Source organism: Lonchura striata, chromosome Z, assembly GCF_046129695.1.
Source record: "Lonchura striata isolate bLonStr1 chromosome Z, bLonStr1.mat, whole genome shotgun sequence".
NCBI classification, from domain to species: domain Eukaryota; kingdom Metazoa; phylum Chordata; class Aves; order Passeriformes; family Estrildidae; genus Lonchura; species Lonchura striata.
Genome location: NC_134642.1, coordinates 82784162 through 82854998, shown reverse-complemented (window position 1 = coordinate 82854998; position 70837 = coordinate 82784162). Strand labels below are relative to the sequence as shown.

General features: G+C 49.4%; 1 protein-coding gene across 1 annotated transcript; it reads right to left on the bottom strand.

Annotated features, from left to right (window-relative positions):
• Positions 1-33644: 33644 nt before the first annotated feature.
• Positions 33645-59738, bottom strand: LOC144248362 (3'-5' RNA helicase YTHDC2-like). The gene is made up of 27 exons (XM_077790449.1): positions 59321-59738; positions 58603-58693; positions 58033-58226; positions 56241-56440; positions 55468-55634; positions 52944-53046; positions 51618-51774; positions 49342-49449; positions 48097-48245; positions 47572-47707; positions 47088-47214; positions 46068-46133; positions 45106-45284; positions 44859-44955; positions 44695-44782; positions 44514-44594; positions 43982-44064; positions 42948-43053; positions 42690-42809; positions 42064-42336; positions 41469-41595; positions 40820-41025; positions 39962-40157; positions 38744-38853; positions 37011-37300; positions 36439-36613; positions 33645-33725 (listed from the first exon to the last, which is right to left on the bottom strand). Exons 1-27 carry the CDS (start codon positions 59736-59738, stop codon positions 33645-33647), a joined length of 4128 nt encoding a protein of 1375 aa, XP_077646575.1.
• Between the last annotated feature and the right edge of the window lie 11099 nt (positions 59739-70837).

Sequence of the window (70837 nt, the reverse complement as noted above, 5' to 3'; positions counted from 1 at the left end):
CAAACATGTTTTATTGTAACAATCCTTATAAACAGCAACAATCTTCAAAACATATTTACATGGGATCCTATAGCCTACCAACCTTCAAAACATATTTACAGAAAAGCTCTAGGCTTGAGAACGTATTTACAGAGGGGTCACATCTGTGGCCATCATCTCCACCACTTGTGGAGGAAAGGCAGCAGCAGTGCTGGACTCTGGTGCCAGCACTGGGCCCAGCTGGGCTGGGAGCTGGGCCCAGGGGCTGGCAGGGCTGGCAGGGCTGGCACGGCCCCAGGCAAGCGCAGGGCAGGCCAGGGGTGCTGCTTGTGCCACCACAATCCAGGGCCCCCTGTGGGCACCGTGTCCCTGAGCGGGGCCATCCAGCCCAGCCCCAGCCTGGCATCAGGGGACACACTCTGCCTGTGGGCAGGGCATGGGAGGCATCTGCTTGTCCCGCTCCTGGGGCTCCATCTTCAGCCAAGGACCATGGGCTCCTCCTCATCCTTTTCATCAACTTCCATGTCCTCGATGGTGTCCTCCACATCTACTTCCATGTCCTCGATGTTGTCCTTCTCATCAACGTCCATGTCCTCAGCCGTCTCTTCTGTGTCCACCTCCATCATTTCTTCCCTGTCCAGCACCATGTCCACTTCCATCTCCTCCACGCTGTCGCTGGCAGTCTGCAAGAGGCAGCACAATCTCTTGGTGGGGTTCCTGTCCCACACCATCCATTCCCACATGGCTGCAGCCTGCCCAAGCAGGGTGCCCGTCCCTGGCCTGGCAGTGTACCTGCACTGGGGCAGCAGTGCACATCCTGCTGGGATTGGCTTCAGCGCAGGCAGCAGGAAAAGGCCAGGCAGCAGCCAGAGCTCAGCAATGATGGGCAGAGCGAAGAGGGAGTGAGCGCTGACGGCTGGCAGCAGGTGAAGCGTCTGCTGTGCTGTGTTCCAGGTCCTGGACCTTCCACCTGGGACACTCTGGGAGCTGTGATGTCACAGAAGTTTCAGGGCCATTCCACATGGGGAGATGGGGACCATGGAATGATCAAATCCTTGAATGGTTTGGCTTGCAAGGGCCCCTAAGGATTATCTGGTTTCAACCTGAGCAACCTGCCACCACACCAGGTTGCTCTGGAGCCTGTCCAGCCTGGCCTTGGATGTTCCTGGGGATGGGGCATGTACAGCTTCTCTGCGCTGGTCCCTGTGACAGGGAGAGGCACCCTCACAGTAAAGAACTTCTTCCCATCATCAAATCTCTTCCAACTCTTGCAGTTTGATCCCATTCCCCCTTGTCCTGTCACTGCAGTTTGTTCCTGACAAAGTATGCTCTACCACTTCCCGGTATTTCAGGCTGTTCCTGCAGGGTTACACGTGTGGCTGAACTTGCAGACAGGAGAGAGAAAAGCCAAGCTCCCAGACAGAGAAAATGGGGAAAGTGAAAGCAGGGAAGAGAAAAGAGGGAAAAGATAGATATGGCAGAATTTGGGTTGGGTGGCCTGTGGGATTGATGCCTTTTATCAGAGGCCAGTGTCCCTGGTACAGTCAATTACTGCCTCTTGCTGAGACTGGGTTGCTGGGTTAGGAGCTCAGCAGCCCTGACAGCAGAGCCCTGTCCTTTGTGATCCCTTTGGGATGGCAGTGGAAGTGCCCTGAGTGCACATTCAGTGGCACCTTCATGGCTTCTCATGCCTGGACGCCGAAAGGAAATTGGCACGGTGGCTTCTCTGAATGGCATTTAGTGCTTTGAAATATCTGCAGCAAGAGGTGTGAAGTTGCTTTCTGAGCCTCTCCCTTGGCATCAGCTGTGAGGGCTAAGGGCTGGCCTGAGCCCGGTGCTGTGTCCCGCTGGGAGCAGCCCCACAGCCTCAGCTGCGCACCGGGCACTGCCAGAGGTCCTGGAGATCACCCCAGCCCTGCAGCCACCTCTGTAAAGGGGCTTTAAATGTCAGCGGGTGCTGACTTTCCCCTGGGACCCTTGGTTTAGTTCCTGTGGGGAATTTCTCCCCAGGATTGCGTGGGATTAGCCGCAGCCCCCTGTGCTGGGGATGCCTGGGCAGTGTGGGGCTCTGAGGGCAGCTGCCCGGGCAGGGGCTGAGCTCGGGGCCCTGTTGGGCTCATGGCCCCCAGCAGCAGCAGCCACAGGGCCCAAAGCCCCCCGGCCCTGCCCAGCACAGCCTGCCCTGCCCCTCCAGCTGGCCCCCGAGTAGGGGACAGGGGCCAGTGGCCGCTGGCAGCAGCAGCAGTGGGGGCAGGCTGAGGATGCCCTGGCTTGGCTTTTGTCTCTTGAGCAATCCGGGCCCAGGGCAGTGCAAAGCAGGCTGGGGAGCAAAGCCCAGAGCCCTGGGAGGCTGCAAGCCTTAAACACCAGCCCCTGCAGCCGCCCAGATCCAGGTGCCACAGTTCCCAAGGCTGCCATGGCCTTCAGAGCATGAAGGTGGATTTTGCATCCCTGTGGCCCGATGCCGGCTCTCGGGCCAGGAGTCCCCGTGGCTGCAGCAGCGAGGGTGGCTGAAGGGTTCCTGCCTGCCTGGGGGCATTGCTGCAGGGGCCACTGCTGTCAGGGCCCCCTCTCTGCTGGGGACAGCTCTGCTCCTGGGGGCCCTGCCCTGTCCCTGCCCAGGAAGCCCAGCAGTGCCCAGTGCCAGGAGTGGTGTCAGTGGGAGCCCCTGTGCACAGGGACCCCAGCCCCGGGGTGGCCGTGCCAGCCCCCCCAGGCACCTCCAGCCCCGAGAACCCAGAACAACTGGAAACCCCAAATGTGCAAACATTGCCTGTGCCCAAAGGAATTGCAAAGAGAAGTGAGCTTTTGAAAATTAACAGTATCTCTTCTCCAAAGATCAGCAAATCCTTGGATTTACAAACATGTTTTATTGTAACAATCCTTATAAACAGCAACAATCTTCAAAACATATTTACATGGGATCCTATAGCCTACCAACCTTCAAAACATATTTACAGAAAAGCTCTAGGCTTGAGAACGTATTTACAGAGGGGTCACATCTGTGGCCATCATCTCCACCACTTGTGGAGGAAAGGCAGCAGCAGTGCTGGACTCTGGTGCCAGCACTGGGCCCAGCTGGGCTGGGAGCTGGGCCCAGGGGCTGGCAGGGCTGGCAGGGCTGGCACGGCCCCAGGCAAGCGCAGGGCAGGCCAGGGGTGCTGCTTGTGCCAGCACAATCCAGGGCCCCCTGTGGGCACCGTGTCCCTGAGCGGGGCCATCCAGCCCAGCCCCAGCCTGGCATCAGGGGACACACTCTGCCTGTGGGCAGGGCATGGGAGGCATCTGCTTGTCCCGCTCCTGGGGCTCCATCTTCAGCCAAGGACCATGGGCTCCTCCTCATCCTTTTCATCAACTTCCATGTCCTCGATGGTGTCCTCCACATCTACTTCCATGTCCTCGATGTTGTCCTTCTCATCAACGTCCATGTCCTCAGCCGTCTCTTCTGTGTCCACCTCCATCATTTCTTCCCTGTCCAGCACCATGTCCACTTCCATCTCCTCCACGCTGTCGCTGGCAGTCTGCAAGAGGCAGCACAATCTCTTGGTGGGGTTCCTGTCCCACACCATCCATTCCCACATGGCTGCAGCCTGCCCAAGCAGGGTGCCCGTCCCTGGCCTGGCAGTGTACCTGCACTGGGGCAGCAGTGCACATCCTGCTGGGATTGGCTTCAGCGCAGGCAGCAGGAAAAGGCCAGGCAGCAGCCAGAGCTCAGCAATGATGGGCAGAGCGAAGAGGGAGTGAGCGCTGACGGCTGGCAGCAGGTGAAGCCTCTGCTGTGCTGTGTTCCAGGTCCTGGACCTTCCACCTGGGACACTCTGGGAGCTGTGATGTCACAGAAGTTTCAGGGCCATTCCACATGGGGAGATGGGGACCATGGAATGATCAAATCCTTGAATGGTTTGGCTTGCAAGGGCCCCTAAGGATTATCTGGTTTCAACCTGAGCAACCTGCCACCACACCAGGTTGCTCTGGAGCCTGTCCAGCCTGGCCTTGGATGTTCCTGGGGATGGGGCATGTACAGCTTCTCTGCGCTGGTCCCTGTGACAGGGAGAGGCACCCTCACAGTAAAGAACTTCTTCCCATCATCAAATCTCTTCCAACTCTTGCAGTTTGATCCCATTCCCCCTTGTCCTGTCACTGCAGTTTGTTCCTGACAAAGTATGCTCTACCACTTCCCGGTATTTCAGGCTGTTCCTGCAGGGTTACACGTGTGGCTGAACTTGCAGACAGGAGAGAGAAAAGCCAAGCTCCCAGACAGAGAAAATGGGGAAAGTGAAAGCAGGGAAGAGAAAAGAGGGAAAAGATAGATATGGCAGAATTTGGGTTGGGTGGCCTGTGGGATTGATGCCTTTTATCAGAGGCCAGTGTCCCTGGTACAGTCAATTACTGCCTCTTGCTGAGACTGGGTTGCTGGGTTAGGAGCTCAGCAGCCCTGACAGCAGAGCCCTGTCCTTTGTGATCCCTTTGGGATGGCAGTGGAAGTGCCCTGAGTGCACATTCAGTGGCACCTTCATGGCTTCTCATGCCTGGACGCCGAAAGGAAATTGGCACGGTGGCTTCTCTGAATGGCATTTAGTGCTTTGAAATATCTGCAGCAAGAGGTGTGAAGTTGCTTTCTGAGCCTCTCCCTTGGCATCAGCTGTGAGGGCTGAGGGCTGGCCTGAGCCCGGTGCTGTGTCCCGCTGGGAGCAGCCCCACAGCCTCAGCTGCGCACCGGGCACTGCCAGAGGTCCTGGAGATCACCCCAGCCCTGCAGCCACCTCTGTAAAGGGGCTTTAAATGTCAGCGGGTGCTGACTTTCCCCTGGGACCCTTGGTTTAGTTCCTGTGGGGAATTTCTCCCCAGGATTGCGTGGGATTAGCCACAGCCCCCTGTGCTGGGGATGCCTGGGCAGTGTGGGGCTCTGAGGGCAGCTGCCCGGGCAGGGGCTGAGCTCGGGGCCCTGTTGGGCTCATGGCCCCCAGCAGCAGCAGCCACAGGGCCCAAAGCCCCCCGGCCCTGCCCAGCACAGCCTGCCCTGCCCCTCCAGCTGGCCCCCGAGTAGGGGACAGGGGCCAGTGGCCGCTGGCAGCAGCAGCAGTGGGGGCAGGCTGAGGATGCCCTGGCTTGGCTTTTGTCTCTTGAGCAATCCGGGCCCAGGGCAGTGCAAAGCAGGCTGGGGAGCAAAGCCCGGAGCCTTTGGAGGCTGCAAGCCTTAAACACCAGCCCCTGCAGCCGCCCAGATCCAGGTGCCACAGTTCCCAAGGCTGCCATGGCCTTCAGAGCATGAAGGTGGATTTTGCATCCCTGTGGCCTGATGCCGGCTCTCGGGCCAGGAGTCCCCGTGGCTGCAGCAGCGAGGGTGGCTGAAGGGTTCCTGCCTGCCTGGGGGCATTGCTGCAGGGGCCACTGCTGTCAGAGCCCCCTCTCTGCTGGGGACAGCTCTGCTCCTGGGGGCCCTGCCCTGTCCCTGCCCAGGAAGCCCAGCAGTGCCCAGTGCCAGGAGTGGTGTCAGTGGGAGCCCCTGTGCACAGGGACCCCAGCCCCGGGGTGGCCGTGCCAGCCCCCCCAGGCACCTCCAGCCCCGAGAACCCAGAACAACTGGAAACCCCAAATGTGCAAACATTGCCTGTGCCCAAAGGAATTGCAAAGAGAAGTGAGCTTTTGAAAATTAACAGTATCTCTTCTCCAAAGATCAGCAAATCCTTGGATTTACAAACATGTTTTATTGTAACAATCCTTATAACAGCAACAATCTTCAAAACATATTTACATGGGATCCTATAGCCTACCAACCTTCAAAACATATTTACAGAAAAGCTCTAGGCTTGAGAACGTATTTACAGAGGGGTCACATCTGTGGCCATCATCTCCACCACTTGTGGAGGAAAGGCAGCAGCAGTGCTGGACTCTGGTGCCAGCACTGGGCCCAGCTGGGCTGGGAGCTGGGCCCAGGGGCTGGCAGGGCTGGCAGGGCTGGCACGGCCCCAGGCAAGCGCAGGGCAGGCCAGGGGTGCTGCTTGTGCCACCACAATCCAGGGCCCCCTGTGGGCACCGTGTCCCTGAGCGGGGCCATCCAGCCCAGCCCCAGCCTGGCATCAGGGGACACACTCTGCCTGTGGGCAGGGCATGGGAGGCATCTGCTTGTCCCGCTCCTGGGGCTCCATCTTCAGCCAAGGACCATGGGCTCCTCCTCATCCTTTTCATCAACTTCCATGTCCTCGATGGTGTCCTCCACATCTACTTCCATGTCCTCGATGTTGTCCTTCTCATCAACGTCCATGTCCTCAGCCGTCTCTTCTGTGTCCACCTCCATCATTTCTTCCCTGTCCAGCACCATGTCCACTTCCATCTCCTCCACGCTGTCGCTGGCAGTCTGCAAGAGGCAGCACAATCTCTTGGTGGGGTTCCTGTCCCACACCATCCATTCCCACATGGCTGCAGCCTGCCCAAGCAGGGTGCCCGTCCCTGGCCTGGCAGTGTACCTGCACTGGGGCAGCAGTGCACATCCTGCTGGGATTGGCTTCAGCGCAGGCAGCAGGAAAAGGCCAGGCAGCAGCCAGAGCTCAGCAATGATGGGCAGAGCGAAGAGGGAGTGGGTGCTGACCGCTGGCAGCAGGTGAAGTGTCTGCTGTGCTGTGTTCCAGGTCCTGGACCTTCCACCTGGGACACTCTGGGAGCTGTGATGTCACAGAAGTTTCAGGGCCATTCCACATGGGGAGATGGGGACCATGGAATGATCAAATCCTTGAATGGTTTGGCTTGCAAGGGCCCCTAAGGATTATCTGGTTTCAACCTGAGCAACCTGCCACCACACCAGGTTGCTCTGGAGCCTGTCCAGCCTGGCCTTGGATGTTCCTGGGGATGGGGCATGTACAGCTTCTCTGCGCTGGTCCCTGTGACAGGGAGAGGCACCCTCACAGTAAAGAACTTCTTCCCATCATCAAATCTCTTCCAACTCTTGCAGTTTGATCCCATTCCCCCTTGTCCTGTCACTGCAGTTTGTTCCTGACAAAGTATGCTCTACCACTTCCCGGTATTTCAGGCTGTTCCTGCAGGGTTACACGTGTGGCTGAACTTGCAGACAGGAGAGAGAAAAGCCAAGCTCCCAGACAGAGAAAATGGGGAAAGTGAAAGCAGGGAAGAGAAAAGAGGGAAAAGATAGATATGGCAGAATTTGGGTTGGGTGGCCTGTGGGATTGATGCCTTTTATCAGAGGCCAGTGTCCCTGGTACAGTCAATTACTGCCTCTTGCTGAGACTGGGTTGCTGGGTTAGGAGCTCAGCAGCCCTGACAGCAGAGCCCTGTCCTTTGTGATCCCTTTGGGATGGCAGTGGAAGTGCCCTGAGTGCACATTCAGTGGCACCTTCATGGCTTCTCATGCCTGGACGCCGAAAGGAAATTGGCACGGTGGCTTCTCTGAATGGCATTTAGTGCTTTGAAATATCTGCAGCAAGAGGTGTGAAGTTGCTTTCTGAGCCTCTCCCTTGGCATCAGCTGTGAGGGCTGAGGGCTGGCCTGAGCCCGGTGCTGTGTCCCGCTGGGAGCAGCCCCACAGCCTCAGCTGCGCACCGGGCACTGCCAGAGGTCCTGGAGATCACCCCAGCCCTGCAGCCACCTCTGTAAAGGGGCTTTAAATGTCAGCGGGTGCTGACTTTCCCCTGGGACCCTTGGTTTAGTTCCTGTGGGGAATTTCTCCCCAGGATTGCGTGGGATTAGCCACAGCCCCCTGTGCTGGGGATGCCTGGGCAGTGTGGGGCTCTGAGGGCAGCTGCCCGGGCAGGGGCTGAGCTCGGGGCCCTGTTGGGCTCATGGGCCCCAGCAGCAGCAGCCACAGGGCCCAAAGCCCCCCGGCCCTGCCCAGCACAGCCTGCCCTGCCCCTCCAGCTGGCCCCCGAGTAGGGGACAGGGGCCAGTGGCCGCTGGCAGCAGCAGCAGTGGGGGCAGGCTGAGGATGCCCTGGCTTGGCTTTTGTCTCTTGAGCAATCCGGGCCCAGGGCAGTGCAAAGCAGGCTGGGGAGCAAAGCCCAGAGCCCTGGGAGGCTGCAAGCCTTAAACACCAGCCCCTGCAGCCGCCCAGATCCAGGTGCCACAGTTCCCAAGGCTGCCATGGCCTTCAGAGCATGAAGGTGGATTTTGCATCCCTGTGGCCCGATGCCGGCTCTCGGGCCAGGAGTCCCCGTGGCTGCAGCAGCGAGGGTGGCTGAAGGGTTCCTGCCTGCCTGGGGGCATTGCTGCAGGGGCCACTGCTGTCAGAGCCCCCTCTCTGCTGGGGACAGCTCTGCTCCTGGGGGCCCTGCCCTGTCCCTGCCCAGGAAGCCCAGCAGTGCCCAGTGCCAGGAGTGGTGTCAGTGGGAGCCCCTGTGCACAGGGACCCCAGCCCCGGGGTGGCCGTGCCAGCCCCCCCAGGCACCTCCAGCCCCGAGAACCCAGAACAACTGGAAACCCCAAATGTGCAAACATTGCCTGTGCCCAAAGGAATTGCAAAGAGAAGTGAGCTTTTGAAAATTAACAGTATCTCTTCTCCAAAGATCAGCAAATCCTTGGATTTACAAACATGTTTTATTGTAACAATCCTTATAACAGCAACAATCTTCAAAACATATTTACATGGGATCCTATAGCCTACCAACCTTCAAAACATATTTACAGAAAAGCTCTAGGCTTGAGAACGTATTTACAGAGGGGTCACATCTGTGGCCATCATCTCCACCACTTGTGGAGGAAAGGCAGCAGCAGTGCTGGACTCTGGTGCCAGCACTGGGCCCAGCTGGGCTGGGAGCTGGGCCCAGGGGCTGGCAGGGCTGGCAGGGCTGGCACGGCCCCAGGCAAGCGCAGGGCAGGCCAGGGGTGCTGCTTGTGCCAGCACAATCCAGGGCCCCCTGTGGGCACCGTGTCCCTGAGCGGGGCCATCCAGCCCAGCCCCAGCCTGGCATCAGGGGACACACTCTGCCTGTGGGCAGGGCATGGGAGGCATCTGCTTGTCCTGCTCCTGGGGCTCCATCTTCAGCCAAGGACCATGGGCTCCTCCTCATCCTTTTCATCAACTTCCATGTCCTCGATGGTGTCCTCCACATCTACTTCCATGTCCTCGATGTTGTCCTTCTCATCAACGTCCATGTCCTCAGCCGTCTCTTCTGTGTCCACCTCCATCATTTCTTCCCTGTCCAGCACCATGTCCACTTCCATCTCCTCCACGCTGTCGCTGGCAGTCTGCAAGAGGCAGCACAATCTCTTGGTGGGGTTCCTGTCCCACACCATCCATTCCCACATGGCTGCAGCCTGCCCAAGCAGGGTGCCCGTCCCTGGCCTGGCAGTGTACCTGCACTGGGGCAGCAGTGCACATCCTGCTGGGATTGGCTTCAGCGCAGGCAGCAGGAAAAGGCCAGGCAGCAGCCAGAGCTCAGCAATGATGGGCAGAGCGAAGAGGGAGTGGGTGCTGACCGCTGGCAGCAGGTGAAGTGTCTGCTGTGCTGTGTTCCAGGTCCTGGACCTTCCACCTGGGACACTCTGGGAGCTGTGATGTCACAGAAGTTTCAGGGCCATTCCACATGGGGAGATGGGGACCATGGAATGATCAAATCCTTGAATGGTTTGGCTTGCAAGGGCCCCTAAGGATTATCTGGTTTCAACCTGAGCAACCTGCCACCACACCAGGTTGCTCTGGAGCCTGTCCAGCCTGGCCTTGGATGTTCCTGGGGATGGGGCATGTACAGCTTCTCTGCGCTGGTCCCTGTGACAGGGAGAGGCACCCTCACAGTAAAGAACTTCTTCCCATCATCAAATCTCTTCCAACTCTTGCAGTTTGATCCCATTCCCCCTTGTCCTGTCACTGCAGTTTGTTCCTGACAAAGTATGCTCTACCACTTCCCGGTATTTCAGGCTGTTCCTGCAGGGTTACACGTGTGGCTGAACTTGCAGACAGGAGAGAGAAAAGCCAAGCTCCCAGACAGAGAAAATGGGGAAAGTGAAAGCAGGGAAGAGAAAAGAGGGAAAAGATAGATATGGCAGAATTTGGGTTGGGTGGCCTGTGGGATTGATGCCTTTTATCAGAGGCCAGTGTCCCTGGTACAGTCAATTACTGCCTCTTGCTGAGACTGGGTTGCTGGGTTAGGAGCTCAGCAGCCCTGACAGCAGAGCCCTGTCCTTTGTGATCCCTTTGGGATGGCAGTGGAAGTGCCCTGAGTGCACATTCAGTGGCACCTTCATGGCTTCTCATGCCTGGACGCCGAAAGGAAATTGGCACGGTGGCTTCTCTGAATGGCATTTAGTGCTTTGAAATATCTGCAGCAAGAGGTGTGAAGTTGCTTTCTGAGCCTCTCCCTTGGCATCAGCTGTGAGGGCTGAGGGCTGGCCTGAGCCCGGTGCTGTGTCCCGCTGGGAGCAGCCCCACAGCCTCAGCTGCGCACCGGGCACTGCCAGAGGTCCTGGAGATCACCCCAGCCCTGCAGCCACCTCTGTAAAGGGGCTTTAAATGTCAGCGGGTGCTGACTTTCCCCTGGGACCCTTGGTTTAGTTCCTGTGGGGAATTTCTCCCCAGGATTGCGTGGGATTAGCCACAGCCCCCTGTGCTGGGGATGCCTGGGCAGTGTGGGGCTCTGAGGGCAGCTGCCCGGGCAGGGGCTGAGCTCGGGGCCCTGTTGGGCTCATGGGCCCCAGCAGCAGCAGCCACAGGGCCCAAAGCCCCCCGGCCCTGCCCAGCACAGCCTGCCCTGCCCCTCCAGCTGGCCCCCGAGTAGGGGACAGGGGCCAGTGGCCGCTGGCAGCAGCAGCAGTGGGGGCAGGCTGAGGATGCCCTGGCTTGGCTTTTGTCTCTTGAGCAATCCGGGCCCAGGGCAGTGCAAAGCAGGCTGGGGAGCAAAACCCAGAGCCCTGGGAGGCTGCAAGCCTTAAACACCAGCCCCTGCAGCCGCCCAGATCCAGGTGCCACAGTTCCCAAGGCTGCCATGGCCTTCAGAGCATGAAAGTGGATTTTGCATCCCTGTGGCCCGATGCCGGCTCTCGGGCCAGGAGTCCCCGTGGCTGCAGCAGCGAGGGTGGCTGAAGGGTTCCTGCCTGCCTGGGGGCATTGCTGCAGGGGCCACTGCTGTCAGAGCCCCCTCTCTGCTGGGGACAGCTCTGCTCCTGGGGGCCCTGCCCTGTCCCTGCCCAGGAAGCCCAGCAGTGCCCAGTGCCAGGAGTGGTGTCAGTGGGAGCCCCTGTGCACAGGGACCCCAGCCCCGGGGTGGCCGTGCCAGCCCCCCCAGGCACCTCCAGCCCCGAGAACCCAGAACAACTGGAAACCCCAAATGTGCAAACATTGCCTGTGCCCAAAGGAATTGCAAAGAGAAGTGAGCTTTTGAAAATTAACAGTATCTCTTCTCCAAAGATCAGCAAATCCTTGGATTTACAAACATGTTTTATTGTAACAATCCTTATAAACAGCAACAATCTTCAAAACATATTTACATGGGATCCTATAGCCTACCAACCTTCAAAACATATTTACAGAAAAGCTCTAGGCTTGAGAACGTATTTACAGAGGGGTCACATCTGTGGCCATCATCTCCACCACTTGTGGAGGAAAGGCAGCAGCAGTGCTGGACTCTGGTGCCAGCACTGGGCCCAGCTGGGCTGGGAGCTGGGCCCAGGGGCTGGCAGGGCTGGCAGGGCTGGCACGGCCCCAGGCAAGCGCAGGGCAGGCCAGGGGTGCTGCTTGTGCCACCACAATCCAGGGCCCCCTGTGGGCACCGTGTCCCTGAGCGGGGCCATCCAGCCCAGCCCCAGCCTGGCATCAGGGGACACACTCTGCCTGTGGGCAGGGCATGGGAGGCATCTGCTTGTCCCGCTCCTGGGGCTCCATCTTCAGCCAAGGACCATGGGCTCCTCCTCATCCTTTTCATCAACTTCCATGTCCTCGATGGTGTCCTCCACATCTACTTCCATGTCCTCGATGTTGTCCTTCTCATCAACGTCCATGTCCTCAGCCGTCTCTTCTGTGTCCACCTCCATCATTTCTTCCCTGTCCAGCACCATGTCCACTTCCATCTCCTCCACGCTGTCGCTGGCAGTCTGCAAGAGGCAGCACAATCTCTTGGTGGGGTTCCTGTCCCACACCATCCATTCCCACATGGCTGCAGCCTGCCCAAGCAGGGTGCCCGTCCCTGGCCTGGCAGTGTACCTGCACTGGGGCAGCAGTGCACATCCTGCTGGGATTGGCTTCAGCGCAGGCAGCAGGAAAAGGCCAGGCAGCAGCCAGAGCTCAGCAATGATGGGCAGAGCGAAGAGGGAGTGGGTGCTGACCGCTGGCAGCAGGTGAAGCCTCTGCTGTGCTGTGTTCCAGGTCCTGGACCTTCCACCTGGGACACTCTGGGAGCTGTGATGTCACAGAAGTTTCAGGGCCATTCCACATGGGGAGATGGGGACCATGGAATGATCAAATCCTTGAATGGTTTGGCTTGCAAGGGCCCCTAAGGATTATCTGGTTTCAACCTGAGCAACCTGCCACCACACCAGGTTGCTCTGGAGCCTGTCCAGCCTGGCCTTGGATGTTCCTGGGGATGGGGCATGTACAGCTTCTCTGCGCTGGTCCCTGTGACAGGGAGAGGCACCCTCACAGTAAAGAACTTCTTCCCATCATCAAATCTCTTCCAACTCTTGCAGTTTGATCCCATTCCCCCTTGTCCTGTCACTGCAGTTTGTTCCTGACAAAGTATGCTCTACCACTTCCCGGTATTTCAGGCTGTTCCTGCAGGGTTACACGTGTGGCTGAACTTGCAGACAGGAGAGAGAAAAGCCAAGCTCCCAGACAGAGAAAATGGGGAAAGTGAAAGCAGGGAAGAGAAAAGAGGGAAAAGATAGATATGGCAGAATTTGGGTTGGGTGGCCTGTGGGATTGATGCCTTTTATCAGAGGCCAGTGTCCCTGGTACAGTCAATTACTGCCTCTTGCTGAGACTGGGTTGCTGGGTTAGGAGCTCAGCAGCCCTGACAGCAGAGCCCTGTCCTTTGTGATCCCTTTGGGATGGCAGTGGAAGTGCCCTGAGTGCACATTCAGTGGCACCTTCATGGCTTCTCATGCCTGGACGCCGAAAGGAAATTGGCACGGTGGCTTCTCTGAATGGCATTTAGTGCTTTGAAATATCTGCAGCAAGAGGTGTGAAGTTGCTTTCTGAGCCTCTCCCTTGGCATCAGCTGTGAGGGCTAAGGGCTGGCCTGAGCCCGGTGCTGTGTCCCGCTGGGAGCAGCCCCACAGCCTCAGCTGCGCACCGGGCACTGCCAGAGGTCCTGGAGATCACCCCGGCCCTGCAGCCACCTCTGTAAAGGGGCTTTAAATGTCAGCGGGTGCTGACTTTCCCCTGGGACCCTTGGTTTAGTTCCTGTGGGGAATTTCTCCCCAGGATTGCGTGGGATTAGCCACAGCCCCCTGTGCTGGGGATGCCTGGGCAGTGTGGGGCTCTGAGGGCAGCTGCCCGGGCAGGGGCTGAGCTCGGGGCCCTGTTGGGCTCATGGCCCCCAGCAGCAGCAGCCACAGGGCCCAAAGCCCCCCGGCCCTGCCCAGCACAGCCTGCCCTGCCCCTCCAGCTGGCCCCCGAGTAGGGGACAGGGGCCAGTGGCCGCTGGCAGCAGCAGCAGTGGGGGCAGGCTGAGGATGCCCTGGCTTGGCTTTTGTCTCTTGAGCAATCCGGGCCCAGGGCAGTGCAAAGCAGGCTGGGGAGCAAAGCCCAGAGCCCTGGGAGGCTGCAAGCCTTAAACACCAGCCCCTGCAGCCGCCCAGATCCAGGTGCCACAGTTCCCAAGGCTGCCATGGCCTTCAGAGCATGAACGTGGATTTTGCATCCCTGTGGCCCGATGCCGGCTCTCGGGCCAGGAGTCCCCGTGGCTGCAGCAGCGAGGGTGGCTGAAGGGTTCCTGCCTGCCTGGGGGCATTGCTGCAGGGGCCACTGCTGTCAGAGCCCCCTCTCTGCTGGGGACAGCTCTGCTCCTGGGGGCCCTGCCCTGTCCCTGCCCAGGAAGCCCAGCAGTGCCCAGTGCCAGGAGTGGTGTCAGTGGGAGCCCCTGTGCACAGGGACCCCAGCCCCGGGGTGGCCGTGCCAGCCCCCCCAGGCACCTCCAGCCCCGAGAACCCAGAACAACTGGAAACCCCAAATGTGCAAACATTGCCTGTGCCCAAAGGAATTGCAAAGAGAAGTGAGCTTTTGAAAATTAACAGTATCTCTTCTCCAAAGATCAGCAAATCCTTGGATTTACAAACATGTTTTATTGTAACAATCCTTATAACAGCAACAATCTTCAAAACATATTTACATGGGATCCTATAGCCTACCAACCTTCAAAACATATTTACAGAAAAGCTCTAGGCTTGAGAACGTATTTACAGAGGGGTCACATCTGTGGCCATCATCTCCACCACTTGTGGAGGAAAGGCAGCAGCAGTGCTGGACTCTGGTGCCAGCACTGGGCCCAGCTGGGCTGGGAGCTGGGCCCAGGGGCTGGCAGGGCCGGCAGGGCTGGCACGGCCCCAGGCAAGCGCAGGGCAGGCCAGGGGTGCTGCTTGTGCCAGCACAATCCATGGCCCCCTGTGGGCACCGTGTCCCTGAGCGGGGCCATCCAGCCCAGCCCCAGCCTGGCGTCAGGGGACACACTCTGCCTGTGGGCAGGGCATGGGAGGCATCTGCTTGTCCCGCTCCTGGGGCTCCATCTTCAGCCAAGGACCATGGGCTCCTCCTCATCCTTTTCATCAACTTCCATGTCCTCGATGGTGTCCTCCACATCTACTTCCATGTCCTCGATGTTGTCCTTCTCATCAACGTCCATGTCCTCAGCCGTCTCTTCTGTGTCCACCTCCATCATTTCTTCCCTGTCCAGCACCATGTCCACTTCCATCTCCTCCACGCTGTCGCTGGCAGTCTGCAAGAGGCAGCACAATCTCTTGGTGGGGTTCCTGTCCCACACCATCCATTCCCACATGGCTGCAGCCTGCCCAAGCAGGGTGCCCGTCCCTGGCCTGGCAGTGTACCTGCACTGGGGCAGCAGTGCACATCCTGCTGGGATTGGCTTCAGCGCAGGCGGCAGGAAAAGGCCAGGCAGCAGCCAGAGCTCAGCAATGATGGGCAGAGCGAAGAGGGAGTGGGTGCTGACCGCTGGCAGCAGGTGAAGTGTCTGCTGTGCTGTGTTCCAGGTCCTGGACCTTCCACCTGGGACACTCTGGGAGCTGTGATGTCACAGAAGTTTCAGGGCCATTCCACATGGGGAGATGGGGACCATGGAATGATCAAATCCTTGAATGGTTTGGCTTGCAAGGGCCCCTAAGGATTATCTGGTTTCAACCTGAGCAACCTGCCACCACACCAGGTTGCTCTGGAGCCTGTCCAGCCTGGCCTTGGATGTTCCTGGGGATGGGGCATGTACAGCTTCTCTGCGCTGGTCCCTGTGACAGGGAGAGGCACCCTCACAGTAAAGAACTTCTTCCCATCATCAAATCTCTTCCAACTCTTGCAGTTTGATCCCATTCCCCCTTGTCCTGTCACTGCAGTTTGTTCCTGACAAAGTATGCTCTACCACTTCCCGGTATTTCAGGCTGTTCCTGCAGGGTTACACGTGTGGCTGAACTTGCAGACAGGAGAGAGAAAAGCCAAGCTCCCAGACAGAGAAAATGGGGAAAGTGAAAGCAGGGAAGAGAAAAGAGGGAAAAGATAGATATGGCAGAATTTGGGTTGGGTGGCCTGTGGGATTGATGCCTTTTATCAGAGGCCAGTGTCCCTGGTACAGTCAATTACTGCCTCTTGCTGAGACTGGGTTGCTGGGTTAGGAGCTCAGCAGCCCTGACAGCAGAGCCCTGTCCTTTGTGATCCCTTTGGGATGGCAGTGGAAGTGCCCTGAGTGCACATTCAGTGGCACCTTCATGGCTTCTCATGCCTGGACGCCGAAAGGAAATTGGCACGGTGGCTTCTCTGAATGGCATTTAGTGCTTTGAAATATCTGCAGCAAGAGGTGTGAAGTTGCTTTCTGAGCCTCTCCCTTGGCATCAGCTGTGAGGGCTGAGGGCTGGCCTGAGCCCGGTGCTGTGTCCCGCTGGGAGCAGCCCCACAGCCTCAGCTGTGCACCGGGCACTGCCAGAGGTCCTGGAGATCACCCCAGCCCTGCAGCCACCTCTGTAAAGGGGCTTTAAATGTCAGCGGGTGCTGACTTTCCCCTGGGACCCTTGGTTTAGTTCCTGTGGGGAATTTCTCCCCAGGATTGCGTGGGATTAGCCACAGCCCCCTGTGCTGGGGATGCCTGGGCAGTGTGGGGCTCTGAGGGCAGCTGCCCGGGCAGGGGCTGAGCTCGGGGCCCTGTTGGGCTCATGGCCCCCAGCAGCAGCAGCCACAGGGCCCAAAGCCCCCCGGCCCTGCCCAGCACAGCCTGCCCTGCCCCTCCAGCTGGCCCCCGAGTAGGGGACAGGGGCCAGTGGCCGCTGGCAGCAGCAGCAGTGGGGGCAGGCTGAGGATGCCCTGGCTTGGCTTTTGTCTCTTGAGCAATCCGGGCCCAGGGCAGTGCAAAGCAGGCTGGGGAGCAAAGCCCAGAGCCCTGGGAGGCTGCAAGCCTTAAACACCAGCCCCTGCAGCCGCCCAGATCCAGGTGCCACAGTTCCCAAGGCTGCCATGGCCTTCAGAGCATGAAAGTGGATTTTGCATCCCTGTGGCCCGATGCCGGCTCTCGGGCCAGGAGTCCCCGTGGCTGCAGCAGCGAGGGTGGCTGAAGGGTTCCTGCCTGCCTGGGGGCATTGCTGCAGGGGCCACTGCTGTCAGAGCCCCCTCTCTGCTGGGGACAGCTCTGCTCCTGGGGGCCCTGCCCTGTCCCTGCCCAGGAAGCCCAGCAGTGCCCAGTGCCAGGAGTGGTGTCAGTGGGAGCCCCTGTGCACAGGGACCCCAGCCCCGGGGTGGCCGTGCCAGCCCCCCCAGGCACCTCCAGCCCCGAGAACCCAGAACAACTGGAAACCCCAAATGTGCAAACATTGCCTGTGCCCAAAGGAATTGCAAAGAGAAGTGAGCTTTTGAAAATTAACAGTATCTCTTCTCCAAAGATCAGCAAATCCTTGGATTTACAAACATGTTTTATTGTAACAATCCTTATAACAGCAACAATCTTCAAAACATATTTACATGGGATCCTATAGCCTACCAACCTTCAAAACATATTTACAGAAAAGCTCTAGGCTTGAGAACGTATTTACAGAGGGGTCACATCTGTGGCCATCATCTCCACCACTTGTGGAGGAAAGGCAGCAGCAGTGCTGGACTCTGGTGCCAGCACTGGGCCCAGCTGGGCTGGGAGCTGGGCCCAGGGGCTGGCAGGGCTGGCAGGGCTGGCACGGCCCCAGGCAAGCGCAGGGCAGGCCAGGGGTGCTGCTTGTGCCACCACAATCCAGGGCCCCCTGTGGGCACTGTGTCCCTGAGCGGGGCCATCCAGCCCAGCCCCAGCCTGGCGTCAGGGGACACACTCTGCCTGTGGGCAGGGCATGGGAGGCATCTGCTTGTCCTGCTCCTGGGTCTCCATCTTCAGCCAAGGACCATGGGCTCCTCCTCATCCTTTTCATCAACTTCCATGTCCTCGATGGTGTCCTCCACATCTACTTCCATGTCCTCGATGTTGTCCTTCTCATCAACGTCCATGTCCTCAGCCGTCTCTTCTGTGTCCACCTCCATCATTTCTTCCCTGTCCAGCACCATGTCCACTTCCATCTCCTCCACGCTGTCGCTGGCAGTCTGCAAGAGGCAGCACAATCTCTTGGTGGGGTTCCTGTCCCACACCATCCATTCCCACATGGCTGCAGCCTGCCCAAGCAGGGTGCCCGTCCCTGGCCTGGCAGTGTACCTGCACTGGGGCAGCAGTGCACATCCTGCTGGGATTGGCTTCAGCGCAGGCGGCAGGAAAAGGCCAGGCAGCAGCCAGAGCTCAGCAATGATGGGCAGAGCGAAGAGGGAGTGGGTGCTGACCGCTGGCAGCAGGTGAAGCCTCTGCTGTGCTGTGTTCCAGGTCCTGGACCTTCCACCTGGGACACTCTGGGAGCTGTGATGTCACAGAAGTTTCAGGGCCATTCCACATGGGGAGATGGGGACCATGGAATGATCAAATCCTTGAATGGTTTGGCTTGCAAGGGCCCCTAAGGATTATCTGGTTTCAACCTGAAGCAACCTGCCACCACACCAGGTTGCTCTGGAGCCTGTCCAGCCTGGCCTTGGATGTTCCTGGGGATGGGGCATGTACAGCTTCTCTGCGCTGGTCCCTGTGACAGGGAGAGGCACCCTCACAGTAAAGAACTTCTTCCCATCATCAAATCTCTTCCAACTCTTGCAGTTTGATCCCATTCCCCCTTGTCCTGTCACTGCAGTTTGTTCCTGACAAAGTATGCTCTACCACTTCCCGGTATTTCAGGCTGTTCCTGCAGGGTTACACGTGTGGCTGAACTTGCAGACAGGAGAGAGAAAAGCCAAGCTCCCAGACAGAGAAAATGGGGAAAGTGAAAGCAGGGAAGAGAAAAGAGGGAAAAGATAGATATGGCAGAATTTGGGTTGGGTGGCCTGTGGGATTGATGCCTTTTATCAGAGGCCAGTGTCCCTGGTACAGTCAATTACTGCCTCTTGCTGAGACTGGGTTGCTGGGTTAGGAGCTCAGCAGCCCTGACAGCAGAGCCCTGTCCTTTGTGATCCCTTTGGGATGGCAGTGGAAGTGCCCTGAGTGCACATTCAGTGGCACCTTCATGGCTTCTCATGCCTGGACGCCGAAAGGAAATTGGCACGGTGGCTTCTCTGAATGGCATTTAGTGCTTTGAAATATCTGCAGCAAGAGGTGTGAAGTTGCTTTCTGAGCCTCTCCCTTGGCATCAGCTGTGAGGGCTGAGGGCTGGCCTGAGCCCGGTGCTGTGTCCCGCTGGGAGCAGCCCCACAGCCTCAGCTGCGCACCGGGCACTGCCAGAGGTCCTGGAGATCACCCCAGCCCTGCAGCCACCTCTGTAAAGGGGCTTTAAATGTCAGCGGGTGCTGACTTTCCCCTGGGACCCTTGGTTTAGTTCCTGTGGGGAATTTCTCCCCAGGATTGCGTGGGATTAGCCACAGCCCCCTGTGCTGGGGATGCCTGGGCAGTGTGGGGCTCTGAGGGCAGCTGCCCGGGCAGGGGCTGAGCTCGGGGCCCTGTTGGGCTCATGGCCCCCAGCAGCAGCAGCCACAGGGCCCAAAGCCCCCCGGCCCTGCCCAGCACAGCCTGCCCTGCCCCTCCAGCTGGCCCCCGAGTAGGGGACAGGGGCCAGTGGCCGCTGGCAGCAGCAGCAGTGGGGGCAGGCTGAGGATGCCCTGGCTTGGCTTTTGTCTCTTGAGCAATCCGGGCCCAGGGCAGTGCAAAGCAGGCTGGGGAGCAAAGCCCAGAGCCCTGGGAGGCTGCAAGCCTTAAACACCAGCCCCTGCAGCCGCCCAGATCCAGGTGCCACAGTTCCCAAGGCTGCCATGGCCTTCAGAGCATGAACGTGGATTTTGCATCCCTGTGGCCCGATGCCGGCTCTCGGGCCAGGAGTCCCCGTGGCTGCAGCAGCGAGGGTGGCTGAAGGGTTCCTGCCTGCCTGGGGGCATTGCTGCAGGGGCCACTGCTGTCAGAGCCCCCTCTCTGCTGGGGACAGCTCTGCTCCTGGGGGCCCTGCCCTGTCCCTGCCCAGGAAGCCCAGCAGTGCCCAGTGCCAGGAGTGGTGTCAGTGGGAGCCCCTGTGCACAGGGACCCCAGCCCCGGGGTGGCCGTGCCAGCCCCCCCAGGCACCTCCAGCCCCGAGAACCCAGAACAACTGGAAACCCCAAATGTGCAAACATTGCCTGTGCCCAAAGGAATTGCAAAGAGAAGTGAGCTTTTGAAAATTAACAGTATCTCTTCTCCAAAGATCAGCAAATCCTTGGATTTACAAACATGTTTTATTGTAACAATCCTTATAACAGCAACAATCTTCAAAACATATTTACATGGGATCCTATAGCCTACCAACCTTCAAAACATATTTACAGAAAAGCTCTAGGCTTGAGAACGTATTTACAGAGGGGTCACATCTGTGGCCATCATCTCCACCACTTGTGGAGGAAAGGCAGCAGCAGTGCTGGACTCTGGTGCCAGCACTGGGCCCAGCTGGGCTGGGAGCTGGGCCCAGGGGCTGGCAGGGCTGGCAGGGCTGGCACGGCCCCAGGCAAGCGCAGGGCAGGCCAGGGGTGCTGCTTGTGCCACCACAATCCAGGGCCCCCTGTGGGCACTGTGTCCCTGAGCGGGGCCATCCAGCCCAGCCCCAGCCTGGCGTCAGGGGACACACTCTGCCTGTGGGCAGGGCATGGGAGGCATCTGCTTGTCCCGCTCCTGGGGCTCCATCTTCAGCCAAGGACCATGGGCTCCTCCTCATCCTTTTCATCAACTTCCATGTCCTCGATGGTGTCCTCCACATCTACTTCCATGTCCTCGATGTTGTCCTTCTCATCAACGTCCATGTCCTCAGCCGTCTCTTCTGTGTCCACCTCCATCATTTCTTCCCTGTCCAGCACCATGTCCACTTCCATCTCCTCCACGCTGTCGCTGGCAGTCTGCAAGAGGCAGCACAATCTCTTGGTGGGGTTCCTGTCCCACACCATCCATTCCCACATGGCTGCAGCCTGCCCAAGCAGGGTGCCCGTCCCTGGCCTGGCAGTGTACCTGCACTGGGGCAGCAGTGCACATCCTGCTGGGATTGGCTTCAGCGCAGGCGGCAGGAAAAGGCCAGGCAGCAGCCAGAGCTCAGCAATGATGGGCAGAGCGAAGAGGGAGTGGGTGCTGACCGCTGGCAGCAGGTGAAGCCTCTGCTGTGCTGTGTTCCAGGTCCTGGACCTTCCACCTGGGACACTCTGGGAGCTGTGATGTCACAGAAGTTTCAGGGCCATTCCACATGGGGAGATGGGGACCATGGAATGATCAAATCCTTGAATGGTTTGGCTTGCAAGGGCCCCTAAGGATTATCTGGTTTCAACCTGAGCAACCTGCCACCACACCAGGTTGCTCTGGAGCCTGTCCAGCCTGGCCTTGGATGTTCCTGGGGATGGGGCATGTACAGCTTCTCTGCGCTGGTCCCTGTGACAGGGAGAGGCACCCTCACAGTAAAGAACTTCTTCCCATCATCAAATCTCTTCCAACTCTTGCAGTTTGATCCCATTCCCCCTTGTCCTGTCACTGCAGTTTGTTCCTGACAAAGTATGCTCTACCACTTCCCGGTATTTCAGGCTGTTCCTGCAGGGTTACACGTGTGGCTGAACTTGCAGACAGGAGAGAGAAAAGCCAAGCTCCCAGACAGAGAAAATGGGGAAAGTGAAAGCAGGGAAGAGAAAAGAGGGAAAAGATAGATATGGCAGAATTTGGGTTGGGTGGCCTGTGGGATTGATGCCTTTTATCAGAGGCCAGTGTCCCTGGTACAGTCAATTACTGCCTCTTGCTGAGACTGGGTTGCTGGGTTAGGAGCTCAGCAGCCCTGACAGCAGAGCCCTGTCCTTTGTGATCCCTTTGGGATGGCAGTGGAAGTGCCCTGAGTGCACATTCAGTGGCACCTTCATGGCTTCTCATGCCTGGACGCCGAAAGGAAATTGGCACGGTGGCTTCTCTGAATGGCATTTAGTGCTTTGAAATATCTGCAGCAAGAGGTGTGAAGTTGCTTTCTGAGCCTCTCCCTTGGCATCAGCTGTGAGGGCTGAGGGCTGGCCTGAGCCCGGTGCTGTGTCCCGCTGGGAGCAGCCCCACAGCCTCAGCTGCGCACCGGGCACTGCCAGAGGTCCTGGAGATCACCCCAGCCCTGCAGCCACCTCTGTAAAGGGGCTTTAAATGTCAGCGGGTGCTGACTTTCCCCTGGGACCCTTGGTTTAGTTCCTGTGGGGAATTTCTCCCCAGGATTGCGTGGGATTAGCCACAGCCCCCTGTGCTGGGGATGCCTGGGCAGTGTGGGGCTCTGAGGGCAGCTGCCCGGGCAGGGGCTGAGCTCGGGGCCCTGTTGGGCTCATGGCCCCCAGCAGCAGCAGCCACAGGGCCCAAAGCCCCCCGGCCCTGCCCAGCACAGCCTGCCCTGCCCCTCCAGCTGGCCCCCGAGTAGGGGACAGGGGCCAGTGGCCGCTGGCAGCAGCAGCAGTGGGGGCAGGCTGAGGATGCCCTGGCTTGGCTTTTGTCTCTTGAGCAATCCGGGCCCAGGGCAGTGCAAAGCAGGCTGGGGAGCAAAGCCCAGAGCCCTGGGAGGCTGCAAGCCTTAAACACCAGCCCCTGCAGCCGCCCAGATCCAGGTGCCACAGTTCCCAAGGCTGCCATGGCCTTCAGAGCATGAAAGTGGATTTTGCATCCCTGTGGCCCGATGCCGGCTCTCGGGCCAGGAGTCCCCGTGGCTGCAGCAGCGAGGGTGGCTGAAGGGTTCCTGCCTGCCTGGGGGCATTGCTGCAGGGGCCACTGCTGTCAGAGCCCCCTCTCTGCTGGGGACAGCTCTGCTCCTGGGGGCCCTGCCCTGTCCCTGCCCAGGAAGCCCAGCAGTGCCCAGTGCCAGGAGTGGTGTCAGTGGGAGCCCCTGTGCACAGGGACCCCAGCCCCGGGGTGGCCGTGCCAGCCCCCCCAGGCACCTCCAGCCCCGAGAACCCAGAACAACTGGAAACCCCAAATGTGCAAACATTGCCTGTGCCCAAAGGAATTGCAAAGAGAAGTGAGCTTTTGAAAATTAACAGTTATCTCTTCTCCAAAGATCAGCAAATCCTTGGATTTACAAACATGTTTTATTGTAACAATCCTTATAACAGCAACAATCTTCAAAACATATTTACATGGGATCCTATAGCCTACCAACCTTCAAAACATATTTACAGAAAAGCTCTAGGCTTGAGAACGTATTTACAGAGGGGTCACATCTGTGGCCATCATCTCCACCACTTGTGGAGGAAAGGCAGCAGCAGTGCTGGACTCTGGTGCCAGCACTGGGCCCAGCTGGGCTGGGAGCTGGGCCCAGGGGCTGGCAGGGCTGGCAGGGCTGGCACGGCCCCAGGCAAGCGCAGGGCAGGCCAGGGGTGCTGCTTGTGCCACCACAATCCAGGGCCCCCTGTGGGCACCGTGTCCCTGAGCGGGGCCATCCAGCCCAGCCCCAGCCTGGCATCAGGGGACACACTCTGCCTGTGGGCAGGGCATGGGAGGCATCTGCTTGTCCTGCTCCTGGGTCTCCATCTTCAGCCAAGGACCATGGGCTCCTCCTCATCCTTTTCATCAACTTCCATGTCCTCGATGGTGTCCTCCACATCTACTTCCATGTCCTCGATGTTGTCCTTCTCATCAACGTCCATGTCCTCAGCCGTCTCTTCTGTGTCCACCTCCATCATTTCTTCCCTGTCCAGCACCATGTCCACTTCCATCTCCTCCACGCTGTCGCTGGCAGTCTGCAAGAGGCAGCACAATCTCTTGGTGGGGTTCCTGTCCCACACCATCCATTCCCACATGGCTGCAGCCTGCCCAAGCAGGGTGCCCGTCCCTGGCCTGGCAGTGTACCTGCACTGGGGCAGCAGTGCACATCCTGCTGGGATTGGCTTCAGCGCAGGCGGCAGGAAAAGGCCAGGCAGCAGCCAGAGCTCAGCAATGATGGGCAGAGCGAAGAGGGAGTGGGTGCTGACCGCTGGCAGCAGGTGAAGCCTCTGCTGTGCTGTGTTCCAGGTCCTGGACCTTCCACCTGGGACACTCTGGGAGCTGTGATGTCACAGAAGTTTCAGGGCCATTCCACATGGGGAGATGGGGACCATGGAATGATCAAATCCTTGAATGGTTTGGCTTGCAAGGGCCCCTAAGGATTATCTGGTTTCAACCTGAGCAACCTGCCACCACACCAGGTTGCTCTGGAGCCTGTCCAGCCTGGCCTTGGATGTTCCTGGGGATGGGGCATGTACAGCTTCTCTGCGCTGGTCCCTGTGACAGGGAGAGGCACCCTCACAGTAAAGAACTTCTTCCCATCATCAAATCTCTTCCAACTCTTGCAGTTTGATCCCATTCCCCCTTGTCCTGTCACTGCAGTTTGTTCCTGACAAAGTATGCTCTACCACTTCTTGGTATTTCAGGCTGTTCCTGCAGGGTTACACGTGCAGCTGAACTTGCAGACAGGAGAGAGAAAAGCCAAGCTCCCAGACAGAGAAAATGGGGAAAGTGACCGCAGGTGTCTTGGTTTGACAAGACAGTAGTTTGTGAAGGAGGGCAAAGGCCTCCTGTGCAATGGAGAATGTATCCCCCCTCCCTCTGAATTACTAGGATCTTTAAATTAAAAGGCTCTCAGGCAAAGATATGGGAATGGGAGTAACAATTCTTTACTAGTTGAAAACTAGATAACAAATTAAAAAGGCAAATGCAATCGGTATAAACAAAACTAGTGATAAAGTCCGCAACCTGAGGATTCGCGGTGTTGGTATCAGTCCGATTGAAATGATAGCTGCTCCTCTTGCAGTGGCTATTGAATTGCAGCTGAAGTGGTGATCTTTAGAAGGGTATAGTTTTCTCTGAAGATCTGGTGGCAGTTGGGCCGGTCTTCCCCTGCGCCGGGGCTGCCTCTGAGCTCTGCCGCCGCTGCCTCACCGCGCTCCGGCCGCTTCCCTTGGAATCCCGCCAAAGGAGCTGCTTCTCTGGGAATCCCGCCGAAAGGAGCTGCTTCTCCGGGAAATCCCGCAAAGAGAGCTGCTCTGTCCCCCAAAAGGTACCCCTTATACCATAAATGAGTGCTTGGCCTCCTCCTCTGGGTGGAGCATCTCACAATGGGATGATGTTACGTTTACCAGCCCTGCAGTGAATCAGTCAATGTCCCATTAACAAACCATTACCTCTTCGGAGCAAACCATTGCTCTTGGAAGAGATAACAAACCTGCCCAACCTCCAACAGATGGCAAATAGAATACAAGTTTATCTTACAACCCAGGACATTATCCACCCCTTATTCTATTTCCATCTGCACACCATGAAATCTTACACCCAGTTCTCACTTAAGACCAAGTTTCCCTGTGGTACACAGCAGGTCTCCCCATCTTTCTGCATTACCCACCAAGTGTAACCAGGTCCTTGAGCAAAGACAATCCCACAAATGGGTTGGTCTTGCCTGAGGTGGGATTAATCCAAACAGTTTTCCCTAAAATACCTTTCATATATACTATAGGGACCTTATCTCCATCTACTGTGTGTAAGGGTTCTGACTGGGCAGGGCCAGCTCGATTGACAGACCCTCGGGTGTTGACCATCCAGGTTGCTTTTGCCAGGTTAATTTCCCAGTTTCTAAATGTTCCCCCAACAAGTGCCTTTAGGGTAATCTTAAGGAGTCCGTTGCACCGTTCTACTTTGCCGGCAGCTGGAGCATGATAGGGAATATGATAGATCCATTCGAGACCATGTTCTCTGGCCCAGGTATTGATAAGGCTGTTCTTGAAATGGGTGCCGTTGTCAGACTCAATTCTCTCAGGGGTGCCGTGTCTCCACAGGACTTTGCTTTTCCAAGCCTAAGATGGTGTTCCGGGCAGTGGCATGAGGTACAGGGAAAGTCTCCAGCCATCCAGTGGTGGCTTCCACCATGGTCAGCACGTAGCGCTTGCCTTGGCGTGTCTGGGGCAGTGTGATGTAGTCAATCTGCCAGGCCTCCCCATACTTGTACTTGGACCACCGCCCACCATACCATAGGGGCTTCACTCTCTTGGCCTGTTTGATGGCAGCACACGTCTCACAGTCATGGATAACCTGGGAAACACTGTCCATGGTTAGATCCACCCCTCGGTCTCGTGCCCACTTGTAGGTGGCATCTCTGCCCTGATGACCTGAGGCATCATGAGCCCATCGAGCCAGGAACAACTCCCTCTTATGGTGCCAATCTAAGTCTATCTTTGACACCTCTATTTTTGCTGCCTGATCTACCTGCTCGTTGTTTCGGTGCTCCTCATTAGCCCGACTTTTGGGGACATGGGCATCTACATGACGGACTTTCACCGTTAGCTTTTCCACTCGAGAGGCAATGTCTTTCCATATATCAGCAGCCCAGATTGGCTTTCCTCTACGTTGCCAGTTGGCCTTCCTCCACCTTCCCAGCCAGCCCCACAGAGCATTGGCTACCATCCACGAATCAGTATAAAGGTAGAGCTTTGGCCACTTCTCCCTTTCAGCAATGTCCAGAGCCAGCTGAACGGCCTTGAGTTCAGCGAGTTGGCTCGATTCACCTTCTCCTTCGGTAGCTTGTGCAACTTGGCATGTGGGGATCCATACGGCTACTTTCCACTTCCGGTTCATCCCTACGATGCGACAGGAGCCGTCAGTGAAAAGAGCGTAGCAGGTCTCCTCTGCTGGTAGTTGGTTGTATGGTGGAGCTTCTTCAGCCCTTGTCACTTGTGCCTGCTCCTCATCATCAGTGAGACCAAAGTTTTCACCTTCTGGCCAGTTCGTAATTATCTCCAAAATCCCAGGGTGATTCAGTTTTCCAATACGGGCGCGTTGAGTGATGAGGGCAATCCATTTGCTCCATGTGGCGTCAGTGGCATGGTGGGTAGAGGGAACCTTTCCTTTAAACATCCACCCCAGCACCGGTAGTCGGGGTACCAGGAGAAGTTGTGTTTCTGTGCCAATTACCTCCGAGGCGGCTTGAACTCCTTCAAAGGCAGCCAAGATTTCCTTCTCTGTGGGAGTGTAGTTGGCTTCAGACCCTCTGTAACTTCGGCTCCAGAATCCCAGTGGTTGGCCTCGAGTCTCCCCAGGCACTTTCTGCCAAAGGCTCCAGGACAACCCATGGTTCCCGGCTGCAGAGTAGAGCACATTCTTGACCTCTGGTCCCGTTCTGACTGGGCCAAGGGCTACAGCATGAGCGATCTCCTGCTTGATCTGGGTGAAGGCTTGTTGCTGCTCAGGGCCCCAGTGAAAATCATTCTTCTTTCGGGTAACCAGATAAAGAGGGCTCACAATCTGGCTATACTCGGGAATGTGCATTCTCCAGAAACCTATGGCACCTAGGAGAGCTTGTGTTTCCTTTTTGCTGGTTGGTGGGGACATAGCTGTGATCTTGTTGATGACCTCAGTGGGAATCTGGCGCCGTCCATCTTGCCATTTCACTCCCAGGAACTGGATCTCTCGGGCAGGTCCCTTGACTTTGCCCTTCTTGATGGCGAAGCCAGCTTCTAGTAGTATCTGGATGATCCTCTCACCTTTCTCAAACACTTCTGCCGCTGTGCTCCCCCACACAATGATGTCATCAATGTATTGCAGGTGTTCTGGAGCCTCACCCTTTTCTAGTGCAGTCTGGATCAGCCCATGGCAGATGGTGGGGCTGTGTTTCCAACCCTCGGGCAGTCGGTTCCAGGTGTACTGCACGCCCCTTCAGGTGAAAGCGAACTGAGGCCTGCATTCTGCTGCCAGAGGAATGGAGAAAAACGCATTAGCAATATCAATGGTGGCATACCACTTTGCTGCCTTGGACTCCAGCTCGTACTGGAGTTCCAGCATATCCGGTACAGCAGCGCTCAGCGGTGGAGTCACTTCATTTAAGCCACGATAGTCCACAGTCAATCTCCATTCTTTGTCAGATTTGCGCACAGGCCAGATGGGGCTGTTGAAGGGTGAGTGGGTTTTGCTGACCACCCCTTGGCTCTCCAGCTCCCGAATCATTTTGTGGATGGGGATCACGGCATCTCGATCCGTCCGATACTGCCGGCGGTGCACTGTCGAGGTCGCAATTGGCACGCGTTGTTCTTCCACCCTTAGGAGTCCTACTGCAGAGGGGTTTTCTGACAGTCCAGGCAAGGTGTTCAATTGCTTAATGTCTTCTGCCTCTACAGCGGCTATTCCAAAAGCCCACCTGAGTCCCTTTGGGTCTGTGTAATATCCGTTCCGGAGGAAGTCTATGCCTAGGATACACGGAGCATCTGGCCAGTCACTATAGGATGTTTCTTCCACTCCTTCCCAGTCAGGCTCACCTCGGCTTCCACCAGAGTCAATTGTTGTGATCCCCCTGTCACACCAGCAATGGAAACAGGCTCTGCCCCCACATGTCCCGATGGTATCAGAGTACACTGTGCACCAGTATCAACTAAAGCATCATATTTTTGTGGCTCTGATGTGCCAGGCCATCGGATCCACACTGTCCAGAAGATCCGGTTTTCCCATGCCTCTCCCTGGCTAGAGACAGGGCCCCTCTAACACTGGTTATCATTCCTTTCCTGGGCATACATACTAGAGGTCCCTTCAAGGGGGTCTGACAGATCATACCCACAAGCTTGGTCACGGGAGGTTGAGGCTACCTTCACTTTGGTGGAACTCCCCCGCTTAGAGTTTCCCTCCTTGAGTTGACGGACCCGTGCTGCCAGGACAGAAGTGGGCTTCCCATCCCACCTCCCCATGTCTTCCCCATGGTCACGCAGGAAGAGCCACAGATTAGCCCTTGGGGTGTACCCTCTCTCTCTAGCTGGGGATTGTTGGGCGCTGATTCTGGAGCCTGTGACTCTCATGGGTGCTGCATTAACCTTCCTTATCTCCTCCCTCATCTCCTCTTTAAACTCCTTAATCACAGCTGAGATTTGAGCCTGCCTTGGGCCATTAATCATACTCTCAAAATTCATAAGTTTGTTGGCAACAGAACCCACTGTCTCCTGGTGGGCGTCAGCATTGATTGTTGCAATGAAGGTGGTGTATTGAGATGGCCCAAGATTTGCTAGACTCCACAGCATTTGTCCTGTAGACCTGACCTTGTCGGGGTCATTATTGTGTCGTCCATCCCTCCCAAAGAGTACCTCCAATACTGCCACTTCCCTCAGCTGTTGAATCCCTTCCTCGAGGGTCTTCCAGCGCATTCTATGATGGTGCTCCTGCATTCTCTCTCTGTGGACAAACCTCTCCCTGACACTCATTAAGAGCCACTCCCAGAGAGAAAGGGACCCTGGCTCCCTTACAAAAACCTGATTTATACCTGAGTCCTGGGTCAAGGGTACCAAGTTGTTGCCTCACCACCGTCCAGCTGCACGCCTGTACCCAGAAGATCCCAAACCCGGAGTAACTAAGAAGCATAAGCCTCACGCTCTCGTCGCACAATGTCTTTATGCAGATTACGAAGACTTTCGTACGTCAGGGACTCAGTGATGATAGCAATCTCTGGCTCCCCTGTGGGTTGTGAGGTTCCTCCATTCCTGTCCCTATCTGCAGGGTGCTCTGCTTTCACCTTAGACTTCCTTGTTTCTACCGGGGCAACTGCTGCTAACCGTGACTGCCTTTGTGGTTCAGCTGGAAACTGGGCAGTTGTAACATCTGTGGGTTCCACACCTGTACTATTAGACTGTCCCTCCTCAAGGCAAAGGGCCGGTTTCTCACCAGCTGGGGAAATGCACTCCTTCAGTATCTCTCGTATCTCCTTAACCAGAACCCTCACCCAATCTGGGCGGTTCATTTCTGAGGTCGGCTGTGGGGCAGGGTCAGGCTCTGGAGCAGCAGCATCTCGAGTCTCTGGTGTAGGTGTGAGGGTAGTTATCCAGGTTAATCTTCCCTTATCTCTGAGTGCTAAATATAACAGGACTATCAGCAACACCACCCATTGTATGATATCATTAGCACTTAGAAAGGATCTTAACCCTTTGAGAACTGGTGGAGCAGACCCAAAAAGATGGTTAAAAGGTTGGGAGAAAGTTTGCCCAGGTGCTATTTCCTCACAGTAGGTACCGTTATTAAAGTAACCCCAAAAACATACAGTTAGTGTGTGATAGCTATGAATCCATGTACCTGCCTTCCAGAGGAAATTAAAGATCCATGAATTCCTCACCCAATTAACCCAGAAGCCAAACTTGATAACAGACACCGTAGCCTTAGTTATAGGACCCATTTTTAGATAAGGGTCTGCAAATGGGAAAAGTATAGCTACGATCACATGCCACCCAAACCAAGGTAAACTAGACCACATGGTGATGCTTAAGATGTTTCTACACACAACAACAACAAAAAACAAAACCAAATTACTTAAGAACTGTTAATCCTTTTTCCCTCTCAATGCCCTTGGGCCCCATGTTGGGCGCCAAAATCTGTCTTGGTTTGACAAGACAGGAGTTTGTGAAGGAGGGCAAAGCCTCCTGTGCAAGGAGAAGGCAAACCCCCCTCCCTCCGAATTACCAGGATCTTTAAATTAAAAGGCTCTCAGGCAAAGATATGGGAATGGGAGTAACAATTCTTTACTAGGAGAAAACTAGATAACAAAAAGGCAAATGCAATTGGTACAAACAAAAACTAGTGATAATGTCCAGAACCTGAGGAGTCGGGGTGTTGGTAGTAGTCTGGTGGAAATGATAGCTGCTCCTCTTGCAGTGGCTGATGAATTGCAGCTGTAGTGGTGATCTTTATAAGGGTATAGTTTTCCTCTGAAGATCTGGTGGCAGTGGGGCCGGTCTTCCTCTGTGCCGGGGTTGCCTCCGAGCTCCGCCGGAGCTTCCCCAAAAGCCCTGACTACCAAGGCCATTGCAAGGGGGAGGGGAAATAGGACAATGGGAGGATATATTACAATAACATCACTATACATTTTTACATCCACATAACATCTACCTCTTAACTGTGAGAGCCAACTGTTACATGACTCATCTATAACACACAGAACCAGGAGAGAAGGCACTGTTGGCATAACAGCTGAAACAATTCCTAACAAATCTCCCACATATCTGCACATTTATTGGATATGCCCAGGGCTCCTGAGGATGTACATCTCTGACTTTATTCCTCTTTGCATGCAGTCAAACTGGCAGTGTCTGCCCACCAGCAGCAGCTGCTTCAAGCTGGGAACACGCCTGGTGGTGCTGATTTCCAGAGGCTTCTGTGTCCCAGGAGAAGATAAGGAAGGAGCAGACTGAAAGGTGCTGGCGCTGCTGCTGCTCTGTGCCAGAGAGCCCTGGCTGGGCAGGGCACGGCGCTGCAGGCTCTTTCTCCTGCCAGAGCTGGGCACACCTGGGAACAAGGCATGGCAACTTGTGGGGACACCAAGGGCTTTGTGGGGGCTGCATTGCTCGGCACACACCCAGGCCATCTGTGGCACAGAGTTCTGGTGCATAAAAAGATAAAGCAGAGGGAAATAGCTGGGAAAGGTTTCATTTTGACCTTTCTTACCTGCTCAACAGAAGTGGCCAAAATGAGAGTTACAGAGCAGGGCCTGATCCCTTCTCCTGCAGGAGGGGCCCTGTACTGGCTCCTGCCCAGGGCCGGTGCCCATGTGCTAACATTCAGCTGACTGGGAGCAGAGCTCCTGGGGCTCTACAGGGATGCACCAAACCCAGTCCAGTTACCTGGTACACATGCAAAGCTTCATAAAAAGATTAGAGTGGAAAAATGTAACTGTCATGATCACTGTATTTTACTATGTTTACATGCTGTATAGGACCGCAATTTTATGTATTTGTGGTATTTTCACACATTTTAATCTCCGAAATACTGTCAGATACACTTTGATTCCTAATGGAAGGTCTTAAAATATTAATTTAGCTTATAAAATGAAGTTACTGACATTAAATAATATGTACTTTGTAGTCTAGAAGAGCACAGTAATAGTGTGAGTAATTATGATTGCTTAAGCACAATTGGCTTGGGTTTGTACAGGAATGTGAAATTTTGCAAGAAGAGAATATTTTCACTAGGTTTTGTAAAATATTTGAGAAACACTTCTTGTTTGAAATAATATGTTTCTGACAACCTTTTACTTAGGATTTTGAGGAAGGTTCTTACTTTTGAGAGCAGTACAATTTCACATTTTAAGAATAATGTAAGCAGCTGATGAACTTTAGAATTATTGCAGGCCACATTTAGTCTTTCAGAAAGTATTAGTGATATATATCTGATTCAATGCATCTTTTAGCCAGGTTTTGTCGGTGTAGGAAAGCCTGGTTGTAAAGCTCCCATTGTTGCCATTACAGCATTTATGTGCTGTAAATCATGTAAAAGTCTCCATTTTCCTGATTTCTTTTTTATTACCAAAATAGGGGTATTCCAGGGGCTGAATGATTCTTCAATATGACCCACTTGCAATTGTTCTGTGACTAATTCTTGCAGGGCAGTAAGCATTTCAGTAGTAAGGGGCCACGGATCAACCCAGACAGGTTTATCTGTTAACCATGTCAAGGCTACAACTGGACATTCACCACCCTGCATCACAGTGGCTCCTATTAAAAATCCATAGTAATTCTGTAATAATAGTAATTAAAAATCACAGTAATTCTGAGGGTCTGATGTTAGCTTGTTGGCCATCGGGATGTTCCACATTAATTACAATGGCTGACAAGCCACCTGTTGTAGAACCACCCAACCCCGTAAGTCCAAAACTTGCACGAGTGAGAGGCCACGATTGAGGCCAACACAGTCACGAGAGTATTGTAACATCTGCTCCAGTGTCAATCAAACCTGTTACCGATACGGTCCCTGGATGATATCCACTGGCTGTGAGGATGCATGTCTTTTCTGGATGGTTCTCCGTTACTTTCTCAGTCCGGAACACTTGAGGTACTTACCGTATTGGGAACAAAACTCACAAAGGCTACAAGCTGAGTGATGCAAGTTCCTTTCTGAATAGTAATAGGGCAGTCATCAATTCATATCATAGCATGACTCTGTCCTAAATAATCAACATCAATAAGTCCTAAATGCACATGAATACATTTAAGTGTAGTACTTGATATCCCTATCAGAAATGCACTCAATCCACGTCCTATTGGGCCATAGGTGTCATGGGGCAATTTGCAGATTTCTTTTGTCAAAATAGTTACTGTGTCGGTGGTGGGTACATCAATCCCTGTGGACCCACTTGTTGCTCCTGAATACTGTTTGCAAATGGGTAGCTTTGCAGTGCCGGGAAGGCCCATAATTGCTGTTAATGGTCGTCAGGTTATTTGTGTCCCCACACACCCCTTTGTGTTCTTCTTCCCATTTCCCTGCAACAGCTGACCATTTGCATGATACTTACTCTTACACAGTGCCCAAATTTAGTACAATGATTGCACATTGCTGCTTGCATTTGACTTAGATGTTATTTTCTGGGTATTCCACTGTGCCTTTACATGCCCTTGCTGTCCACAATTACAGCATTTCGGTGGTGGTCTTAGAACTGCAGCAAGAGCTGCCATTTTGTGCTCTACTGAACCAACTTTTGAGCAAGCAGTAACCATTTCAGACAATGTGGGCTCCCCAGGTAAGGTGTCAATAATTGTTCTGCAGTCTGGGTTTGCACATTCTTTCACCAATTCTATACACAATCTATGTCACAAAGGTTCATTATCTACCTGTTTTTCAATAGCTGCAGCAAGCTGTTCCACAAACTGCAAAAATGGTTCTCTCATCCATTGTTGTATAGTAACATATCTCTGTTTTGGAGCTGCCATTTCCATTGTTTTAATTAAAGCACTCATGCCTATTTGCTGAGCTTGTGTCAAAATTGAAGGATCTCACCTTGCCTGCAAATCTGGGTTAGCAAAAGGCCCAGTGCCCAATAAGGCATCAACACCCACAGCATGAGTCATGTTGAAGCAGCTACATATTTGTTAAAGCTGTGTGCTCAGCCACTCACCTCCAAGTTTCTTGAAACACACCATACTGTACTGATTGGAATAAAACTGTAGCAAGATGCATGATGTCATAAGGTACAAGCATACTCATTAATTACATGTATTAATTGCATTACCTCTGAGGAATTAATACCAAACTGAGCCACTTTCAATTGGAGATCTTGCACAACCTTCCAGGCAAAGACATGATGACTGTCATCCTGCCCTGTTCCAGGAACTGCTTTAAAAACTGGAAAAGCCATAGGATTATCACAGGCAACATTTGCCTTAACACTCTACTCCTGAGCTACTTTTGGGGCACCGAATCTTTCTATTAGGTCCCAATTTTTTTCTTCAGCTGCTTTCTCCCTAACAAATTCCCAAAACTTCTGAGGCTGTCATGGAAGCACAGTTACTTGACACGGAGGCAAAGTCCATGGGGCAGTAGGGCTAGATCTCTTAGAAGCTGAACTGTCAACAGTTCCCTGCCCCAACTCAGGTGTTACTGCGGGTGACTCTTCACTTGATTTGCTGTCACTGTCCGGCAGTGGAGGATACAACCTTGCAAACTGTTCATGCAGCTCAGAGGGGGGCGGGGGGCAAATGGCTGGGCTAGAGTGGAGGGGTGTAGGTCTTAGATTCAAAGAAAAAACATAGATTTCTAACCTGGTAGAAGCTTGAGAAAGTGTTGAGAAAGAATGTAAGTAAGTTCTTTATCTCTCTTGTTGTTCACATTGTTTATAATTAGGTTTTACTACTATATGTCATCCACTGCACACCAATAGGTGAGATGTTTTCACTTCAGGACCAATAGAGCTGGTCTGCAGAAAGCTCTGTATAAAAGAGAGATGTATTTTGAAATAAATCAGTTATAGTCTCAGCCTTCTGAACAAAGTCTATTCATTCCCATCCTGCCTCAACAGCGTCAGAGGGGAGCAGGGGGCAGACAGCTGGGTTTGTCTCTCTGCTGAAGACATTTCAGCTAACTGGCGCAGTGGTGCAGTGTATAGAGGCAGCGCTGAAAGCTGCTGTGCAGGTGTGAGATAAAGAGGCTTAGGAGTCTGAGAAGGAGATACTTTGGCAGTCTGCCCGGAAGCCTTAGCAGCTTTCCCAAAAGCTTCAGCATCCAGCCCAGAAGCTCTGGCAACTTTCCTGGAAGCTTTGCTAGCCTGCCTGGTAACTTCCATGGGCACCTGCACCTTCTTCAAGGATGTATTCAACAAGTTCCCCATCAAAGGCCCCATCTGACTCATCCCTCCCATCAGACTCCTTTATCAACCCCAAATCTTCATCCAGGTTGTACTCTGCTTGTTCCCGCTGTTTTCCATTCCTTTAATGCCTCAAAAGGCGATCTCCAAGTAACAACTAGATTGACAATAGTTTTATCTCCCGCTCAGATGACTTCCCACAGCTTGTCCCTGACTTTTTTCCAGCTTTTAACACTAAATGCTGTGTCAGGATCAGTGGCAAAATCCTATGATCTAGCCCACAGCAATATACTACAAAGGGCATAGTCTGAAGTAGTAATTCCTTTATTTCTTAACAAAGCTTTCTATGTAGCCAAAAGAGTCTCTTCCTCTTTAGATTTATTTCCCATTATTACTAGTTGGTGCCCCACCTGCTTCCAGGTGTCTTGATAGGAGAAAATCAGGTCTGGACTTGCCTGTGGCTTCCACCCGCCACTCTCAGCTGCACCGGCGCCGCCTCCCCCGCTACTCCCCAGCGGGTCAGGGCTGCCAGTCGCTGGGACCCCGCGTGGCTCCAGACCGACCACGCTGCTCAGGCTGCTGCTCCACGCGGTGGGCACCAGCTGTCACTGGTATATACACTGCATCGTGAGGCGGTCGCCACACAAAGCACAGACCACAGGCGGTCTCAGATGGCAACTCTTTATTACCGAACATGGCTGACCTTTTATAAACTTTCTAGTTGTTTATACTTCTTCTACCCCAACTACTGGCTACAAAAAATCAACATAACACCACTGGTGAACAGTAACATGACTTTAGTTAACTTTCTAAAAATGCTTTATCCGGCTGCAGTTCTCTCCTTATCTTTCTCCAGTTCTTCTCTTCTCTCAGCCTCCTTGGTAGCAGCCTTGGAGAGAGCTCTTGATCACCTTCTTCTTGCCTCTCAGCTTCTTTTCGCTCCTTCAGCTAACAGGCCTGCTGTTAGCCCCTTCCACAGTAATTCATCCATGAGGGGCAGGAAACAAGTAGAGCAGAATAGGATTAAAAAGCCTAGTGATTAATTAGAATTGGTTAAAGTCTGACAGATGATGACACCAAAATTAATCATCCTAGAGTGTAGCCTACATCACACTACTCGCATTTCTATATTCAGGAAACATGTTTTCTTCCTTTTACGCTGTCTTAATTTAAAAGCTGAAAGATTCAAGAGGAATTACTACATCCTCCAATGAGTCCATGAAGTTTCCTCTGAATGATCTCCTTAGTGTTACTGCAGTCTACTATTCAAGTACACAGGGACAACTGTCACAGTAATCTCATTAAAAATGTGTGCTTTGTTAAAATAACCATCACAAAAATCAGTCATAGTAAGGCAGGTAAGACAGAATCAGTATTGATATTGAAAATCTATTATGGATGCAGAGAAAGGCAGAATCCAAAAACTTCAGAAGTGTGTATATAATATACTCATTTAGTTGAAAAAAACTTATACATGTTTATTAGAACAAGTTTGGGGTTTTTTTTAAATCTAATTTTTTCTACTTTGGATAGCTTTACCTCAGCAGTCCACGAATTATTTTTGCTGTATTAAACTAGTGAAACAAGGATATTTAGTCTAGATTTTTAAATTCCAGAAGGAAGTATTATGCAGTGTTACAAATGAAAAGCTACGTTAGGTTCCTAATTTATCAGTAAAATACCTAACTGCAGAATGGTATCAGCAAGAAATTCTATTACTTTGGAAGAGCAGGGTGGTATGTTAGAGAACTCTACCTTTCCAGACACTGGAGAAGGAGTAGCACAGGGGCTGGAATAGCTACTGCTGTCTGCAGGCTTCACTGAGGACTGAGCTGATCTGTCATCTGAGGATTGGCTGGAGAGCAAAATGTCATTTTCTTTATACTTCTTTGGCTGGTGGAGTGCAGGAGAAGTAGATTTCACTGAAACCCTACAAAGGACATACCTTGAGTTTCACAAGCAGTCACTGAACAACTTACATCGACCTGTCAGCCTACTGCATGACCACATGTATTACAGCAACTACAAAATCTATTAAAGCCTAACTAAACTCATACTGACCATTCATTGCTGTTTAATGCTACTGTTAAACTTCTTCTGCTACTTCTCAAACATCACAATTCATGGACAATATTCCTGACTGCTCTCTCAAACAGCAGCCCCAGGTATGAAATATTTCTCTTTGGGATTACAATGCAGCATACAACAGTATAACACCTTCCAGCTGTACTTCCGCTGTTTCCACCCCCTATTACTAGCAGAAACTTTAGTGATACTTGTATACATAAACTGCAACCTACAGTGAGGAGAAGACCTCAGCATCTTACTTTTCAGCATGAGAGGAGTCAGACAATTCTGTTTCTGTTGAGCTTTTTCTGCTGCTGGTTGACTTCCATGTAGATGCCAAAGGAAATTCTTCAGAAGTCACAGGCCTTGGTCTCTGGCCAATTCCTGAAGGCTGCTGCAGACCTGCAGACTGTTCTTCAGCACTCAGAACAGCTGTAATTGCTCTTACAGTTGTTTCATCAACCTGAGACTGCAGCTTAGAAGGAGCTCGCATACGACGCAGAAACAAGCTGTGCCACTTCTGCCTGAGTTGCAGCAGCATACCAGCAGCCTGTAATAAATTCCAATCCTGTTAAATACTGATGAAAATTAGATCACACAGGCAAGAGAACCCTGTCTTTTCCCTATCAGGCAGCACCTGGCATTCTAATATAAACAGGGCCCACAATTAAAGGCAAGACTAAGGTCTTGGGGAAGGGGAATAATCCATATTTAAACTAAGATGTTAATTTGCTTTCTTTTCCTTGGGTACAAGGTCATTTTGGAAACATTTCATTTAGCTCTGTACTAAACTTAGCTTTGTATTGTAATTCCACAGACTTTTTTTTCCCTTCTTTTCTTTCAAGAAAACCCAGTTTTTTCATGCTTTATGCCCTTCCTTGCAAGTCAGTCTCTACTCATGCACTCTTCAGTCATAGTTGATGGAAAAGAGCTCTAAGTGATATTTTTCTTACATAGACACCTGGTCAAATGTAATGACTAAATTCAGAAGACTATTGTCTAATTCTGCTACCAGAAATGCTTCCATTACAATAAATTTTAAAAAATCACTCTTCTGGACATGACTAGGAGAGAGAGTATTATTATTAGAGTTGGTAAAGTTGTGTGTTTCATGACCCATAAACTACCTCCTACCACAGCCACAGCTCCTCAATGACATAAAGACTTCTATTTCAAAGAGGATTTGAAATTTATCCTTCCAAAATCTGACAGCAACTTTCTCTCAGCAACTTCAGCTTCAAGTGCTCCTTTTTTGATCTGATTTTGGTTATCCTCTCAGAGAAAGAAGAACACAATATGCCAATGTGACTGTTCTCTCAGCTCCGGTTCAGATTTTGGCTTATCCCAGCTTGTGCTATGGCCTGATGGAGCACCATGCAGGCAGGACAGGAGGCCAGAAGGAGCAGAAGGGCCCTTATGCTGTCACTGTCACCTGCAGCTTGCTGTCCCTTGCACCCATCATTTTTTGTCTGCCAGCCTCTTCAGAATCTGCTGACTTGTGGAAAGGGACAAAACTGCCAAGCTCAGATATAAAACATCATATTGCCCAGAAAGTTTTTGAAACAGACCCAACAGCATCTGGATTGCTGAGGCTTTCCTGCTCCCTTTTGTGAGAGACAGGACACCCACACCAATATGGAGGAAGAGGGATGAGCACTCTCACTGTTGACTTAGGTGACTATTCTCTTTCTTTCTGCTGACAGGTAAAAGAAGAGAAAGGTATGGGTGATAGGTGATCAAACACTGCAACTTGGATTTTGAATACACAAATTCATGCAACAGACAACTCTGTGCCAAAGGGGATTGAAGCCGTTTAATTCTTAATAAGCTTGTGAAGTAAAGGTTAAATCACAGAGTACCTAGTTCGAGAGACCCAAATGGACCATGACATTCTTGGAGAAAATTCTTGGCTACTCAAATGTTACAAAAACCTTTTCACATCTTTTTACAATTCCTCTACATGAAGCAAACCCAGGAGTAATTTCTTACTTACTTCAGGGTCCAGTTTGAGATGGAGCCATTCATCCAGCTTCAGCAGTGCCAGATCAGCAGATGTCCTGTCCTCATTCTCACTGTCACTGCTATCATTAGATACCCCTCCCCCTGAATTAAAGACAAAAGGTTCATTAGAATTTCCATTTTTTTCTACTATTATTTCTATACAAAAACCCACATACTACTGTATTACCAGCAATATTTTTCCTTCTAAAATTGACTTTCAATGTAAACATTTGTAAAACTACCTCTTCTTTTCTGCAAATACACTGCAAAGTCTTTGCTCCAGATAGCAGCAATCAAGTAGCCAGACCTGCTGAAGGTCCTACTATGTAAAAACCTGGATTGATATGATGTGACCCAACTCATGTACCTTCACCAGTATTCACAGGCCACTATACAACTTTTGCCTAAAGCTGTTTGCAAAATCACACGTGCCTCTATTTCCTAGTAAAACAGCAGAGTTAAAGACCTAGTAAGAAAAAAAAAATATATATATGGCTATTAATTAGGATTCTTTATTTTTCTTAAGTGCAATTCAGTCAGCATGAGCACTACTCTAAGGTTCACAGTTTAAAAGCAAGACAGGAAAGCTTTAGAAATAAGTTGGACTTTTAGTCTGATTCAAACTATGACAACTAGAAGCAGTTATTTTTGCTCCCATTCCAACAGGACTCAATTTAAATGAGAAGTAAGAAGGAAATGTATATATATTCCCTATTACTTACAGTTAATAGTACAGTTAACTGAAATTAAAAATTATCAGTAGAACATATCTTGAAAATGTATGTGTTAGCTAGAAGCAACATGACTTGTTTGCCATACTGACTGTTTCTAAATTATTCTGTTTGAATAATCTGGTTCAATGTATCAAATAAAGTAGTCTGTAGAAAAAGAACATGCATACTACACTTCTCAGTACCAGTACTACAGTTCTCATTAGACATTGTGGCTGCGTTCTTTCCTTACAAACTACACTGCAGTTTCTGAGACCCTACAACTGTGTAATTTATGGACTTGAATAGGTAAGGAATCCCAAAATGGAGAGATTTGTTACAGAACCAACAAACTCTTCCTGAATAGCTACAGGAATTATAACAGGCGCTGTTTCCAGAATCAGACAATACATGTATTAAATATTACTGAAAAATAAGCTCTGCATGTCACACGCTGATGTATACCAATGGGAACATCCCAAATCCAGACTCCAGTGTACCTCGAAAGGATGAAGATGCCTGCAAGGCATTACTTGGTAGTCTGGCTGGTCCACAGAAGAGGGCCACGGTGACAGGTGTCACAACAGAGCAGCACCTGATGTTTGCTGTCTTGTGAGCTCTTGTCATTTCATCATATATAAGCCAGTCTGTGGGGAGGGCCTGGATGGCTGCAGCTTGTCCATTTGCTGGGGCAATCTGTGCAAGAGCAGGTAACTGTAATTAATGTAAATTTGAATGTATTTTTCATTTTATCCGGAGACACTGTGGATGCCTCAACCTGGCAGTGCCCAAGGCCAGGCTGGGTGGGGCTCTGAGCAACCTGGACTAGTGGAAGGCGTCCCTGCCCGTGGCCGGGGTTGGAATGAAATAAGCTTTAAGGTCCCTTCCAACCCAAACCATTCTCTGATTCTGTATTTTGAGAATTAAATACATCTACAATTATATACATATAAAAATATACATGCACTTAAAAAAGTGTGAGAGAATTCAATCAGATTCATCAATTATCCTACCATGATAAAACAAAATATGCTGCTTTAAAAAGAAATGTTAAAAAAAAGTATCAGAGAAAAACTTGCTTTTAAGAATAGGGATCATTGTATCTTTAAAACAATTTTATAGCAGGGCAGTTTTTTTGCCTTTTTGCCTTGTTCCATCTAGAGAAAGGACTAATTGAAAGGATGAAAAAATGAATCAACTCCAGTTCTATCAGCTGGGTAGAACAGTATTTTCTAAAGCTGTAGTGTTAAATGCCTATACTGCTTTTGAAGTACTGACAAATAGGAAAAGACATTTCTAAAACAGGTGACAGATTTTAGTGCCCTTTTTTTTGAACTATGAATTCAAAGTGTCTTTACCTTTTTATACTGAGACTGACCAAGAACAGAGGTAGGATGAAATCGCACTTTCTTCTCCTTTGGTTCCGTCAACACCAGGCTGTCTCTGTCTACATGCACAAGATTGGGATACATCCCGGCCACTAAGGCACCTTTAATTACAGCCCAGTTCTCAGAGTTAGTATTAACATCTCTAATATCAGCTCCTCCTCTGGCTCTCACGAAACCTGACAAATGAAAGAGACAAAACAGTGCCATGTTACCTTGTGTTTGCCTCTCAAAAGGAGTCAGAAACTAAAGGTGAAATAAATGACTTTTTTGTTGCATTTTTCACCACTGCCAACCTTAACAGCACCAAGAAGAAACCATTACACTGAAATCCTTCCTGATAAGGGGTTTCATACTGACACAGAATACCACTATTTTCTACAATATAAAGACATTTCCTATGGGAATAATTCATTAAAACATGAAATGCAGTGGCATGTGGAGATGAGGGTGCTTTCAGTTAGATCAGCCACAATTCCTCATCTGCACCATACCCTGCATGAATGTGTGCATGACGGTGTATTTCAAATTAAGGAAAATTACACCAGTGAACACGATTTTTGTTACAATTTCTATATGCTTGACTTTAAAACAATATTAAAATTGTTTCCAACTTCTCTACCTGAGGCTCTAAGCTGGCCAAGCACCTGTGTTCTCATTCCTGCAATGATTTCCATTGTGGCTTGGGATAGGAAGTTCTTTTCACAGAAGGCTCTCTCCCATCCGTCACTGCGTGCCTTCTGCCATGCCTGAAAATGTTTTCACATTTGCCTATTAATTTGAAGGACTTAAACTAAAAACTTCATTTTCTTTAAAGATTACATTTATGTCAATAAAATGAATGCAAAACCCACTCTAAAAGTTAATGTATCAAGCCAGATTATTTTTTCTGTTCAACAATTAGATTCTCTTTATGTGCTCACTCCAGTGATGATTATGTCAAGTTAAAACAATAAATAAAGATCATTACATTAAGATCATGATTCAAAGTTCAGTGTAGTAGGATGCAAAGAGGCACATTGTTGAAACATTCCAAATTTTCTAAGGTTTGAAACAAAACATACTACAAAAAGGGTTCCCTCACAAATTTATGAGTCCAATACACAGGAAAGGCACTAGGCAAAAAGAAACAGTCTGCCACTCTACATCCAACTGGTACATCTGCATTTTGCTTGGGTGATGTGCTGTGATTAGTACTCTCTGAAATGAAAGACTACCTGGAAAGCCCTGAGCAGGGCCATGTGGTCACTGAACGTCCCGGCAGCAAAACGCTTCCTGCACAGCACGGCTGCACGCTTTTGGGAGGCCAGCGTGGGCAGCACAAAAGGGTCTTGGCAGGCAAGAGCACAGGCAATGGTCAGAACAGGATCCAGGCACTTCAGAACTACAGCATACAACACCATTTTACCGAGGTGTGGCTCTACAGGTAATTCAGTCAGCTGATAACCAAGCTCAGTGAGATCTTCCCAAGGGTCCATGGCATCTATGGTCTGTTCATAAACAAACAAACAAACAAATAAAGGAGAGGGGGATGGGTACAGTGGACAAAATCAATTTACAGTGAAAGCAAAAAGGATGTGAATAATGGACATTAACTAGACTTGTTTCCAAACACTGAAGAAGCAAGTCAAACTATTAACAGAGACAAGACTTTGAAGCACTCTCTTCCCTTGACATGGAAAAACACATCCCCACACACAATATGAAAACAGACAATAAACAAAACTTCAAAACATCCTTAAGTAATTAAAAACAGCTTCAGTACAAACTGATGTCAGTAAACTGCTACACCACAAGTTTGGGATCAAACACAATTACCATCTAAACCTATTCCTTTTCTGACCTTAAGCATATGCACAGCATTTCTCACAGTTACAGCAGGCGGAGGATCAGGAGCTTTCATAAGAAAGTCTACAACTGGACAATTAATTTGAGCCAGAATTTTCGTGTACAAACAGATCTCCTGCAAGGTAAAAGGCAGAACAAAAAAAGATTACCAAGATTTGGAAGCAGCCGCCAAACACATGATTTGTTGCAATTAACGGTATGGTTTGAGGACATTGTATTTTTTTAAAATTATAGTTTCTAACTGAACACGCACCTGAAGCGGCAGTCTTAGAAGTTCTGGAGATTGAAATTCCAACATATTCTGAAATCGGAGCCTGCTGAAGAGACGAAAGCAGACCCCAGGCTGACAGCGCCCAGCCCTTGAAAATAAAATATGGGAAGTTGTGAAAATGAGGATTTCTTTCTAAAAACAAAACCAAAAGCCAACAAACAGACACAGAAACTCAGAATGAAAAAGAAGAGACACTACCATGAAGAAAGTGTTGTTAAGTCACACGCAAAGTGAAAGTTTTCTAATCATGAATTATTTTTAAGAGTGTGGCAAATTTTTACTGTAATTTTAACCCAACACTGAGAAATCTGGAGAAAGAAAAACAAGGCTTTTCTAATGTAAAGTGCTGTGGGTTTTTTGCTAACCTAAGACCAGTCCAAATCTCAATCATCCTTGGTTGTAAGGAACCAGTTGCAAACTTTCTTGCTTCCCCTCACATCCCCTAAAAAGAAGTGATGCTTGGAATAAAAGGTAGAATAAAGATGAAGTAACTTGTGAGTGAATGAGGGACAGCAAATTCTCTCAGTCATATACATCAATGTGCATACGTGCAGCTTAATGCCAATATGATTGATTAAACAGGCATTTGTTGCTATATAAACTTCTGAGCCCTCACCCACAGTGCTGGGAAGAATATAATCATGGCCTGTTAAGTCATGGATAGCTTGGAGAAAGTGAAATAGGCAGTCCTCTGCCCATAGACATGATGTGAAAACACCCCACTGGACATTGTGACTGCAGGTGCTACGTGGGAGAAAGAGGAAGGAGAAGAAATTAATGGGGGGAAAACAACCCAGACCTTTGGGAAATGCCTGAGCATCACTTTTCTACAACTTGGGAGATTATTCCAAGGAAATACATGCTGACGCCTACTCGTCTGCAGAGAACCAGTGTTAGCCTCTATGCAACACAACACCAGAATAGGCCAGGAACAATTACTATGTTGTGTGGTTTATTCTAAACATAAAGGACTGTGGATATCTGCAAAATGGAAACTGCTATGAGGCACTTATTACCTGCCTTTTCTCTGGATAGCACTGGCTTTTGAAATCCACCCCATTTTTAGCACTGTAGCACAACTCAGTGCATCAAAAGACTTCTAGAAAAACAAAGACAGGAATACAAACTGAAAACTCAATAGGGTACATGAAATACAAGTTACTAGTTATTTAGATTACCAACAGAAGTTTTCTAAAAAGTATGAAATAGTAAGATATACAGCAGCTTCTGACACAAAGGTACCTTCTCAATTTCAAGTGAATTAATGAGGGTATCTCCTTTCTAGTATCTTAATGCTCCACAATTTTTGAAATTCAAGATTTTCAAAGTTTTTTAGACAGATAGCTTACAGAATTTGTCTTAAAACAAATGCATGTTGAAACTTTTCAGAAAGGACTGTTGCCTGACAGGCACTAGCTCTCAGCTAGTAAAAGCTTTTTTTCACTTTACTGTAAAGTAATAAATAAAAAAAAAAAGTTCTCCAAAATTTATGCACTGTGTGTTTTGTGTGTTTTAGAATCACACTAGGAAAATTTAAGGCAGTCTTACCTCTTTCACCTTGCCTGAGTCAATGACAAACACCACATCATTGACTGTTATGCTGGTTTCTGCAATATTAGTAGAAAGAATCTGCAAAGAAAAAAACCCAAAACCACCAAAACTATAATAACTGTAAAAGCAATGGCAAAATAGGTCATTGTGGCATTGGAAAAAGTCCTCTAATACTTGCAATTTTGCGGATGCCAAAAGGTGGACTTTCAAGCACTTTCTTCTGGTCCAAAGTCTGCATACTTGAATGAAGCATGAAAACTTGGTATCTAATGCAAGACAAAAGGGACATTTTAAGGATCCTTAAAAGAAGCAATGAAAAGCCACAGTAACTAAAGGTTTTACCTGTGAGCATTATCAGCAAATCTCTTGTCATCCAAAACAATGCGGTCCCTCAGGCTCACTATCTCATCATACCCAGGAAGAAATATTAAAATTGCTCCTAAAAAAGGAAGTGGGTTTGCAAAGTTAAACAGAAAATTCAAATACATGTCAAATAGCACTCAGAAGGTTTTAACGTTTGTGGATTGCTGAAAAAAGAGCATGATTATCAGAAGTCAAATCCACAACCACTGGTTAGGTATTCACCTACCTGCATCAGAACTATGACAGATGCTGTGAAGTAAGTGCATTATCAGATCCAGATCCACTTTTTCATCATCAAAACTGTGATGATAAGCTGTCAGTAGCTCTCTGTCCTCTGCACTAAGGTCACTAGCACTCTTTTGGACCAGGGAATTTTCATCCATGTTTCCAAATCCGAATGAAGCGCTGTAACAGGAAAATACACCAGAATCAAGGCTGCCCCTTAGGGTTTGCATTGAGCCATCAACTCAAACTTAGATCGAGACCAACATGACTGTTGGTCTTGAATTCTGATGTTTAAGTGTACCAGAAGGGAATCACCATACTATTACTGTTTACTGATTCCAATGTTAACCCAATGAAGGATGCCACTTTATTTATTAGTGTTAACTTGAGTTTTCTTCAACTTCATTGAAACACAACCATAAGCAAAGGAAAGTATAAAGATACTTCTCGTTTATCTGTTCAAGTAAAAATATTTAAGAGATACGTCTTCTCCAAAAATTTCCCACCAGCAGAAACTACACTAAGAGAAATTATAGTAGAGATAATCTTTACAAAACACTACCTTCCAGTATGATAACTGTAAGTTAATCAGAAAATCATTCTTGAATGGCCTAGTGTATACATTTCTTCTGTAAATTTTCTTTAATATGCTATTGCATATAAAAAATATAGATAAAAACACATTAGAGATTTGTTTCCAAAATAAGCATGTGAAAAGAAAATGGTACATAGTATAGAATTAGCAAGTTGTGTAAACATAAACAATATGCTATTGAGTACAAACTCTTTTGCTGTTTATTTTTTAAAATATTCCTATTCTTAAAAACAGGTATTGCTATTAAGTCCAGATTTTAGAGCATGAAAAGCTAAAACCTGGTCTGATTAGAACACAAATCTCAAATTTCCCATCACAACTCTTTGTATATCATATACAACTCATTCTGCAAAACAGTTACAGCTTACCTGTAGGATTCCAACAGATGAACAACCTCTGTCTGTCCAAAGTGCCTAGCCCAGTCCACAGCCATCCTGAAATAGTTGCACAAGTGTTTTTATTAGACTTTTCACTTCAAAAGATGCATATGAAGAGCACATCAGGAGAGGCAATTGACATTGGACTTTTGTACCCATTTCTGTATTGACATCAGTACTGTTATTGCTGGATCTGCAACTTCCCATTTGAAAGTGCTTGAATAGGTGTTAACAGCTGACTTTTAGGTGACTACAGTTCTTTACCACAACAGAATGTCAGTTTTACACAGGAGCAAACATGCACAAGGAAGTGAGGAGGAAGAAGGTGCCATTCCTTTAAAAATGGTGCAGAGATCAGACCTGCCTGTTTGCAGTATCCTTGAAGTCATCTCAAGAAGTCACACCCCAGGCATAACATCTGGCTATTTCATGTCTTTCAGAAGCTGTCCTCCTCACTATGCAGTTCACTGTTTTATCTTTAAACTGCATTTCTTCCCCAAGTTATTCAAATGTTAGTACCAAATATCAGACCCCTGGAATCCTAATTCTTATCATTCCATACTACAATTATTTACTGTACTTCCCTGTTTATATGAAGACATACTCCATGACCACAAAACCTGAGTTTCTACAGATTCACAAATATTTTTACATGCTACAATATATTTAGAAACATAACAGAAAGATCTTCTGATATGTGTAGCTCCATGAAACTAGAATTGCCAAATATTTTGGTCCAATTCAGTAGATTACAGTTGTTCTACTAACCAGTATCTTATACCTACTGAAATAAAGTTTATAGCTCATAATCAAGACCATGTAATTAAGAATTCAATTTAGAATTTACAGAAAACAATGTGATTATGAGGAGTTAGAAATTGTTGAGGCTGTCAAAATCTATAGTTCTTACAGCAGTGTGATAAGTTAGCAAATTAATTTAGATGTTAAAGAATTTTCTTTCTCTCTCCTATATTGACAAATAAATCCATCTTTTGGTTTCTCTCTTTTTACCAGCCATTAGATGATTTGCAGTGGATACTTGCTCCCATGCTGATCAACTGTTCTACTTGACTCAAAAAGCCTCTCCCTGACGAAATCATCAGAGCAGTCGCACCAGTTTCACTGTGCCTATAATCAACTGAGAAGTAAAAAAAAAAAAAAAAAAATCCAGCAAACCCAGTAGAAATGTTATTTTTTCATCTAAATATAGTACAAATACTGCTTTCAAATTCCAGCCCAAAGAAAATTTGTTTCCTCACTTTATCTCTGAAGTTAGTTCATATGAATTCTACACTGTTTTAGAAACACACTTCTGTCAATACTTCAAAACAACAACTAACTGAACAACTCATTATTTTTGCTAGCCCTATCATTTTTTTCAGTCGGCATCAGAATGCAAAGGTAACACCATTTGAAACTGGAGATAAAAGTAGCCATAAAAATCTAAGTACATCTGAGGTTGCTTTTTTCTTATGTAATAACACATGAAACTTACCACTGACATTTTCAGTTAAAATAAGATTTAACAGCTGAGCAAACGAATCAGTATCTTCATGCAACCAGATGTCAGAAAGACAGGAATCCATTTCTTTTACTATCCACGGTTCAAGGCAATTCACATCTTTTTCAGTCTGAAAATAAAAAACAATATTGAAAGCTTAATCTTTTCCAAGAGTTGTCTTTATTCTCATACATTACCCACAAAGAATTGGAATGGTTATTTTTCCCAGCAGCAACAGAAACCCAGCACTCAGGCATCGGTTCATGCATTGATTTTGTCATACGCAAGTAGGAACACAATGGCAGTCGAGCCATTTGATCTGAGGAAAAGCTGTGTGCAACCACCCGAACTGAAGAGCACACTTCAGCTAGAGCCGTTCATCCTCATCAAGTAATCTTTAAAATACGTTAATGTCCTGAAAGACTCGACAGAACTTTAGAAAACAGATTTTAAATGGCTAGTAATACAACACAAATATAAACACCTATAACATCTCTTCTGACAAAAGAAAAAACTTACCAGTTGATTAAATACTGTGTCACTGCCATCATCCAACCGTTTGTACTCCTCATTTGTCCTTGGAACTGATTTTTGTCTCCAAGATGTCCCTTTGTTAGTGTTATCTTGAGCTGAACACCACTCATCAAGAGTGTTCTTCTGTTTCTCTTCTAGAATGCAAAGTATTCCCCAAGAAAGTTTTAGAGTCATATTTATTATCCATTGTTTTCTACTAAAAAAGTTAGTTACAGCAGGTTTTACCAAGTTTTACCTATTCAACCTCTTTTATTTAGTCTAGAATGCTACTACCAGTCCAACGTAAATGACATGTTTAAGGGTACCCAAAGAGCACCACTGCAAACAAGGGCTATAAAAACAAGGTAAAACCCAACACTTTGGTGTTTAACCCCCCAAACCTCCATTATTCCAAACTACTGCATTGAAAGTATCTCCCTTAAGTAATCACCTTCTACACAATCTCAGACCAGATCTTTTTCCACAAATGGAATTCTGAATACAAGTGATACAGTCCCTGCATGTAACAACTTACTTTTCTACACTAGTGGAAAAAACATCAGCAAACACCAGTGTCCTAACTGAACTTTTCTGCCCCAGTGATCAGAGATGAGCACTGTGATCAATACCCAGTTAGGACTGGATATTGAATGTTATAGCTTTGGGGTTTGCATTTTTTACTTTTTCTTTAAATAATCACTGGGATCATTACTTTCAGTTGCCAGGAAAACTTCTGAAGCAGTATCTACTTAATCAACTTCAAACCAATGATGTATAGCTCAAGACTGTTAACACTTAAAAAAATACATCCATGCCTGAAGAAAGCAGTGAAAAATGTTAGTGAAGGAAATACCTTGTCCATTTAGTGCAAGATGTACAAAATCATGCCTGCTTTAATAGCTGCACTTTAATTTGCACCCAAAGGTACAGAGTATCCTATGCTTCTTTAGTATTCATGTGGGCAGAGCCCCCAGTTATATATAACTCTACAGCATAATAATTAGAAAAAGATGACATTTATCAACTGAGTGAAAACAGAATGCAACCACTGAATCAAAGTGATTTTTTTTCTTTAATTGCATAAACTATTTCCATAATGTAAATATTGAGAGCTTAAAGATACTTGTTGTCATCTAATCACACTCATTTAATCTCCTGACTCTGGAATTTCAACAGAAAATAATTCTGTTAATTGTTTGTTTCAATCAATGATTCTCATTGCCAACCCTTAGAATTAACAAGTCCACTGACCTTGCTGCTTCTTTTCTTTGTACTTCACCATCTCTTTGTTTGTATACCCAGTGCTTCGTAAAATGTCCTCCAGAAACATCTCTTTAACTTCAAAAGGTCTCCCTTGGACTAAAATAGAAAAAATCTGTAAAAGATCATATATTCACCAGCTTCACTTACAGAATTAATTTTTTAAAAAAACTACCTTCACTGGAGTTTATTTTTCTCAAAACTGTACAAAATAAAACATTTCCAAAATCAAATGCCACCTTGCTTCTCCTCAACCTCTTCAATTTTATGAAGTGTTCCAGCAGGAGATGTTCATAAGATTGACAGTTATTAACTACAATTTTTTGAAAATGAGAAAAAGAAAACAGCCGTTTTTGTTTAGGCTTACAAACAAGAACTTGCCATGTAAGTCTGCCATCTGGATTAAAAATGTAATTAATTAATAAGCAATTAATACAGCTTTTTGCAAGGTTCCACACAGAGACAGTACATCTTTGTACTGAACTACTTTCTTTTCATGAGAATCATGTGAGAAGGCAGCCTTATCTCCATGTCCTCAACTAATTCAGCAAAGCTGAGCTTTCTTTACTGAATACTTCTTGACAGATGAGACATCCCAGCGGCCTTTATCTTCTGATAATTTATCCCGATTTCTTTTTCAACAGGACTGTTTTCTAGACCTTATCTGTCGACATTGCAGGATGCTTTTTGCATGGAGATTAAAATCTCTACAGTTTGATTTCTTCTTCCTTAACCTGACTCGGGAACACTCAGGATTTTCCTTCAGAAAGAACAATCCACAATTCACATACTTTTAGAAGCTGTCACAGAGGAAGCCTTCCAACACTGATCACAAACTCTGTGTACTACAGCGATCCACAGCTATAAAATGTGGTTTCTGTGGTCAGGATTTTGTATTGCTGAAGGAGACTCAAACCTTGTATATTACATTAACAGACAAAGCCACTTCTTTTAATTCTTAAATTAACCAAAAAAAAAAAAAAACCAAAAAAACGGGAAAAAACCATCTTTTGAATTGTTATTGGCCTGTTACATAACCAGCACGAACACTGTGGTAAACTGGAGAGATTGGGAGAGATTGTCAGCAGATTTTCCAACACAAATTGACCGATCTGAAAGAACAGGAAACTGCAAAAAGACTAAACTGGAAAGTCATACAACAATCACAACTGAGGCACTCCCTTGCAAAAAAAATTCAGAGCACATGAAATCACGTGTAATTTCCAGATTCCCGTCTCCAACAAGCTGCAAACCTTATTCAACTGGGCAGAAATTCAAAACTGAGAACTAAACACTTCCATCTGCAAAAAAAGGAAGGAAAAAAAGGTTTCCTCCTCACAAACATTTGCTAAAATAAACCAGTAAGCAATCCCATTTCCTAAAACCGTTGAGATTTTTTTAAAAAAGGCTGACATGCAGAGAGTCTACCTGATTGTCAGATAAAGCATTTCTCTTAAAAGCTACTTTTCAAAACACATTAAAGTTGGACATTACTGTTGAAAAAGTAAGAGGATTGCAAGGTGCCAGAGGAGGTCACCCATGCAGAAAACCTGCAAACAAGGAGGGTGGGGCAAAAACCGCAAACCCACAAAAACCCCCCATCTCCCACGCATTTACATTTTGCCTTTACTAAAGATCAGTCAAATGAAATTAAACCAGCAAATAATGGTAACTTTTCTTTGCATTTGAATGTAGTCTAACTGCAGGTAACCGAGTCTGCAAACAAAGTGAAACTGGATGTCTTTTCTGAACATTTACCTAGATGAACAACTACTAATTTTCCTTAAATCAGAGAATCATGTGATTCTTTTTTCATGTGAAACCCAATCTGCCTAAGCCTGTATTTCTGAACTGAACTTGTACAGTTATCTGTGTTCTATCCAGTAACCAGTAACAACCTTCACAAAGCCTGAAGAGTAAGATCCTACTGGAATGCACTGATATATATCACACTCATGTAGCTCCTAAGTCCTGTATCAGCATGAAGACAGAACTTCAATAACCTCTTCCTACTTCTTCAATTAAGAGTGGAGGGGGGGCAGGATGTACCTGCATTTAGAGAACTCCCAGAGACTAGAACACTTCACTTTGAATGAGGTGCAAACAGTCAAGAAATAAGAAACCTGCATACAGAAAGAACAACGATTCCTGTAATTCTCAGTGTACTAATCATGTGCCTTTCCTCAGAATAATTTGCTACAGTTTAGTAAGATCTGTGAGTCTCAGGGCAGGTATACTCAGACTTAAGAGTTAAGATCAAGACTTACTATGTATTACTGGGCAGCTTCCAAAATACCTAATAAAGAGATTTGTGTCTAGAGCAGCACTAGAGAGAATTAGTTTTAAATTATTCTGGTTTTGCAGCACGTCTCTCAGTTTTATTAGCAAGAAGTCGCTGAACCTATCCCTCTCATGTACTTCATCCTGTAACAAAAGGGGAAAAAAAAGAGATGAAAAACCATCACAGATTCAGGATCACAACTTCTGACAAAAACAAACTTCTCTAAAAAAAAATACATGTTTTGGTGGCACATTACAGAGGCCTTAAAATGTGTGAGTCCAGTTTAAGTAATAGGTTTTTTTAAAAAAACTATCCATAAAGAAACAAAAATGCCTCAAAAAGTTTTTATCCACACTGAGTGCCTTCCAACACTGAAGCTGTAAACACCTTAACTTTAGAGGCTAAAGTGAGTATCTGAAACCTCTCTGATTTTGTATTTGAAGCCGAATTTCAAGAAAACACCACAAACTACAAATCTTATTTTAATAAATTCTCACTTCACCACTGATAAGCATTTAAAGAAATGTATGACACCACAGAATCAGAAAAACAGACAAATTGATTAGACAAGTCATACACAAAGCCTGTAGGTTAAGGCACATAACTGATTAATCATCTTTTTCATTCTTCTGTTTTGATTTATATTATGAATGAAGGAAACAAGGACTCAAAATACAAAGTTTGTAGGCTGACATCAAGAATGTATAGATCATTCTCATGCTTTTTTAACTTTGATAAACAGGCAGGCACCTAAACTTACCTTTTCATCTTCAGTACTTAAATCTTGCCAAAAACATTCTAGTTCCCTTTACTTATTCAATTCCATCACAGGAATACTGACATAATCACAAATGAACAATCTGAATAATTTGCTAGCAATTAGACTCCACATTATCTAGAAAACTCTGGGCAAACAAATGGACTGAAAACCTGTATTGCTAAAACAAATAGGAAGAGAAATTCTGACACAATCACATTGAACCACATCAAGGTAAGCCTCCCTATGGATTTTCTGCTGACCACAGAAGTTCAGAAAAATTTACATTTCTGTCCTTCTCCACTCCTCCTGATTCCACACTTAATCATTGGCATGAAAATAAGATATTTTTACAGGAAAAACGCAAACACACAGAAAAACACCAAACTGCACAAAACATGCATTCTACTCTTTGAAGTCTTTAAAGTTGATTCAGATTCTACCAAACAAAAACACCTGAAGTGCTCAGCAAATTTAAGTAAAACAAATGAGGACCTCATTTTCCAAAGCAATACATATTGCTCCACCCCACGTGAAAGACCACAGGATGCTCACCACAATAACATGGGTCACGGTGGAGAGAGTGCTGTCTCCTGCCATCAGCGTGCCAAGGAGCATGTCATTAGTGCAGAATGTTACCAGCGTCTTTGGAGAAACCCTATGGATCACATCACAGAGACAACTCAGGGGTTTGCATCATTTAAAGCTTTCCATGGATCAAAAATTAAAGCAGCTGCTGACCAGAAGAGATATTACGGTTCTCTCCTCAAAAGACTCATGCACACCACTTGTTTTTAAACTGTGCCTTTTCCCAGACATTTCCTAACAATTTGTAGTGCTTGCGCCCCAAAACTCTGGACAATAGATTAATTGGAAGAATAAGATTCAATTTTAATAAATAAGGAAGTAAAAGTAAACTGTGAAGAAAGCCTGCACGTCATTCATTTTACTAGAAAATTCCATGTGGAAAACCAGGTTCCAATTCCTCAGCCTGTGCTTGGATATAGCCTTTGTACTTGTCTACACGTGGTGGGATGGTGCCAGGTCTGGATGCCAGGTGCCTACCCAAGCCACTCTATCTGTCCTCTCCATGGGCAGGGGAGAGGAAACACAACAAAAAGACCCCCAGGCTCCAGAGAAAGACAAGGAGAACGTGGGTCTCTCCCATGGGAAAGTGGGCTCTCCACGAGCTTCTCCAATATGGGTCCCTCCCATGGGCTGCAGTTCTCCAGGAACTGCTGCAGCACAGGTCCTTTTCCACAGGGTGCAGTGCTTCAGGAACAGCTTGCTCCAGTGTGGGACCCCACAGGGTCACAATCCTGACAGCAAACCTGCTTCTGTGTGGCTCCCTCCCCGGGGCCACAGCTTCTGCCAGGAGCCTGTTTCAGCACAGACTTCCCAGAGGATCACAGCCTCCTTCAAGCATCTACCTGCTCCAACACAGAATCCTTCACAGGAGGACCCCTGCTGCACCGCGGACCTCCACGGCCTGCTGGGCCACAGCTGCCTCACCATGGGCTGCACCATGGGCTGCCCTGGCACCTGGAGGATCTCCTCCCCTCCTGCACTGACCTTCCTGTGTGCAGAGCTGCTTCTCTCACATGCTTTCACGGCTCTTCCTGAACCGCTGCCTCTGTTGTGCAGGTTTTCCTCCCCATTCCCCACTGTCCCAGAGGCACTGTCACCATCGCAGATAGGCTCAGCCTTGGCCAGAGGCAGGTCTGTCTTGGCTGGCACCGGCTCTGTCACACACGGGAGAGGCTTCTGGCACCTCCTCACAGAAGCCTCCCCACAGCTCCCAAAGCCTTGCCTTGAAGACACAACTCATTACAGCTGACTAAATCACAGGGTCATCTGCTTGATCCTCTGGTTTTTCAGGAGGTGAAAATACTGAAATGTTACAATTCTATACCTGGGGCACAGTTAGCTGTCCCAATAAAAACAGCAATTCTCACTACTCCCTCTGCTACTGCCATCCTAAAAGAGCTGAAAAGTTCCTCTGTACTGTACTCTACCGCTTTTCTCTGGAAGACAGTTAAGCAAACCTCTAAACATCTCCACTCCAAATTTCTTTTGTCCACAGCTCAAAATATTGTTATCTCTCCCTTACAGTGTTTCCCTGGAGTAATTGTATTGATTTTTCTCAAGCTGGATTTTCTGCACTGCTTCCAGTAATTCTACCATTTTCACCTGACTTTGCTCTTCTTCTGCCAGCATAGTACTTCCATTTATTAATCATCCAGCTTATTTGTGACACATTTTCACCAGCTCTTCTAATCTCTTAATATCCTTGTGAGCTTTCATACACATATTTGAATTCTTATTGTGGCTTCATTGTTCAAGTGCTTTCATTTTCACCAGCTATGTGTTATCTTTGTTCACTCAAGCAACACAACCTTTGGCCATCTTCTGGTCACTCATATCTCAACTGCTGGCCCTTCCCTGAAATGTCATTTCGCTACATGGTGCAAAGATGTAAAAACCCCAACCAATCCATTCATGCTCTGCTTTACAGACAAACTCATCAAGTGATACTGAAATCTCTTACTTTTGCATCACTTCATGTTTTAAACACAGAAGCTGAAGAAGAGTACATTTAATCCAGACTAGACTGATAAATAATGCTCAGCTTCATCAGTCACATTCCAATTTTTTTGTTTTCCCTTTTATGGCTCCTATCAACTCTCACTACTTAACATTAGTTACAGCATGCTGGTTTTCACACCTACCTTCAAAGCTTGCAGACCTTTTGGATCCACACATGTTAAAAGCAGAGAGGGGGGCGGGGGAAAAAGAAGAAAGTGTAGACTTGATCTGAAAATCAGACAAGGATTTCCATGCATACGCTCCGCAGAAGAAATCAACAGAAAATACCCGAGATTCAGTTCTGTAAGACAACCTTCTACATGAAACTGCAAAACACAGGAAGAAAGCCATCCTTTTCACTCTTACGTATTCCTTACCTGCAGTAACGTATCCCACCTGTGAGGCTGCAACACAAACATACTGCGGTTTCAATGTACACAAGATTCACAAGACCAACACAAGATCAACCGACACTCAGAAGTACCATTGGTACCTGCTCTCTAACCGGATCTGGTAACCAATTGTCTGGCCAATCTTCTCTCTTCTTTCTGCTGCCACTCTTTCAGCCACTGCAACAGCTGCTAAACGTCTTGGCTGAGTACAAAACACACGACAGGGAGTTCCATTCTTGTAGCAGTCATCAAGGATAAATTGAGGGATCTGTAAAGAAGTGGTTCAAATTTGCTTTTTGAGAAAGTCACAGCTTTGTTAGCACAGGGAAGCCATTAACTGCACATCAATATTGCACACTGCAAAAGACTTTTCATTACAATTATCAAAGCAAGCATATCTGAATCAGCAGAAAATAAATTTCTAAGTATAACCTATTTAGGTTTTTTTAAAAGAAAAACCTTACAGTGCCTCCCTCCTGCTTCAGAGAAATCTAAAAAAAAACCAAAGCCCTGTAGATAATCTCACATTTTAACACAAAAAAACAGATTACTCTGGATACTAAGAACAGAACTAGCCTTAGAAGAAAAAGGGTTCTACAAACATCACAGCTACTTTCCCTTCAATATTTTGTATTATTTTAATGAAAAAATGGTATCCACCAGAAAATTGTAAGGAATCATTTATGCTTCTAGTACCTATCTAGAGGCTTAGTGTTTCAAAAGCAAGAAAATTAACTGGAACAACATTTTCAATCACATCGGAAAAGGAAAGCCTTAAAATAGCATCAAAGTACCCCATATCACAAATGTTACACAATTGGCATTAGTTTAGAATAAATACTGTTACAGTTTTTATTTCATTGAAGCAACATACCTGCGTCGTTTTTCCCGATCCAGTCTCTCCTATAATCAAAACAATTTTATTGTCCTTTATGGTTTGGACAATTTCTTCCTCTTTTTCAAGAACTGGTAATGACTGCCTGAAGGAATCAAACTCTGATTCCCCTCTTTTCCCTGGGACCTGGGGGATACCATCATTAAGTCGACCACTTGTCTTGTTTACTTCTTTCTTTTCTGTGAAGACAAGTTAAAAGTTTATTTATGCAGACACAGAGGAAGGTCACAAAAACACTGCTCAAAAATTGTACTTAAAAATTAACATTGCTGGCTTTTTATGCATCCCTGTGGGTAAAGTGACAAACCCATCACACATTTAGACGTCATATTTATAGCATGTCCTGCAGTGCTTGGAATAGATATTTTTTCAAAACAGTTATTACTTTCATGGGTATTTTGAAGAAAACCAGACTCTTCCAGAGCATTGCTCCAAGTCAAAAAAGCCTACAAAGAGCAAAAGGAGAAACAAACTAAACCAGAGAATACCAGCCTGGTGTATTTTGGTGGCCTTTGTATCTGCGCCCACATTTCACACCTGCAGTTCCCTCTAGAAATACACGCTGACAGAGTTAAACCTTTAAGCTATTCCACACGTTTGCCTGAAATCATACCAATGCAAGCATGCTGTATCAAGAGCCCTGGCCCCACACAGCAGTGCGATGTGTTAGAAAGCAGTGCCTAAGTAGCCAAAAAACGGGCACATCTTCTGAGGGAGCTACTTCACATCCATCATTGCAAGTGCTACTCTATAATTCCTTGAGAATTATTCTCTGGCAGAATGAAAAGCTTGCTGTAAACTCAGTTATACATATGTAATGCCATTAACAGATTCATATACTAAATTTCAAGCTCTGTTGTACCAAGAAAAACAGACTAAGAGATCAGGAGAACTAAAAATACATTCTTGAGATGCAGAGAAAGGCAAATATTAGACTGTTCATTAACTTATCCCTTACACTCCTAAGACATTGCATTTCAGTACTTTTATTACAGCTTCCCTCTGTTCATATAACAATCCTATTAAACAACAAAAACAATTGGAATTAACAGCAAAGAAAGCACGTCAAGAAGAGACACCACATATCAAAAACATGCAATTAAACAAGGCATACCGGTACAAATGTTTTCTGTTCACTACACCCATCTCTGCACACAGAAACACAGTGCAATTCTTCCACTTGTAGCTGCTGCTAAAGCAATAATCTAGATGAAAACCTTGCTTTAAAAAAAAAAAAACAAGATTTTGACAGAAGTTTGTCTCTCAGTGAACTCTTCCATATTCAAGAAATCAAGTCTGGACAGTAGTCTCTTAAGGACCAAATCTATTTTGTAGAGATGAAGAAATAAAAACTGAAATTCTTGATTTATCAAGGACATTAATTTCTATAAGCACAACAGACAACCTCATTTTCTCATATAGGCGTTCTTATGGCATCACAGTAACACTGACTCTTCAACCCCACCTCATAGTTACTTCTGTGAAGCCACATTTCAAAATGTGCTTCCAAAAAGATTTGTCTGGAACTGGCTCAAAGATTCTAAATTAACACAACACAAGGTGGACATCTCAATGTGCATGATATGACTTCCCAAGTTCCTCACAGCACCAGTTATAAAAGACTTTAAAAGTAAGGAAAATTAATTCATTTGTTTGAAGGTGTCTGTTAGGACACCAGAGGGGACAGAGAGGTTTGTTTTGTCACTGGGTTGCAGGTGGTTTCGAGTGGTGTCGATGGACAAGTCCAAATCAGAACACATGCTGAACGTACCAGATTCAACAGCACAGGCACTTCCTCGCTCTGTCCTTGGCAGGAGCTCCGCGCGTTCCTTATTTGTGACGGGAAAGCGCTGAATTAGGCTCCGGACGGCGTGTTTCGTACAGAGAGCCAAGTCACAAGTCATGACTGTGTGTGCCTCTGACACATCCTTCTTCCTTACAGTCAGGTATCGATTGGCTCCTTTTCTGTCAGGGGGGAGGGAAAACTTATTTTAGGAAAAAGGAACCTACTCTAGGTTAACTTTTATCTGTCAGGGTATGAGATGCTAAGCAAAATCTTTAGAAAAAAAAACAGAAATCACAGTGAGAACCTTTTTTAATGGAGCCATTAAATCCACAAAGTATAAAATCAAGCTGTCCCAAAATGCATGTCACAAGCTTTTCCAAGCATGCATACAGCAATGAACAAAGATGCTCATTTCTGTAGCTACTTTTACACTTTTTTCTCCAAGACTATTCCTTGCAACACAGTTGGGTATGTTGAAAACATCAATCAGGTTATCATTAGTCCTGAAATTCTATCCGTCTGCACCAAAGAACTGAAAACTGTACCCCGACTCACCCTTTGCTTTTAGATACCAGTCCAAGAGACTGACAGAGCCGGTGAACAAATGTTCTTTCAGTACTAGTGAAACTAGAAGGAAATTCCATCTCTAGAATGATAAATAAGAATGAAAAGACAGTAACAATGCAACAGGCAGTAATCTTGACATCTCAATGTTACAGAACACAGAATTGTTAGGATTGGAAGGGAGACCACCCAGTGCAACCCCCCTGCAGGGTCACCTGGAGCAGGTGATACAGGAACACATCTAGGGTTTGGGATGTGTCCAGAGGGGGAAATTCAACGCTTTCCCTGGGCAGCAGTTTCAGTGCTCTGCCACTCTCAAAGGAAAGTAGTTCTCCCTCAAGTTCAGGTGGAACTTCTCTTTGAATTTATGGCCATTGCTCCTTGTCCTGTCACCAAAAAGCCTGCACCGCCTTCCTGGGACTCATCTTGGAGATATTCATATGCATTAGTGAGATCCCCTCTCAGTCTCCTCTGGGCCAAACAGGATCAACTCCCACAGCTCTCCTGATGAGAGACCTCTCATCTCAGTGGTCTCTGCCGGACCCGCTCTATCAGCTCCCTGTCTCCGTGCTGGGGAGCCCAGAGATGGACACAGCACCCCAGCCGTGCCTCACCAGGGCCGGGCAGAGGGGCAGGATCCCCTCCCTGACCCGCTGCCAGCGCCCTCCCCACACCCGCAGCTGCCCCCGGGCCGGGCCGTGCCGCGCACCCGCCTCGTCCCCGCTCCGGAACCGCTCCAGGGCCAGCTGCGCCGCTATTGCCACCACCTCGTCCACGCCGGCGGCCCCGAGGGGCTCGGCCCGGGCGCGCACCGCGGCGGCGGCAGCCCCGTCCCCCGCAGCCCCGCCGGGCTGCCGCCGCGGGACCCGCCCGTGTCGCGACACGGCCCCGACACGGCCCCGCGCGGCCCCGCACGGCCCCGACACCGCCCGGACCCGGGGCCGCAGCCGCTCGGCCCGAGGGCGCCGCCGGGGCGGGGCGGGGCCGGCTGGAGCCGCCCGCAGCCGAGCCGGCCCCGGCGGGAGGAAATTGGCGCTGTTCCCGCCGCTCGGGGGGCACGGCTGCCCGAGGAGCGCGCTGCGCGTGTGGCTGCGGGCAGAACGCGGCCCTGCTCCCTGTCCCGTCATGAATTACCTGCTTTCATGGCATGGCATGAAACGGAGCTGTGGCGAGGGTCATCTCGGGCCTCAGCCTCCTCACTCGGTAAAGTGTTGCTTGCCCTGCTTTTCCTGCTGTCCTTGGACTCCACGCTGAAGACACGAGCTAGAAACTTAACCAAATCCACTTGGGCCTGACACAGGCCTCGGTACTGAAGGCTGCTGCTTCGGAAACATCATTAGGTCAGAAGGAGAGTACCTGGAAGAAGAACAAACTGCACAGAGCTCTGTATAAAAGAGCGATGTATTTTGAAATAAATCAGTTATAGTCTCAGCCTTCTGAACAAAGTCTATTCATTCCCATCCTGCCTCAACAGCGTCAGAGGGGAGCAGGGGGCAGACAGCTGGGTTTGTCTCTCTGCTAAAGACATTTCAGCTAACTGGCGCAGTGGTGCAGTGTATAGAGGCAGCGCTGAAAGCTGCTGTGCAGGTGTGAGATAAAGAGGCTTAGGAGTCTGAGAAGGAGATACTTTGGCAGTCTGCCTGGAAGCCTTAGCAGCTTTCCCAAAAGCTTCAGCATCCAGCGCAGAAACTCTGGCAGTTTTCCTGGAAGCTTTGGTAGCTGGCCTACAAGCTCTGGCAACTTTCCTGGAAGCTTTGCTAGCCTGCCTGGTAACTTCCATGGGCACCTGCACCTTCTTCAAGGATATATTCAACAAGTTCCCCATCAAAGGCGATCTCCAAGTAACAACTAGATTGACAATAGTTTTATTTCCTGCTCAGATGACTTCCCACAGGTTGTCCCTGACTTTTTTCCAACTTTTAACACTAAATGCTGTGTCAGGATCAGTGGCAAAATCCTATGATCTAGCCCACAGCAATATACTACAAAGTACAGGGCCCCACCTGCAGGAGGAAGGATCAGGCCCTGCTCTGTAACTTTCATTTTGCCACTTCTGTGAGCAGGTAAGAAAAGTCAAAATGAAACCTTTCCCAGCTATTTCCCTCTGCTTTGTCTTTTTATGTGCCAGAACTCTGTGCCACAGATGGCCTGGGTGTGTGCCGAGCAATGCAGCCCCCACAAAGCCCTTGGTGTCCCCACAAGTTGCCATGCCTTGTTCCCAGGTGTGCCCAGCTCTGGCAGGAGAAAGAGCCTGCAGCGCCGTGCCCTGCCCAGCCGGGGCTCTCTGGCACAGAGCAGCAGCAGTGCCAGCACCTTTCAATCTGCTCCTTCCTTATCTTCTCCTGGGACACAGAAGCCTCTGGAAATCAGCACCACCAGGTGTGTTCCCAGCTCGGAGCAGCTGCTGTTGGTGGGCAGACACTGCCTGTTTAACTGCTTCCAAAGGGGAATAAAGTCAGAGATGTACATCCTCAGGAGCCCTGGGCATATCCAATAAATGTGCAGATATGTGGGAGATTTGTTAGGAATTGTTTCAGCTGTTATGCCAACAGTGCCTTCTCTCCTGGTTCTGTGTGTTATAGATGAGTCATGTAACAGTTGGCTCTCACAATTAAGGGGTAGATACTATGTGGATGTAAAAATGTATAGTGATGTTATTGTAATATATCCTCCCATTGTCCTGTTTCCCCTCCCCCTTGCAATAGGTTTGGTGATGGTTTGTTCCAGTGTGCCCCCATACTGTATTGGTTTCTCCCTGAGTTTTCCCGCCTTTCCCCAAGTGTCGGTTTCCCTGGAAGGTGCCGAGTCAGTCCCCTGCCCCCTCCCAAGTGCCTTGTCTGTCACTCGGTGCCCCTTCCCCTACCTCTGGAAACTTCCATCCAGGGCACCGAGTGATTGGATGAGGTCCTGGGACCTCTACCCTGTCCATCCCTCACTGGATCCCCCAGATGTCAATCCCCACAGAGTCACTCCTGTCTGTTCCCCACTGGCTGATCGGCCCCCCTCCATCTCCCTGTGGAACCTGTTGCCAGCACCTCCCAGTTGCAGTTGTTGGCTGGCCCCCTCCGGTGCTGTTGGGTCCACAGGACCTCAATAAACATCGGATTTTTGCCCCCAACAAGTGCCTCTCCTCATTTCCTCGCCGTTGGAATCAGCAGCGACCTCCGGACCCACCAAGCAGTCTCCAAAGCCCCGCCGGGTACAGCGGAGGGTGCTTCACTCGCCCTACTCGCCCCGCAGGAGAGCTAGCCGGGGCTGAGGACAGGGGTCTGGGGCGGGGAAGCGGCAATTTGGCGCCCGCCGGGGGGCCAGAAGAGAGCCTGACTCCACGGAGAAGGACCCGTGGATTTATCCTTTTGGCCGTCAAATTACCCCGGTGGGAGCAGACCCACGTTTTAGTGGGCGGCGCTCCCGGGGAAGGCGCCGGCAGCTCCGGCCGGCACCACCGGAGTCGGTGCCCCCTTGGGCGTGTCTGCAGCCTGGATTTTTCGTTTCTGCCTGGACGTGGCCGGACCCTTTTTGCTGGTGAGTGAGGGGGTCCTTGGGGCTTAGATTCCTGCTTTTTTTAAGGGTTTTCCTTTTCTCCCCAGGGTTGGGGGGAGGGATTCCCTCTTTGGGGGGGGTTTTCTTGCTCCCTGGGTGTAGGGGAAAGACCCCACATTCTTTTGTTATAGCTCCCTTTCCCGGGGTGTGGGGAGCTTGAAGGGCAGGTGGTCTAACTTGTTCAGGGTGGTCTTTTCTTTTTTGTTGTAATTCTCCTGGCTGTAGACTTTGTGGCACACCTTAAAATCTGTCGGCATGGGTGCAAAGCTGACCCTGCCACAGAGGAGACTGTATTCCAAAGTTGTGGGCATCCTAGTTGGGGGGGATAAAAAGTTTAAAAAAATCAGATGTTAAAAGGTTTGTCCGGTGGGTGTCACAGAGCTTCCCAGATACTTCTGCAACCATATTACACCAAGTCCCTTTCTGGGACCAGGTTGGAAAGGAAATCCTCAAGCAGGGGGATCCTTCCTTGTCCAAATTTAATTATTTGGCACTGCATATTAGGGATATTATTAAAAACAATTATGAAGCTCTGCCACAGCCATGGGCTGACAAACCAAACCCCAGTTCTAAAAATCCTACCCCTCTCTCCTCTCCCTCTTTCCAAAAACTGGGGATTCTTAGGCATCCTGGCTATGTCCACAGGCAGATTCTGGCCCCTCTGAGAACCCTCGGGGACCCTTACCAGGACAGTGCTGGCACTGCTCTGGACTCTCCCAGTTCCCCTGTTTCCCTGCAGTGTACAGTCCCATCCCGTAGACATTCTGTAAGCTTTAGTCTCCCTGATTCTGTTCCCAACCCCTTATCCCACAGTCCACAAAATGGTTTCCCCTCTTCTCAAAGGACACAAGATGGCAGGGACCGCATGGCTTTTCCCTCCACATGTGCTCCTTCTTTCCACAATCCCTTTCCAGCCTCTTCCCGAAACCTCTTCCACTCCCCAGATTTTCCCTCCCACTTCTCTCCTCCACCCACCTCAGTCACCTCCCCTGTTGAATTATTTAACATCTCGTCCCCCAGCTCCGCCTCTGGGGGAGCTTTCCATCAGCCGCTCCCCCTGGCCCTGACTCTGCCTCCTCCTCCTCCCCCGGTTCCCACGCTTTGGGGTCACGTCAGGGCGGCGGGGGGGAGCGTGGGAACTCTGGCCTGCCCCATTCCCTGCCTGCCTTCTCTGCTGCCCCTGTCACCTTCACCCCACGGCAGGGGGGCAGGCCCCTCGCACAGTGCTCCCCCATTCCACAAAAAGCCATCAAAGACCTCTGCAAGGTCCAGAAGGAATTTGGCCGTGAAAGCGAGTTTTTTAGAGGGATGTTAAAGGCAACACTTGCCAGAACCAGTAGGCTGTAGAGGGCCAGGCATGCAGGCTGGAAGAAAATCCATTTTCAGGCATTCCACAACAAATACAAAGGCATAGCTGGATCTTTCCTAATTTCCAACTGAGAGCTTTGAAGACCTACAAACTCAGTTTTGCAGAGAGAACATTTCTTGATGACACCATGATGACACCAGACAGGGATGAATACTTAAGAGAGCAACTTCCTGCAGAGTTGACTAAGCCCGTTTTAATGAAGTCAACAGCAACTTAGGTTCCTATCCCTATAAAACTTCATGATACTTCCTTAGAAGATGCTGTTGTAGAAGTAGAAGGACAATTTAATGCGGTATTTGCAGCCAAATGGGCAATTTTGTGGCTGGGCAGCTGCGTGGGCCAAAGGACACCACGGTGCCGGTCAAGAGCAGCTAAAGGTGGCCAGTGCGGTTATCATGCTGGCATGGTAGTGTGAAGGAAGGTTTTAGAAAGGCCTTAGGAATGGTAAACTGAGGAAAAGGATACATTCATGTATGCCCCATTGTTTTAGAAAGGCCTTGGGAACGGTAAACTGAGGTAAAAGATACATTTATGTATGCTCCACTGTTTCGGGAAAGTCCCACTTCAGCATTCCTCTGTAAACCCCCTTCTCCCCACCCCTGAGAAATTCCCATTGGATCTGGCCCCTGGGGTGGTTCTGATGTGCCTTAGCTAAACACTGTCTCTATTTTTTAAGACCTTATCTCTTAATTTTGTTGTATAAAACTGTATTTGGGCAATAGCCCGGGACCTTTGGTCCCTGCAACGCTTCAGGCAATACAATCTATCTGGACAAGCATACCATTGGTCTCTCTTGGTCTCTTTCTCTCGAATCCTAGCGGCGACTGAGGCAACGCCGCAGCTCGGACCATGCTGACCCAGACACTGCCTGGTAAGCCCAGGGCAGCAGGACCGCGGAAAACCCCAGCTCCGGAGGGGACAGCTAGAGGGAGGGTCCCGGGGGGCCGGGGAGGGACGGGGGAGAGCGGCGAGGAACCCCCGAGAACAAAGTGGTGGTCGAAAGAGAAGCAACAGGCCAGCGCCTGGCCAGGTAGCCAAGAAGGCCGAGGGCATCGTGGCCTGTGTCAGCAGCAGTGGGGCAGCAGGAGCAGGGCAGTGACCGTCCCCCTGGGCTGGGCAGCGTTGCGGCCAGAGCTGGGAGTGCTGTGTCCACTTGTGGGCCCCTGTGAAGCAGAAAGTCCTTGAGGGGCTGGAGCGTGTGCAGAGAAGGACACGGGAGCTTGGGAAGGCTGTGGAGCGCAAGGCCAAGGAGGAGGTGCTGAGGGAGTTTCAGCCTGGACAAGGAGAGCCTCGTGAGGGAACTTCAGGCACACTTCCATGGTTCCATACGTGACAGTGCTCACCACCAGGGCTGTTTCCCTGCCAAACATGCCCTCAGCGCCTCCAAGTGTTTTAGCCACCAGAGGAGGGGACACTTGTGACTTGTGGTTTGCTGCTTTGCTAGGAGGTGAAGACCTACCCATTTTCTTGCTTTCCAACAAGCAGAGATGCTTCTGCACAAACTTTCCTGCCCTTTTCACGCACAGGATGGCATTCTGATCCACTTTGAGTTTCCATGTCTGCTGCAGCAATAGAAAAGTCCATGCTGGCTATTTCCTACTTTTCCATTTCAGAGCTTTAAAGAGACAAATGCTCCTTTGTGCAGAGGCACAGTTGCTTGCTGATAGCAGCCAGAAAGGACTATCAAATGCATAGAGTGCATCAAATAGAGTTCTGTTGAGTTAGGCCATTTTAATCTGGTTGGAGTGATTTAGAATCCCAATGCTAACAAAGCAGATAATTCCTCCTTCGACGAGGTAGTTATGGATACGAGGAGAAAGGAGGCTCTAAATGATAGGTAATGGCCTGTCCCTCATGCTGCTTCTCTCTTCCACAGATGGCAGAAGGAACAGCGGTCTCTGTCCCGGCTCCCTCTGCTCCTGGAGAAGAAGCGAAAGAGGGGGAAATTGAAGAGAAGAACCACGAGGCTCCATCAGTGGTCGCACCGAAGCGTGATTTTTCTGAGCCAGTAAGTGCCAGTTGTGGGTGGTGCTGTCTTTAGTGCAAGGCAGAGCTGCAATTTTCTGAGCAGCCAGCTCTTGCTGTTGCTAGAGGAGGATGCTGAGTGCTGGAGTCCTGCAGGACTTAGCCATTTCCTGCAGGCAGTGACAGCTAGAAATTGGCCCTCAGCTCACTACAAGGGCTTTTCCCCTACCAAACACTCCCTCACTGCATCCCAGTGCTTTAGACGGTGTCATCAGGGACACTCCCTGCTGCTTGTTGGTTGAGTTTTTATTTTGCTGGTTTCGTAGAAGAAATGTCCTGTTGATGTTGTCGTTTTCCAACAAGCAAAGATGCTTCTGCACAAGGTTTCCTGCTCTTTTCCAGCACTGCATCGATGAGATTCAGATCCAGTTGTAGTTGTCCATGTCTGCAGCAGCTATAGCAAAGGCGTAGCTGTCTGTTGCCTACTTTTCCATTCCAGACCTTTTAAAAGATAAAAGCTCTGCATTGCAGAGACAAGGCTGCTTGCTGATGGCAGCCAGGGAGGAATATCAGCTTCGTATCCATATGCAGTTCTGTTGAATTGGCCTGTTTTAATTGGATCTGTGTGGCTTAAAATCTTTTTCTCTGGAATTTTATGATTTCTCCTTGGAAGGTATGGTCGTAGATGTGAGAAGGAAGGAGGTTATACGTGATAGGTAATGGCTTGTCCCACATGCTTCTCTCTTGCCCCAGACCACACAAGCAGCATCAGTGTCTGCCCCAGCTCCCTCTGCTCCTGGAGAAGATAAAGAGGGGCAAATTGAACAGCATGACCGTGAGTCTCCATCAGGGGTCAGAGCAGAGCCTGAATCTTTGGAGCCAGTAAGTGCCAGTTGTGGGTGGTGCTGTCTTTAGTGCAAGGCAGAGCTGCAGGTTTCACTTTTGCATTTCCGAGCTTTCAAGATTTAAATGGTCAGTTACACAAATAGATGATTGCTACCTGATAGTAGGCAGGGTGGAATACTTTATTCAGAGCAATTTGCATTACTGGTGTATTAGCCAATGTAAATACCATGAGAGTGATTTAGAATCCCATTGCAATTAAAGTTTCCCAGTTTTCCTTGGGAGAAAGGGTGGCATATGTGAGGAGCAACGAAGTTAGAAATGAGGCGTAATGGCCTGTCCCTCATGCTTCTCTATTGCCACAGATGACCGAGACAGCAGCAGTGTCTGCCCTGGCTCCCTCTCCTCCTGGTGAAGAAGCCAAAGAGGAGCCAGTTGAGGACTGTGACCACGAGGCTCCATCAGGGGTCACAGCAGAGCCTGACACTTCAGAGCCAGCAAGTGCCAGTTGTGGGTGGTGCTGTCTTTAGTGCAAGGCAGAGCTGCAAGTTTCTGAGCAGCCAGCTCTTGCTGTTGCTAGCGGAGGATGCTGAGTGCTGGAGTCCTGCCAGGAGCCAGCGATTTCCTGCAGGCAGTGAGGTCCGGCTAGAAATTGGCCTTGGAGCTGTCACGTTGAGGCACCAAAGCCTGTTGCCTCAGGGTGAGCGCCTGTCTGCTCGGCTCAGTGAAACCCTGTCTCGTGGTTTCTGCAGGGCCATGGCCAATGGCACACAAGGTAGTGCTGGAGGTCTCAGGGCATGGTTTGTTTGCTTTCTCTTTGGGGAAACGTGTGTTTGGCTGGTGAAATTGCTCTGCAGCTTTCTTCAGTAATTCATCACTTGAGTAATTCTTCACAGTTCCTTTAGCCCTCCTTTCTTTTCGCTATTTCATATGCTGCAAGGAGATGATTTGGTTGTCCATGAATCTGTGGGGGACAATATTCTTTCCTGTCTGGCCAAAGAAACAAAGTGTGTAGTTGTGAAAACCTGTTGTGAGGCAAAAAGCACAAGGAGAAAGGTTCCGTAGATGCATTTTTTGGTGTAGACTGCAGCTCTGGAAAGTGCATTGGAGCCTGGAGGCAGGGTGAAGCTGTAAGTGCTTGACTGCAGTCTAGTGTGGCTCAGAAGAGGAAGAACGTCTTGAAATGGCGGATGCCGTGTTTTTAGTGCAATGAGCAACTTTGTGGCTCGGGCAGTCAAGAGCAGCTGAAGGTGGGCCAGCACCTGGCCAGGTAGCCAAGAAGTCCGAGGGCATCGTGGCCTGTGTCAGCAGCAGTGGGGCAGCAGGAGCAGGGCAGTGACCGTCCCCCTGGGCTGGGCAGCGCTGCGGCCAGAGCTGGGAGTGCTGTGTCCACTTGTGGGCCCCTGTGAAGCAGAAAGTCCTTGAGGGGCTGGAGCGTGTGCAGAGAAGGACACAGGAGCTGGGGAAGGCTGTGGAGCACAAGGCCAAGGAGGAGGTGCTGAGGGAGTTTCAGCCTGGACAACGAGAGCCTCGTGAGGGACCTTCAGGCACACTTCCATGGTTCCATACGTGACAGTGCTCACCACCAGGGCTGTTTCCTCAGCAAATATCCCCTCACTTTATCCAAGTGTATTTTCCTCTGGCATTTGTGGCTCTCCTGTGTTTGTTCATTTGGTAGGAAGAGAAGTCTTCTTCATTTTCTTGTCTTTTAGCTATGCAAGTCGATTTTCCTCCATCTTTTCTGTCCTTTTCCTGCACTTCTGGAGATTCTCCTTGCTTTTTCTTGTGTAAGGGGGCCCTTCTAGAGGATGCAGTATTTTTGCATGACACATTGTTTGGGACAGGGAGCTGTTTTGGTGCCAGGCCAGTCAACAGGCCCTTGCTCTTTGCTGTCTTATTAACAGTCCCTGTGTCTTTTTGCAACCCAGGGAACCAGTATGTGTGGTGTTTGGGAATTGAGCAGGAAATCAATGCCCTTGCATTCCAGCTGGTCCCCAGAGATCCGAGGAGCTGGGAGGGGCAGGGCTTTATTTCTGCTTACAGCCCCTTTAGCACTGTCAGTGTGGTCAAGTCCATGAGAAGCACTTGGCCAAGTACAGATGCTGCAAGAGTGCAGTTCCCAGTGCAATGCTCTGGATCTGATTGTATTCCATAAGGATCTAAATGCTCTAAATTCCCTGAGAGTGTGGTTTATTGAAGGAACAGGAGAGCACTCTCGGGATTGCTGCTGGCTGGGGCAATGGCTACCAAGTGTTGATGTGTATAGGAATGGAAATTATAGTAACAAGAGATTATAAGAGTGAGATCTGTCTGTCTGTCTCTCTCTCTCTATCTATCTATCCATCTATCTATCTATGTAACATTTACATAATTGAATCTTCTTGGCTCTGGTCCAAAGCAGTTGGAGGTGCAAAGTTCACCTAAAGCATCCCTTTCAGGAGAGGATTAAAGACATATTCCATTGACTAATTCAGGCAGAGCTGTTTCCTCCTCCAGGTGTGGTGTTTTTTTCCCCTCAGACATGGTTTCCTCATCCAGCCTCTTCTTCTTGAAGTCCCCAGTTAATGCTTTAATGTTCTGCCTGTCCCAGAGAGGTGGAAGAATTCCATATTTTAGGTGGTGAAGAGAACATGAACTCCAGAAGTGTCTCTCACAAGGGCTGAGCTCACCCAGGAAGCCACCTGAAGAGCCAGGATGGAGCTGTGGGACAGGGTGGGGTGTCAGTCACTACTGAAAGACAAACAGAGCATGGAAGAAGCAGAGGGAGGTCCTCAGCAGACCCTTGAGAAATGCCACACCTTCCCTGTCAGCTGCCTCAGAGGCTGTTGGAGCTTCAGCCCCTGATTGCAGTGCCAGGGTCACTTTGGCATCTGTGCCTCCCCACGGGCAGAGAATGACCCAGGAGAGCTGCAGCACTGCAGTGCTTTGGGAACGTGTGAGCCCATCAGTCCTTGAGTCTTGGCCCACAAATGTCATATGGAAAGTTGAAACCCATCTTCTCTGGATTTCTGTGCAGGTCCTTCCAGAGAAAGAGCAGGAGCAGCCTGCTTTGCCAGAGATGCCATGGCAGACTCGGGGAGAGCTGCTCCCAGCCCGAGAGCAGGAAGAGCAGCTCAGGCAGCAGGTGAAAGAGCCACAGGAGAAAGGCCAGGTAAGACTGACTCGCCAGGTGTCAGAGGGAAGGGCAGGAAGAGGGGCATAAAACGGAGGCACTGAAAGCACAGAGCCTTGGAATCTGCCAAAGTCAGCACTGGGACGGGAGGGTTACACTGGAAGCAGAGGTGGGTAGGGCAGCAGAAAGAAGTGGCTGAATAAATGTGATTTTGAGGCTGCAAGAGGAAAAAGCTGAGCCTGATGGCAGCTCCCAGTCACTTGCCCTGCATTTGTGTGTACAGAACATCAAGGCAGAGTGTGGTAGTGTGTTTTTCTTATATTTTATGTACAGTTTTATATATTTGTATTTCTCAATGGTTTGTCCCTGTTTCCCCCCTATTGTTAAGTTGGTACATCCTTTTGTTCTGTTTTCCCGCCTGGTCCTCCCTTCCCGCCTTCCCAGCACCTGTCAGTATTCCACTATCCCCTCCCAGGTGCCTTGTCCGTCACTCGGTGTTCCTTCCCCCCTATCCAGAAACTTCTCCTCAGGGCACCGAGTGATTGGACGAGGGCCTCCCATACCCGCACCCCATTGGGCCAGGCGGAATCACCCCACCTTGGAGCCACTCCCTTCCCCGTTCCCCATTGGTTCTCCCTCACGGTTCTCCACTCCCACACCCCTCCCATACCCCATAAAAGTCTGTTCCGAACCCCGCCCGGGGTTCCAGCTTGTTGGTGTTACTTCTCCATGTTTGGCCACGTTGGCCCATTAATAAAGAAGGTTTTTACCCCAAGCTGGTTCCGGCTTTTCCATCCTTGCCGAGGCCTAGCCAGCGACTAAATCCGGACCCACAGGACGCCTCCCAAACCCCTGTTAAGGGAGCAGTGGGAGGCGCCTCTCTGCCCGTTACTCGCCCCAGGATTGAGCTAGCCGGGGCTAGAGTCGAAGATCCACGGGCACCTGGGGACGAGGAAGCGCGGCAAGGTGGCGCCCAATGTGGGGTCCTGGATTTAAGTCTTTGACCCCTCGGAAGAGGATTTTTGGGTCTCCCAGACCCTTAGAGTGGATCCTCGTGGCCGTCAGCCACCCCCGGTCGGAGCAGGCTCCGTTCTAGTGAGCTGCGCTCCCGGGGGACGGAGCCGGTAGCGTCGGCAGCACCTCTGACGTCGGTCTCCGCCTCGACAGGAGAGGTACGACCCGCTTTTTCTTTTCTATCCTCCCTTGGTGGGCCCTCGGCTTAGGGACGGTCCGTCTCTCCCCTATCCCTCACTGGGTTTCGTTGCCTCCCTTCCCGGGCGGGAGTGCTCGAGGGTAGGGGAAGAGCGGGGGGGATAGTCTTCTTTGTTTCGTTGTAATTTTCCGGTCGTATCTCCTGGGGCACCCTTTAACATCAAGCGATGGGTGCAAAGCTC

Excerpts from the sequence above, each read along its gene's own strand:
- LOC144248362 (XM_077790449.1), bottom strand. The coding sequence starts at position 59,738 with ATGACGGGACAGGGAGCAGGGCCGCGTTCTGCCCGCAGCCACACGCGC. Across the intron at positions 47,708-48,096 it reads ACACAGTATTTAATCAACTG|ACTGAAAAAGATGTGAATTG; the intron begins GTAAGTTTTTTC and ends TTTTATTTTCAG. Across the intron at positions 41,026-41,468 it reads TGGCCAGCTTAGAGCCTCAG|GTTTCGTGAGAGCCAGAGGA; the intron begins GTAGAGAAGTTG and ends TTCATTTGTCAG.